A 61,209-nucleotide genomic window follows, 5' to 3' on the forward strand; every position below is an offset into this window, starting at 1 on the left:
TGACAGTGCAGCACGCCCTCAGTACTGATCCTCCGATAGTGCAGCTCTCTCTCAGCACTGATCCTCTGACAATACGGCACTCCCTCAGTACTGACCCTCTAACAGCGCAGCACTCCATAAGACCATAAGACATAGGAGTGGAAGTAAGGCCATTCGGCCCATCGAGCCCACTCCGCCATTCAATCATGGCTGATGGGCATTTCAACTCCACTTACCAGCATTCTCCCCGTAGCCCTTAATACCTCGAATACAAGAATCTATCAATCTCTGCCTTGAAGACATTTATCGTCCCAGCCTCCACTGCACTCTGCGGCAATGAATTCCACAGGCCCACCACTCTCTGGCTGAAGAAATGTCTCCGCATTTCTGTTCTGAATTGACCCCCTCTAATTTTAAGGCTGTGTCCACGGATCCTAGTCTCCTCGCCTAACAGAAACAATTTCTTAGCGTCCAACTTTTCCAAGCCATGTATTATCTTGTACGTCTCTATTAAGTCTCCCTTCAATCTTCTGAACTCCAATGAATACAATCCCAGGATCCTCAGCCGTTCCTCATATGTTAGACCAACCATTCCAAGGATCATCCGTGTGAATCTCTGCTGGACACGTTCCAGTTCCAGTATGTCCTTCCTGAGGTTTGGGGACCAAAACTGGACACAGTACTCCAAATGGGGCCTAACCAGAGCTTTATAAAGTCTCAGTAGCACATCTCTGCTTTTTTATTCCAACCCTCCGTATTGACCCTCTGACAGTGCAGCACTCCCTCAGTACTGACCCTCTGACAGTGCGGCACTCCCTCAGTACTGACCCTCTGACAGTGTGGCACTCCCTCAGCGCTGACCCTCTGACAGTGCAGCACTCCCTCAGCACTGACCCTCTGACAGTGTGGCACTCCCTAAGTACTGATCCTCTGACAGTGCGGCACTCCCTCAGTACTGACCCTCTGACAGTGTGGCACTCCCTAAGTACTGATCCTCTGACAGTGCGGCACTCCCTCAGTACTGACTCTCTGACAGTGCAGCACTCCCTCAGTACTAACTCTTCGACAGTGCTGCACTCCTTCAGCACTGACCCTCCAACACTGCGTCGCTCCCTCAGTACTGACCCTCCGACAATGCGTCCCCCCCTCAGTACTGACCCCCCCGTCAGTGCAGCACTCCCTCAGTATTGACCCTCCGACAGTGCAGCACTCCCTCAGCACTGACCCTGCAACACTGCTTCGCTCCCTCAGTACTGACCATCCGACAGTGCATCGCTCCCTCAGTACTGACCCCCCATCAGTGCAGCACGCCCTCAGTACTGACCCTGTTGTGGTTCTGTTCGCCGAGCTGGAAGTTTTTGTTGCAAACGTTTCGTCCCCTGGCTAGGCGACATCATCAGTGCTCTGGAGCCTCCTGCGAAGCGCTTCTTTGATGTTTCTTCCGGTATTTATAGTGGTCTGTCCTTGCCGCTTCCGGGTGTCAGTTTCAGCTGTCCGCTGTAGTGGTTGGTATATTGGGTTCAGGTCGATGTGTTTGTTGATGGAGTTTGTGTATGAATGCCATGCCTCTAGGAATTCCCTGACTGTTCTCTGTCTGGCTTGCCCTATGATAGTGGTGTTGTCCCAGTCGAATTCATGTTGCTTGTTGTCTGCATGTGAAGCCACTAGGGATAGCTGGTCGTGTCGTTTCGTGGCTAGTTGATGTTCATGTATGCGGATTGTTAGCTGTCTTCCTGTTTGTCCTATATAGTGTTTTGTGCAGTCCTTGCATGGTATTTTGTAAACTACATTAGTTTTGCTCATGTTGGGTATTGGGTCCTTTGCTCTAGTAAGTTGTTGTCTGAGCGTGGCTGTTGGTTTGTGTGCCGTTATGAGTCCTAAGGGACGCAGTAGTCTGGCTGTCAGTTCTGAAACACTCCTGATGTAGGGTAGTGTGGCTAGTCCTTTTGGTTGTGGCATGTCCTCGTTCCGTGGTCTTTCTCTTAGGCATCTGTTGATAAAGTTGCGCGGGTATCCGTTTTTGGCGAATACCTTGTATAGGTTCCTCTTCCTCTTTTTGCAGTTCTGGTATACTGCAGTGTGTTGTGGCCCTTTTGAATAGTGTCCTGATGCAGCTTCGTTTGCGTGTGTTGGGGTGGTTACTTTCATAGTTTAGGACTTGGTCTGTGTGTGTTGTTTTCCTGTGTACCCTTGTGGTGAATTCTCCGTTCGGTGTTCTCTGTACTATCACGTCTAGGAATGGGAGTTGGCTGTCCTTTTCTTCTTCTCTCGTGAATCGGATTCCTGTGAGTGTGGCGTTGATGATCCGGTGTGTTTTTGCTATTTCCGTGTTTTTGATGATTACAAACGTGTCATCGACATATCTGACCCAGAGTTTGGGTTGGATTTGTGGTAGGGCTGTTTGTTCTAACCTTTCCATAACTGCCTCTGCTATGAGTCCCGAGATTGGTGATCCCATGGGTGTTCCGTTGATTTGTTCGTATATCTGATTGTTGAATGTAAAGTGTGTAGTGAGGCACAAGTCCAGTAGTTTAAGTATGCAGTCTTTGTTGATAGGTTCCGCGTCCTGTGTTCTGTTATGTATGTCCAGTAGGTTGGCTATTGTTTCTCTGGCTAGGGTTTTGTCAATCGAAGTGAACAGTGCCGTCGCGTCGAATGAGATCATGGTTTCTTCTTTGTCTATGTGTGTATTCCTGATGACGTCCAAGAATTCCTGTGTTGATTGTATGGAGTGTTTGAATCCGCTGACTAGGTGTTTCAGTTTCTGTTGTAGTTCTTTGGCCAGTTTGTATGCTGGTGTCCCTGGTAGTGATACTATGGGTCTGAGTGGGATGTCTGGTTTGCGTACTTTGGGTAGTCCATAGAATCTGGGGGTGTTGTTGCTTTCCGGTTTCATTCTTTGTAGGTCAGCTTTGGTTATCTGTCCGTTTGTTTGTAGATTCCTTAGTGTGTTATTCATTCTCTTGGTGAGTTGTGGTGTGGGGTCAGAATCCTTCATTTGGTAGGTGTTGGTATCTGTGAGTAGTTGTGCTTTTTTGATGTAATCTGATTTATCTAGGATGACAGTCATTCTGCCTTTATCTGCTGGTAGTATGATTATGTTCTTATCGTTTCTTAGTGCTTTCAGTGCTTCCCTCTCCTTGGTGTTGAGGTTATGTGTTTGTCTTTTTCTTATCATCATAGGTATGACCGTTTGTCTCACTGTTTGTTGTGTCTCTTCTGTCAGTCCATTGTTCCCAGTCCATTCGACTGGGAAAACACTACTATCATAGGGCAAGCCAGACAGAGAACAGTCAGGGAATTCCTAGAGGCATGGCATTCATCCACAAATTCCATCAACAGACACATCGACCTGGACCCAATATACCAACCACTACAGCGGACAGCTGAAACTGACACCCGGAAGCGGCAAGGACAGACCACTATAAATACCGGAAGTAACATCAAAGAAGCGCTTCGCAGGAGGCTCCAAAGCACTGATGATGTCGCCTAGCCAGGGGACGAAACATTTGCAACAAGACTTCCAGCTCGGCGAACAGAACCACAACAACAAGCACCCGAGCTACAAATCTTCGCACAAACCTTGAACTCCAAAAGTGTGTCGCTCCCTCAATACTGAACCCCCGACAGTGTGGCACTGCCTCAGTACTGACCCTCTGACAGTGCAGCACTCCCTCAGTACTGACCCTCTGACAGTGCAGCACTCCCTCAGTACTGACCCTCTGACAGTGCAGCACTCCCTCAGAACTGACCCTCTGACAGTGTGTCACTCCCTCAGGACTGACTCTCTAACAATGCAGCACTCCCTCAGCACTGACCCTCTGACAATGCAGCACTCCCTAACTACTGACCTTCTGACAGTGCAGCACTCCCTCGGTACTGACCTCCAACAGTGCAGCACTCCCTCAGCACTGACCTTCTGACAGAGCAGCACTCCCTCAGCACTGATCCTCTGACAGTGCGGCACTCCCTCAGTACTGACCCTCCGACAGTGCGGCACTCCCTCAGTACTCACCCTCTGACAGTGCAGCACTCCCTCGGTACTGACCCTATGACAGTGCAGCACTCCCTCGGTACTGACCCTCTGACAGTGCGGCACTCCCTCAGTACTCACCCTCTGACAGTGCAGCACTCCCTCAGTACTCACCCTCTGACAGTGCAGCACTCCCTCAGTACTGACCCTCCAACAGTGCGGCACCCCCTCGGCACTGACCCTATGACAGTGCAGCACTCCCTAAGTACTGACCTTCTGACAGTGCAGCACTCCCTCGGTACTGACCTCCGACAGTGCAGCACTCCCTCGGTACTGACCCTCTGACAGTGCAGCACTCCCTCGGTACTGACCCTCTGACAGTGCGGCACACCCTCGGTACTGACCCTCTGACAGTGCGGCACTCCCTCCGTACTGACCCTCTGACAGAGCAGCACTCCCTCAGTACTGACCCTCCGACAATGCGGCACTCCCTCAGGACTGACTCTCGAACAGTGCAGCACTCACTCAGTACTGACCCTCTGACAGTACAGCACTCCCTCATACTGACGGTCCAACAGTGCATCACTCCCACAGCGCTGACACTCCGACAGTGCAGCACTCCCTCAGGACTGACTCTCGAACAGTGCAGCACTCCCTCAGGACTGACTCTCTAACAGTGCAGTACTCCCTCAGGACTGACTCTCTAACAGTGCAGCACTCCCTCAGCACTGACCCTCTAACAGTGCAGCACTCCCTCAGCACTGACCCTCTGACTGTGCAGCACTCCCTCAGTCCTGACCCTCCGACAGTGCGGCACTCCCTCAGGACTGACTCTCTAACAGTGCAGCACTCGCTCAGAACTGACCCTCTGACAGTACAGCACTCCCTCATACTGACGGTCCAACAGTGCATCACTCCCACAGCGCTGACACTCCGACAGTGCAGCACTCCCTCAGGACTGACTCTCGAACAGTGCAGTACTCCCTCAGCACTGACCCTCTAACAGTGCAGCACTCCCTCAGCACTGACCCTCTGACTGTGCAGCACTCCCTCAGTCCTGACCCTCCGACAGTGCGGCACTCCCTCAGGACTGACTCTCTAACAGTGCAGCACTCCCTCAGTACTGACCCTCTAATAGTGCAGCACTCCCTCAGAACTGACTCTCCGACAGTGCAGCACTCCCTCGGTACTGACCCTCTAACAGTGCAGCACTCCTTCAGCACTGACTCTCTGACAGTGCAGTACTCCCTCGGTACTGACCCTCTGACAGTGCGGCACTCCCTCAGTACTGACCTTCTGACAGTGCAGCACTCCCTCAGTACTGACTCTCTTACAGTGCCTCACTCCCTCAGTACTGACTCTCTTACAGTGCAGCACTCCCTCAGTACTGACCTTCTGACAGTGCAGCACTCCCTCAGTACAGACCCGCCGACAGTGTGGCACTCCCTCAGGACTGACTCTCTGATAGTGCAGCACTCCCTCAGCACTGACCCTCAACAGTGCAGCACTCCCTCAGCGCTGACCTTCCGACAGTGCAGCACTCCCTCAGCACTGACCCTCTAACAGTGCAGCACTCCCTCGGTAATGACCCTCTGACAGTGCAGCACTCCCTCAGTACTAATCCTCCGACAGTGTGGCACTCCCTCAGTGCTGACCCTCTGACAGTGCAGCACTCCCTCAGTGCTGACCCTCTGACAGTGCAGCACTCCCTCAGTACTGATCCTCTGACAGTGCAGCACTCCCTCAGTACTGACCGTCCAGCAGTGAAGCACTCCCTCAGTCCTGACCCTCCAACAGTGCAGCACTCCCTCAGTGTTGACCCTCTGACAGTGCAGCACTTCCTCAGTACTGATCCTCTGACAGTGCAGCACTCCCTCAGTACTGACCCTCTGACAGTGCGGCACTCCCTCGGTACTGACCTTCCGACAGTGCGGCACTCCCTCAGCACTGACCCTCTGACAGTGCGGCACTCCCTCAGCACTGACCCTCTGACAGGGCAGCACTTCCTCAGTACTGATCCTCTGACAGTGTGGCACTCCCTCAATACTGACCGTCCAACAGTGAAGCACTCCCTCAGTACTGACCCTCCAACAGTGCAGCACTTCCTCAGGGCTGACCCTCCGACGGTGCAGCACTCCCTCAGCACTGATCCTCTGACAGTGCAGCACTCTCTCAGCACTGACCCTCTGACATTGCAGCACTCCCTCGGTACTGACCCTCTGACAGTTCAGCAGTTCCTTAGTACTGACCCTCTGCCAGTGTGGCTCTCCCTCAGTACTAATCCTCCGACAGTGCGGCACTCCCTTGGTTCAGACGCTGTAACAGTGCAGCAGTCCCTTAGTACTGACCGTCCAACAGTGAAGCACTCCCTCAGTACTGACCCTCCGACAGTGCAGCACTCCCTCAGTACTGACCCTCCGACAGTGCGGCACTCCCTCAGTACTGACTCTCTAACAGTGCAGCACTCCATCAGTACTGAACCCTCCGACAGTGCAGCACTCACTTCCTACTGACCCTCTGACAGTGCAGCACTCCCTCACTACTGACCCTCCGATGGTGCAGCACCCGCTCAGTACTGACCCTCTGACAGTGCAGCACTCCCTCAGTACTGACCCTCCAACAATGCGGAACTCCCTCAGTACTGACCTTCTGACAGTGCAGCACTCCCTCGGCACTGACCCTCCGACAGTGCAGCACTCCCTCAGCACTGACCCTCTGACAGTGTGTCACTCCCTCAGGACTGACTCTCTAACAATGCAGCACTCCCTCAGCACTGACCCTCTGACAATGCAGCACTCCCTAACTACTGACCTTCTGACAGTGCAGCACTCCCTCGGTACTGACCTCCAACAGTGCAGCACTCCCTCAGCACTGACCTTCTGACAGAGCAGCACTCCCTCAGCACTGATCCTCTGACAGTGCGGCACTCCCTCAGTACTGACCCTCCGACAGTGCGGCACTCCCTCAGTACTCACCCTCTGACAGTGCAGCACTCCCTCGGTACTGACCCTATGACAGTGCAGCACTCCCTCGGTACTGACCCTCTGACAGTGCGGCACTCCCTCAGTACTCACCCTCTGACAGTGCAGCACTCCCTCAGTACTCACCCTCTGACAGTGCAGCACTCCCTCAGTACTGACCCTCCAACAGTGCGGCACCCCCTCGGCACTGACCCTATGACAGTGCAGCACTCCCTAAGTACTGACCTTCTGACAGTGCAGCACTCCCTCGGTACTGACCTCCGACAGTGCAGCACTCCCTCGGTACTGACCCTCTGACAGTGCAGCACTCCCTCGGTACTGACCCTCTGACAGTGCGGCACACCCTCGGTACTGACCCTCTGACAGTGCGGCACTCCCTCCGTACTGACCCTCTGACAGAGCAGCACTCCCTCAGTACTGACCCTCCGACAATGCGGCACTCCCTCAGGACTGACTCTCGAACAGTGCAGCACTCACTCAGTACTGACCCTCTGACAGTACAGCACTCCCTCATACTGACGGTCCAACAGTGCATCACTCCCACAGCGCTGACACTCCGACAGTGCAGCACTCCCTCAGGACTGACTCTCGAACAGTGCAGCACTCCCTCAGGACTGACTCTCTAACAGTGCAGTACTCCCTCAGGACTGACTCTCTAACAGTGCAGCACTCCCTCAGCACTGACCCTCTAACAGTGCAGCACTCCCTCAGCACTGACCCTCTGACTGTGCAGCACTCCCTCAGTCCTGACCCTCCGACAGTGCGGCACTCCCTCAGGACTGACTCTCTAACAGTGCAGCACTCGCTCAGAACTGACCCTCTGACAGTACAGCACTCCCTCATACTGACGGTCCAACAGTGCATCACTCCCACAGCGCTGACACTCCGACAGTGCAGCACTCCCTCAGGACTGACTCTCGAACAGTGCAGTACTCCCTCAGCACTGACCCTCTAACAGTGCAGCACTCCCTCAGCACTGACCCTCTGACTGTGCAGCACTCCCTCAGTCCTGACCCTCCGACAGTGCGGCACTCCCTCAGGACTGACTCTCTAACAGTGCAGCACTCCCTCAGTACTGACCCTCTAATAGTGCAGCACTCCCTCAGAACTGACTCTCCGACAGTGCAGCACTCCCTCGGTACTGACCCTCTAACAGTGCAGCACTCCTTCAGCACTGACTCTCTGACAGTGCAGTACTCCCTCGGTACTGACCCTCTGACAGTGCGGCACTCCCTCAGTACTGACCTTCTGACAGTGCAGCACTCCCTCAGTACTGACTCTCTTACAGTGCCTCACTCCCTCAGTACTGACTCTCTTACAGTGCAGCACTCCCTCAGTACTGACCTTCTGACAGTGCAGCACTCCCTCAGTACAGACCCGCCGACAGTGTGGCACTCCCTCAGGACTGACTCTCTGATAGTGCAGCACTCCCTCAGCACTGACCCTCAACAGTGCAGCACTCCCTCAGCGCTGACCTTCCGACAGTGCAGCACTCCCTCAGCACTGACCCTCTAACAGTGCAGCACTCCCTCGGTAATGACCCTCTGACAGTGCAGCACTCCCTCAGTACTAATCCTCCGACAGTGTGGCACTCCCTCAGTGCTGACCCTCTGACAGTGCAGCACTCCCTCAGTGCTGACCCTCTGACAGTGCAGCACTCCCTCAGTACTGATCCTCTGACAGTGCAGCACTCCCTCAGTACTGACCGTCCAGCAGTGAAGCACTCCCTCAGTCCTGACCCTCCAACAGTGCAGCACTCCCTCAGTGTTGACCCTCTGACAGTGCAGCACTTCCTCAGTACTGATCCTCTGACAGTGCAGCACTCCCTCAGTACTGACCCTCTGACAGTGCGGCACTCCCTCGGTACTGACCTTCCGACAGTGCGGCACTCCCTCAGCACTGACCCTCTGACAGTGCGGCACTCCCTCAGCACTGACCCTCTGACAGGGCAGCACTTCCTCAGTACTGATCCTCTGACAGTGTGGCACTCCCTCAATACTGACCGTCCAACAGTGAAGCACTCCCTCAGTACTGACCCTCCAACAGTGCAGCACTTCCTCAGGGCTGACCCTCCGACGGTGCAGCACTCCCTCAGCACTGATCCTCTGACAGTGCAGCACTCTCTCAGCACTGACCCTCTGACATTGCAGCACTCCCTCGGTACTGACCCTCTGACAGTTCAGCAGTTCCTTAGTACTGACCCTCTGCCAGTGTGGCTCTCCCTCAGTACTAATCCTCCGACAGTGCGGCACTCCCTTGGTTCAGACGCTGTAACAGTGCAGCAGTCCCTTAGTACTGACCGTCCAACAGTGAAGCACTCCCTCAGTACTGACCCTCCGACAGTGCAGCACTCCCTCAGTACTGACCCTCCGACAGTGCGGCACTCCCTCAGTACTGACTCTCTAACAGTGCAGCACTCCATCAGTACTGAACCCTCCGACAGTGCAGCACTCACTTCCTACTGACCCTCTGACAGTGCAGCACTCCCTCACTACTGACCCTCCGATGGTGCAGCACCCGCTCAGTACTGACCCTCTGACAGTGCAGCACTCCCTCAGTACTGACCCTCCAACAATGCGGAACTCCCTCAGTACTGACCTTCTGACAGTGCAGCACTCCCTCGGCACTGACCCTCCGACAGTGCAGCACTCCCTCAGCACTGACCCTCTGACAGTGCAGCACTCCCTCAGTCCTGACCCTCCGACAGTGCGGCACTCCCTCAGGACTGACCCTCTAATAGTGCAGCACTCCCTCAGAACTGACTCTCCGACAGTGCAGCACTCCCTCGGTACTGACCCTCTAACAGTGCAGCACTCCTTCAGCACTGACTCTCTGACAGTGCAGTACTCCCTCGGTACTGACCCTCTAACAGTGCAGCACTCCTTCAGCACTGACTCTCTGACAGTGCAGTACTCCCTCGGTACTGACCCTCTGACAGTGCGGCGCTCGCTCAGTACTGACCCTCTGACAGTGCGGCACTACCTCAGTACTGACCTTCTGACAGTGCAACACTCCCTCTGCACTGACCCCCTGACAGTGCAGCACTCCCTCAGTACTGACCCTCTGACTGTGCAGCACTCCCTCTGTACTGACCCCCTGACAGTGCAGCACTCCCTCATTACTGACCCACTGACAGTGCAGCACCCCCTCAGTAATGACTCTCCAACAGTGCAGCACTCCCTCGGTACTGACCCTATGACACTGCGGCACTCCCTCAGGACTGACTCTCTGACACTGCAGCACTCCCTCAGCATTGATCCTCTAACAGTGCAGCACTCCCTCAGCACTGACCCTCTCACAGTGCAGCACTCCCTCCGCACTGACCCCCTGACAGTGCAGCACTACCTCAGTACTGACCTTCTGACAGTGCAGCACTCCCTCAGTACAGCCCCTCTGACAGTGCGGCACTCCCTCCGGACTGACTCTCTTACAGTGCAGCACTCCCTCAGTACTGACCTTCTGACAGTGCAGCACTCCCTCAGTACAGACCCGCCGACAGTGCGGCACTCCCTCAGGACTGACTCTCTGATAGTGCAGCACACCCTCAGCACTGACCCTCAACAGTGCAGCACTCCCTCAGCGCTGACCTTCCGACAGTGCAGCACTCCCTCAGCACTGACCCTCTAACAGTGCAGCACTCCCTCGGTAATGACCCTCTGACAGTGTGGCACTCCCTCAGTACTAATCCTCCGACAGTGTGGCACTCCCTCAGTGCTGACCCTCTGACAGTGCAGCACTCCCTCAGTGCTGACCCTCTGACAGTGCAGCACTCCCTCAGTACTGATCCTCTGACAGTGCAGCACTCCCTCAGTACTGACCGTCCAGCAGTGAAGCACTCCCTCAGTACTGACCCTCCAACAGTGCAGCACTCCCTCAGTGTTGACCCTCTGACAGTGCAGCACTTCCTCAGTACTGATCCTCTGACAGTGCAGCACTCCCTCAGTACTGACCCTCTGACAGTGCGGCACTCCCTCGGTACTGACCTTCCGACAGTGCGGCACTCCCTCAGCACTGACCCTCTGACAGTGCGGCACTCCCTCAGCACTGACCCTCTGACAGTGCGGCACACCCTCAGTACTGACCCTCTGACAGTGCAGCACTTCCTCAGTACTGATCCTCTGACAGTGTGGCACTCCCTCAATACTGACCGTCCAACAGTGAAGCACTCCCTCAGTACTGACCCTCCAACAGTGCAGCACTCCCTCAGGGCTGACCCTCCGACGGTGCAGCACTCTCTCAGCACTGACCCTCTGACATTGCAGCACTCCCTCGGTACTGACCCTCTGACAGTTCAGCAGTTCCTTAGTACTGACCCTCTGCCAGTGTGGCTCTCCCTCAGTACTAATCCTCCGACAGTGCAGCACCCCCTTGGTTCAGACGCTCTAACAGTGCAGCACTCCCTCAGCACTGACCCTCTGGCAGTGCAGCACTCCCTCAGCACTGACCCTCTGACAGTGCAGCACTCTCTCAGTACTGACCCTCTGACAGTGTGGCACTCTCTCAGTACTGACCCTCCGACAGTGCAGCACTCCCTCAGCGCTGACGCTCCGACACTGCAGCACTCCCTCAGTACTGACCCTCCGACAGTGCGGCACTCCCTCAGTACTGATCCTCTGACAGTGCAGCACTCCCTCAGTACTGACCCTCTGACAGTGCGGCACTCCCTCGGTACTGACCTTCCGACAGTGCGGCACTCCCTCAGCACTGACCCTCTGACAGTGCGGCACTCCCTCAGCACTGACCCTCTGACAGTGCGGCACACCCTCAGTACTGACCCTCTGACAGTGCAGCACTTCCTCAGTACTGATCCTCTGACAGTGTGGCACTCCCTCAATACTGACCGTCCAACAGTGAAGCACTCCCTCAGTACTGACCCTCCAACAGTGCAGCACTCCCTCAGGGCTGACCCTCCGACGGTGCAGCACTCCCTCAGCACTGATCCTCTGACAGTGCGGCACTCCCTCAGTACTGACTCTCTAACAGTGCAGCACTCTCTCAGCACTGACCCTCTGACATTGCAGCACTCCCTCGGTACTGACCCTCTGACAGTTCAGCAGTTCCTTAGTACTGACCCTCTGCCAGTGTGGCTCTCCCTCAGTACTAATCCTCCGACAGTGCAGCACTCCCTTGGTTCAGACGCTCTAACAGTGCAGCACTCCCTCAGCACTGACCCTCTGGCAGTGCAGCACTCCCTCAGCACTGACCCTCTGACAGTGCAGCACTCTCTCAGTACTGACCCTCTGACAGTGTGGCACTCTCTCAGTACTGACCCTCCGACAGTGCAGCACTCCCTCAGCGCTGACGCTCCGACACTGCAGCACTCCCTCAGTACTGACCCTCCGACAGTGCGGCACTCCATCAGGACTGACTCTCTGACACTGCAGCACTCCCTCAGCATTGATCCTCTAACAGTGCAGCACTCCCTCAGCACTGACCCTCTCACAGTGCAGCACTCCCTCCGCACTGACCCCCTGACAGTGCAGCACTACCTCAGTGCTGACCTTCTGACAGTGCAGCACTCCCTCAGTACAGCCCCTCCGACAGTGCGGCACTCCCTCCAGACTGACTCTCTTACAGTGCAGCACTCCCTCAGTACTGACCTTCTGACAGTGCAGCACTCCCTCAGTACAGACCCGCCGACAGTGCGGCACTCCCTCAGGACTGACTCTCTGATAGTGCAGCACTCCCTCAGCACTGACCCTCAACAGTGCAGCACTCCCTCAGCGCTGACCTTCCGACAGTGCAGCACTCCCTCAGCACTGACCCTCTAACAGTGCAGCACTCCCTCGGTAATGACCCTCTGACAGTGTGGCACTCCCTCAGTACTAATCCTCCGACAGTGTGGCACTCCCTCAGTACTGATCCTCTGACAGTGCAGCACTCACTCAGTACTGAACCTCTGACAGTGCAACACTCCCTCAGTACTGACCCTCTGACAGTTCGGCACTCCCTCAGTACTGACCTTCTGACAGTGCAGCACTCCCTCAGCACTGACCCTCCAATAGTGTGGCCCTCCCTCAGTACTGACTCTAATACTGGAGCACACCGTCAGTATTTACCCTCCAACAGTGCAACACTCCCTCAGTACTGAACCTCTGACAGTGCAACACTCCCTCAGTACTGACCCTCTGACAGTGCGGCACTCCCTCAGTACTGACCTACTGACAGTGCAGCACTCCCTCAGTAAAGACCCTCCGACAGTGCAGCACTCCCTCAGCACTGACCCTCTAACAGTGCAGCACTCCCTCAGCACTGACCCTCTGACAGTGCAGCACTCCCTCGGTACTGACCCACTGACAGTGCGGCACTCCCTCGGTACTGACCCTCTGACAGTGCAGCACTCCCTCAGTACTAACCTTCTGACAGTTCAGCACTCCCTCAGTACTGACCCTCTGACAGTGCAGCACTCCGTCAGTACTGACCCTCTGACAGTGCAGCACTCACTCAGTACTGACCCGCTGACAGTGCAGCACTCCCTCAGTACTGACCCTCTGACAGTGCAGCACTCTGTCAGTACTGATCCTCTGACAGTGCAGCACTCACTCAGTACTGACCCTCCGACAGTGCATCACTCCTTCAGTACTGACTCTCTAACAGTGCGGCACTCCCTCAGCACTTAACCTCCGACAGTGCGGCTCTCCCTCAGCACTGACCCTCCAATAGTGTGGCCCTCCCTCAGTACTGACTCTCTAATACTGGAGCACACCGTCAGTACTGACCCTCCAACAGTGCAACACTTCCTCAGGACTGACCCTCTGACAGTGCAGCACTCCCTCGGTACTGACCCTCTGACAGTGTAGCACTCCCTCAGTACTGACCCTCTGACAGTGCAGCACTCCGTCAGTACTGACCCTCTGACAGTGCAGCACTCATTCAGTACTGAACCTCTGACAGTGCAGCACTCCCTCAGTACAGATCCTCCGACAGTGCGGCACTCCCCCAGGACTGACTCTCTGACAGTGCGGCACTCCCTCAGCACTGACCCTCTAACAGTGCAGCACTCCCTCAGTACTGTCCCTCTGACAGTGCAACACTTCCTCAGGACTGACCCTCTGACAGTGCAGCACTCCCTCGGTACTGACCCTCTGACAGTGTAGCACTCCCTCAGTACTGACCCTCTGACAGTGCAGCACTCCGTCAGTACTGACCCTCTGACAGTGCAGCACTCATTCAGTACTGAACCTCTGACAGTGCAGCACTCCCTCAGTACAGATCCTCCGACAGTGCGGCACTCCCCCAGGACTGACTCTCTGACAGTGCGGCACTCCCTCAGCACTGACCCTCTGACAGTGCAGCACTCCCTCGGTACTGACCCTCTGACAGTGCAGCACTCCCTCGGTACTGACCCTCTGACAGTGCGGCACTCCCTCGGTACTGACCTTCCGACAGTGCGGCACTCCCTCAGCACTGACCCTCTGACAGTGCGGCACTCCCTCAGCACTGACCCTCCGACAGTGCGGCACTCCCTCAGCACTGACCCTCTGACAGTGCGGCACTCCCTCAGCACTGTCCCTCTGACAGTGCGGCACTCCCTCAGCACTGACCCTCTGACAGTGCGGCACTCCCTCAGTACTGACCCTCTGACAGTGCGACACTCCCTCAGTACTGACCCTCTGACAGTGCGGCACTCCCTCGGTACTGACCCTCTGACAGTGCGGCACTCCCTCAGCACTGACCCTCCGACAGGTTAATCTGTTCAGTATTCTTGAACCAAGAATCTTCATTCAGAGATGTGAGTGTGACCCAGGTACAGGGTGACATTCCCAAACGGGGAGTGATTGGGTGAGTGATGGGAGGATGGGGATGCTAATGGGACAACGGTCAAACCAAGCGTGCTCATCTTTTCCCATCGAATTCTCAATAACTCTCCTGAACCTTTGAGCACTAGGACCCTGGGACAGTCTCTAGGTGGAGATCAGTATATATTGTATGACGTGACAGACTGTCAGCATTTAATCACAGTTCTTCGTAGGTTGAGAATGTTTCCCGCAATGAGGTCTCTGCTGCCCAGGCGACTCTCTGTGCGGCGGGATTGGATAGGTGTCCCATCCTGGCGTTTTACTCCCTTTGGACGCTCTGATGTCAAACACTCCTCAAACATACCTGCATCCACAGAGAGTGCTGCCCTTGGCTACAAACCTGTCCACGCTTTACCAGGGACCAGTGGATGGAGCATCCCCTACTGGATGTTCATCAAGGGTTACTTCCACAAGTTACATCAGCTCCAGGTAAACGAGGACAGGAAGGCGAGCTAGGGCCAGGGGGAGAGAAGGTGGGCACTTACCCGGGCCAGGGGGAGAGAAGGTGGGCACTTACACAGGGCAGGGGGAGAGAGGGACAGAGACACTGGGGAAGGGGGAGAGGGAGAGAGAGACACCTGGGGCGGGGGAGGGGAGAGAAAGAGAGAGAGAGAGAGAGAGAGAGAGAGAGGGACACCTGGGGCAGGGGGAAGAGAGAGAGAGAGACACCTGGGGTGGGGGGGAGAGAGAGAGAGAGAGAGAGAGAGAGAGAGACACCTGAGGCAGGGGAGGGGGGAGAGAGAGAGGGACACCTGGGGCAGGGGGGAGAGAGAGAGAGAGAGAGAGAGAGAGAGAGACACCTGGGGCAGGGGGGAGAGAGAGAGAGAGAGAGAGAGAGAGAGACACCTGAGGCAGGGGAGGGGGGAGAGAGAGAGGGACACCTGGGGCAGGGGGGAGAGAGAGAGAGAGAGAGAGAGAGAGAGACACCTGGGGCAGGGGGGAGAGAGAGAGAGAGAGAGACACCTGGGGTGGGGGGGAGAGAGAGAGGGACACCTGGGGCAGGGGGGAGAGAGAGAGAGAGAGAGACACTGCGCCGTGAAGGGGTGGGGGGGAGAGAGAGAGAGAGAGACACCTGAGGCAGGGGATGGGGGAGAGAGAGAGGGACACGTGGGGCAGGGGGGAGAGAGAGAGAGAGAGAGAGAGACACCTGGGGTGGGGGGGAGAGAGAGAGAGAGAGAGAGACACCTGAGGCAGGGGAGGGGGGAGAGAGAGAGGGACACGTGGGGCAGGGGGGAGAGAGAGAGAGAGAGAGAGAGACACCTGGGGTGGGGGAGGAGAGTCTTGGGACTGTCCTGGGGTAGGGAGAGACTCACCTGGAGAACAGAGAGTAAGACTGGGGACTGACGTGGGAGAGGTGAGGGGGGGGGTGGGGAGGGTTCCCTTCACTCCCTCACAGGCTGGCAGAATGTTGTCATGCAATGTCTATTTGTTGCAAGTCCCTATCTGTTTTACCAATGTCCTTGAGGGAAGGAAATCTGCCGACCTTACCTGGTCTGGAATCTATGTGACTCCACTCCGACCTGCTGTCCCTTCACTGCTGTGTGAAATGTCCTGAAAAACACCCTTTCAAAGGGGCGGTTGGGGCTGGCAGTGAGTGTCTGTGCCATTAGCAAGACTCATGTCCCCCAAAAAATGACAGAAACCATGTACAGGGTTACAGTTAAATGTCGGAGATTGGCATTAAGTGCAAATGCTCACAGAGCCAGCACAGGCTGTGGGCCAAATGGCCTCCTTCTTTATTGTAACGACCCTGTGATCCCGAATACTACCCCCTGAAAGAATATGAACCTGTGGGTTATTGTAGTTCACCTTTGTAACTAAATACGAAATGAAGTTAAAAGTAGGCGTGGAGCAAAAGTTGTGTTTGTAAAGCTAATCGCTAACATTTTATTCTGTTAGCTAATAGAACACAATAAGTTTGGGCCGATGTGGAGAACGGGGGCTTTCGTGAATGTGGCTGACAACAACCTGATCGAACAGGTTTTGCGTCAGGACGAGAAGTATCCTGAGAGGGTGGTGGGAAGCCTCTGGGCAGAACAACGAAAGGTGCAGGGGATGGCAAATGGCATCATTACTGCGTAAGTCATCCTGAACCTCACTACCATGAAATGTAAACAGAAAATGCTGGAAAAACTCAGAGGGTCTGACAGCAACCATAAGCGACGGCAGAATAAGCTCCGTTCCAGAACAGGGTGACCAGACTCGAAATTTATAGAGGTTTACAAAATCCTGAGGGGCATGGATAGGATAAATAGACAAAGTCTTTTCCCTCGGGTGGGGGAGTCCAGAACTAGAGGGCATAGGTTTAGGGGGAGAGGGGAAAGATATAAAAGAGACCTAAGGGGCAACTTTTTCACACAGAGGGTGGTACGTGTATGGGAATGAGCTGCCAGAGGAAGTGGTGGAGGCTGGTACAATTGCAACATTTAAGAGGCATTTGGATGGGTATATGATTAGGAAGGGTTTGGAGGGATATGGGCCGGGTGCTGGCAGGTGGGACTAGATTGGGTTGGGATATCTGGTTGGCATGGACGGGTTGGACCAAAGGCTCTGTTTCCATGCTGTACATCTCTATGACTCTATGACGTTGACTCTGCTTTCTCTCTGCAGCCAGACCTGCTGAGTTTCTCCAGAAATGTCTATGTTTTGCTTCTGTTCTACAGATTCAGCGGTTGTTTGTTTTCTGTCAGTGGGAATGAGCTACACAGAGCTGGTAAAGTAAATATTGCTGAGGAATTAAAGCTGTTGTTACCAGGAAGCACTTGGCAAGTGCAGAGTTGGATTTGTGTGAATATGTGAGCCATTGGGTGGGGCAACTTATTATAAAAGATTAAATTCATTATGTTAAGGTCGTGCCAAATTGATTCCACATATCTGGTTCCCTTATCTCTCATAAAGATCATATCTGGTTTCTCAAATGCACGCACACATACACACACATCTACACGCACACCTGGGGATTGAGGGGGTGGGGATTGTATGGGTGGGATCATAGGTGGGGGGGAGAGGGTAGAAGGACTTCCCATTGCTGCATCACCCCTCCTGCCATTCCCCAGTGGCTGAGACGAGTTAGCACCGGGTGGTGGGGGGTGGGGTTGGGGGAGGGCATGCAGCTCGTTCACCCTGAGGCTAATTGAAGGACTGTTTTGGCCGCCATTGGCAGTTTAGCAGTGACAGGTGGAGCCGTTTACTGCAAGGGTAAAACAGCCCGTCCCTCCCCCTGCACACCCTCCCTGTGAGCTCTGGCTGTGGAACTGGGGGAGTGCAGTCATTGGTAGTCACCTGACAGTGGCCCGCCTCACTGTCCCTGGCGCAGCGCCCCAGTAGACCTCCATGAAAACATACCTTGGGCCCTTCAGGTGGCTGAAGGGGGAGGGGGCTCTCCACTGAGATGAGGAGAAAAGTCTTCCCCCAGAGAGTGGGGAGAATGTGGTTGGAGCCAAAACATTGAATGTTTTGAAGAAGGAGTAAGATACAGTTCTTGGGCCTAAAGGATACAGGGAGAAAGTGGGAATATGGGACTGAGTTGGACGATCAATCAAGGTCATACTGAATGGCAGAGGGGCTGAATGGCCACTCCTATTTTCTATGTTTTTAATGCATGCTCCTTGCCTGCCTGCTATCTGTTATAAGATAACACACTCGGCAGAGTGTGGAGGGAGCTCTTTACTGGATCTATTCCCTTTTGAGAACAGGATAATTAGGGCACTGAGGACTGAGTGAAGAGAGGTTCGAGAAGTAGATTGTAATTCTCATGGACTCGGAGGAACAGGATTGCTTTGGTAGTAAAAACAACAAGGTTCCTTTAAGGCATGGAAAATGACAGATGCTGGCGATCACAGTGGGTCAGACAGCATCCATAGAGAGTTAAAAATCACACAACACCAGGTTATAGTCCAACAGGTTTCATTGGAAGGACTAGCTTTCGGAGCGCCGCTCCTTCGTCAGGTGGTTATGGGGTGTACCATCAAAAGCTAGTGCTTCCAGATAAACCAGTTGGACTATAACCTGGTGTGGTGTGATTTTTAACTTTATACACCCCAGTCAAACACCAGCTCCTCCACATCATGGCTTTTAACTCTCTATGGATGTTGTCTGACCTGTTGTGATCTCCAGGAGGTGTAGAAGTCGATGTTTCGGGTGTAACCCTTCTCCAGGACTGGTTTCTGCCTGGCTTGCTGTGTTCTTCCAGCCTCCTGCCCTGTCTACCTAGGATTCGAATATCTGCAGTTTTTTCTGTCTCTAACCAAGTTTGTGCCACTGTGTGACGCCTCCACTTTGAAGAAGCTCTCTCCCTCCCTCAGGCGCGCACTCAGTGAGTCCCTTTCTCACTGCCACAGCACTGTCACCTCCTCAGCCTTGCAGGACATTCTTAGGCCATGTTTGGAATATTGTGTGCAATTCTGGTCTCACTGCTATAGGAACGACGTTGTGTAACTTGAAAGGGTTCCGAAAAGATTTACAAGAATGTTGTCAGGGTTGGAGGGTTTGAGCTACAGGAAGAGGCTGAACAGGCTGGGGCTGTTTTCCCTGGAGTGTCGGAAGCTGAGGGCCACTTTATAGAGGTTTATAAAATTAGGAGGAGCATGGACAGGGTAAATAGACAAGGTCTTTTCCCTGGGAGTCCGAAACTAGAGGGCGCAGGTTTAGGGTGAGAGGGGAAAGATATAAAAGAGAACTATGGGGCAACATTTTCACACAGAGGGTGGTACGTGTATGGAATGAGCTGTCAGGGGATGTGGTGGAGGCTGATACAACTGCAACATTTAAAAGGCATTTGGATGGGAATATAAATAGGAAGTGTTTAGAAAGATATGGGTCAAGTGCTGGCAGCTGGGACTAGATTGGGTTGGGATATCTGGTCAGCATGGATAGGTTGGACTGGAGGGTCAGTTCCTGTGCTGTGCCTCTCTGTGGCTCTATGTTATGATCAGAAAAACAAAATACTGCAGATTGTTGGAATCAGAAACAAAATTAGAAGTTGCTGGAAAACCTCAGCAGGTCTGGCAGCATCTGTGAGCAGAAAGCGGAGTTAATGTTTCAGGGGCAATGACCCTTCTTCAGTTCTGAACCGTCACTCTTGATAAACCAGGGCAAAAATTATATTCTTCAAATACCGTGACATTTACTGTATTCTTCTGTCCAATTATTACACCTTTGTAAGAATTCATTTACCTCAGTGTAAATAAACCCGTTCAGTCGAATGGCTACACAAAATATCGACAGTTAATTTAATTTCGAGTCAATTTCTCCTCAAATACCATGACCCACTGTCATGTCCTGGTAATTCCAATGGGGGTGTGAGTGAGAAAGCTCTCTTCTGCTAAATTCTATTTAAGACAAAGTTGCAATGTTGTGTAAGTGATTGATAAACTATAACAGTGATATGTATACCCCCTAGTGTTGTGTTTCCATAACGTAGTGTGTGTTTTTACATTAATTGTATGGGAGCCACTTGATTATTCAGAATATTTGATCAATTAGCACACGCCTGGTCATTTAGATGCTGGATAATGAAAGGTTTACCGTATTGTGAAGGAGAGTGATGAGAGAGAGGACAGAGGCTGCTGGAATGGGCAAAGACTTTGCAGATGAGATTTAATGTTGAGGATTACAAAGTGATTCATTTTGGTAGGCAGGGCGATACCAGCTGGCAGAGACAGTTGTAAAGTGGGTGGAGGAGCAGAAATCCCCTGGGAATGTTTATTCAGACAAACAAATGTGGCCAACAGGGTGAAAGGTGGGCACGTAGGAGGCTGGAGAAACACAGCAAGCCAGGCAGCATCAGGAGGTGGGGACGATGACGTTTTTCATGATGCTGCCTGCCTTGAAGTGTTCCTCCAGCCTTCTGCCGGTCTACTTTGGATTCTAGAATCTGCAGGTTTATTTTGTCTCTAACTAAATCAGGGCGAAAAGGAAGTTAAAAAGGCACATGGGATTCTGGACATTATAAACAGGACTACAGTGTTACAGAAGCAAGAGACCTTTATAAAACATTGATTCAGCCTCAACTAGAGAATCAAGCCCAATATCTCTGGCAAGATGTGAATTCCTGAGAGGACGTGATGATCATTTATGAGATTATTACCAGGGAAGAAGGATTTGCCTTCATTAGGAAAAGCCATTAAGCTCTCTTCCAGGGTGAGCAGAGTTAGTGGAGGTGTTGGGGAGTGATGAGGGGCCGAGACAGAATAGCCAGGGGAGTATGTTCCTATGAGCAGAAGAATTGACAATCACTTGACACTGACTTAAGGTGATTGGCAAAACAAGCATTGGGAACACTTTCAAAGTGAAAGATTAGTGTCTGAGAGTGTGGGGGGAGGGAGGTTGACTGGAAGGGTTAGGGTCTGGAGTGTACTGTCTGAGAGTGTGGGGGAGGGGGAGGTTCACTCGAGGGGTTAGGGTCTGGGGTGTACTGTCTGAGAGTGTGGGTGAGGGGGAGGTTCACTCGAGGGGTTAGGGTCTGGAGTGTACTGTCTGAGAGTGTGGGGGAGGGGGAGGTTCACTCGAGGGGTTAGGGTCTGGGGTGTACTGTCTGAGAGTGTGGGGGAGGGGGAGGTTCACTCGAGGGGTTAGGGTCTGGAGTGTACTGTCTGAGAGTGTGGGGGGAGGGGGAGGTTCACTCGAGGGGTCAGGGGCTACAGTGTACTGTCTGAGAGTGGGGGGAGGGGGAGGTTCACTCGAGGGGTTAGGGTCTGGAGTGTACTGTCTGAGAGTGTGAGGGGAGGGCGAGGTTCACTCGAGGGGTTAGGGTCTGGAGTGTACTGTCTGAGAGTGTGGGGGAGGGAGGTTCGATGACAGATTTCAGAAGGGAATTGTAATAACCACCGCAATGGAAAGGTGACGTTTTTCAAGGCCGTGGCTGGGGAGAGGGAACTACATTTGTTCTGTTGCACAGAGCGTGCACAGAGACGGCAGGCGTACCAATCTGTCTCTGGGCCGGAACTATTTTCTGATTCTGGAATAATGGGTTTAAGAATAATCAAACCTCCAAGTGAGCACGGTATAAATAAATGATGGTTATAATGAAATTCTTACTCCAAAATACAATACTTATATTTTACATCTTTTTTAGCTCTAAATACACCTTTTAAAATACATCTTTTTTAGCTCTAACTCCATCTAAATACATCTGTGCTATTTCATGTGATCATTTTGTAGTCATGAATTTTCTTTACTTTCTGACTAAATGTGTGGCTCTTGACTTTCACACTGGATTTTATTTGTGACTAACTTACATTTACTGCTGTCTGTTTCAGGGCTCTCCCTCAAATGGAAACATTCTCCCCGCTTTCACTCAGTTAAACACCTTGAGAAGTTTAAAGACCTCGATCAGATCAGAGTTCCAACCTCTTCAGTCTTTCTAAGAGTTCATACCTTTTAAAAACATTTCCAGTGCCTTCATGATCCTTTTTATTCTATGGAATCCAGAGCTGTGTAGGATAACTCCTCATTTCCCCTCCCCCCACCTTGTCTCAGTCGGTTCCCTCAACTCAGCACCGCCCCCCTAACCTGCAATCCTCTTCCTGACCTCTCCGCCCCCACCCCACTCCGGCCTATCACCCTCACCTTGACCTCCTTCCACCTATCCCACCTCCATCGCCCCTCCCCCAAGTCCCTCCTCCCTACCTTTTATCTTAGCCTGCTTGGCTACTCTCTCTCATTCCTGATGAAGGGCTTATGCTCGAAACGTCGAATTCTCTATTCCTGAGATGCTGCCTGACCTGCTGCGCTTTAAGCAGCAACACATTTTCAGCTCTGATCTCCAGCATCTGCAGACCTCACTTTTTCCCCTAAATAAGACCATAAGGGATAGAAGCAGAGCAAGGCCATTCAGCCCATTGACTCTGCTCTGCCATTCAATGAGATCATAGAATCCCTACAGTGTGGAAGCAGGCCATTTGGACCATCAAGTCCATACTGACCCTCTGAAGAGCATCCCACCCACCCTCTACCCTATCTCTGCATTTCCCATGGTTAATCCACCAAGCCTGCACATCATGGACAATTTACCTAACATGTGCATCTTTGGACTGGGGGAGGAAACCAGAGCGCCCAGAGGAAACCCACGAAGAGAATGTGCAAACTCTCCACAGACAGTTGCCTGAGGCTGGAATCGAACCCAAGTCCCTGATGCTGTGAGGCAGCAATGCTAACCACTGAGCTACCAGCTCAGGTCATGGTACACCTGATAATCCTCAACTCCCCTTTCTTGCCTTTTCCCCCCTAACCCTTTGATTCCCCTTCCTGATTAAACATCTGGCTGTCACAGCCTTGAATATACTTCATGACCATAATGTGTTGTAATGCTTTGTTGATTCCATCGTGTTAAGAAGCAGCTGTGAACCAATCAATGATCTCCTTAAGTCTCCCTGGTCTTTTGCCCCCTCAGGGAGGGTGAGGAATGGTACAGACTGCGGACCTTGCTTAATGAGAGGATGTTGAAGCCACAGGGTGCTCTGCTATATCAGGGCGTTATCAATGAGGTGTTAACTGATTTCATTGACCGTATCCAGCGACTGCGCTTGGCGAGTGAATCTGGGGTCACGGTGCGCAACATTACAACGGAACTGCAGAAGTACACTTTTGAAGGTGAGGCCACTGCCGGGCTATCAGACCGTGATGTTGTTAGGGGCAGGTTGGGGGAGGGTGGAATGGGGCTCGGGGCTGTTTTCCCACGAGTTATTTTCATGGCGGGGAGAAACTATCTTGTTGATACTGCTTTCATTTCATTCCACTCTTGCAGTTTACATCCTGAGCGACTGTGATGATAGTGGATGTAGGTTTCCTCGCTGAGCTGGAAGGTTCATTTCCAGACGTTTCGTCACCCTACTAGGTAACATCTTCAGTGGGCCTCAGGCGAAGCAATGCTGAAAATTCCTGCTTTCTATTTATGTGTTTGGGTTTCTTTGGGTTGGTGATGTCATTTCCTGTGGTGATGTTATTGCCTGTGGAGAAGTCACTTCCTTTTCCTTTTCTCAGGGGGTGGTAGATGGGGTCTAACCCGATGTGTTTGTTGGTAGAGTTCCGGTTGGAATGCCGTGATTCTAGGAATTCTCGTGCGTGTCTTTGTTTAGCCTGTCCTAGGATGGATGTGTTGTCCCAGTCGAAGTGGTGTTCTTCCTCACCCATATGTGAGGATACTAGTGAGAGAGGGTCATGTTGTTTTGTGGCTAGTTGGTGTTCATGTATTCTGGTGGCTAGTTTTCTGCATATTTTTTGTCCAATGAAGTGTTTATTACATTGTGAGAAAAGGAACAGGAAGTGACTTCACCACAGGAAATGACATCACCAACCCAAAGAAATCCAAACACATAAATAGAAAGCAGGAATTTTCAGCATTGCTTCGCCTGAGGCCCACTGAAGATGTTACCGAGTAAGGTAACGAAACGTCTGGAAATGAACCTTCCAGCTCAGCGAACAAACCTACATCCAAAACCTCAACCTGAGCTACAAGTCTTCTCAAAACTGGCTGTGATGATAGTGGCATATGGGTAATGGACACAAAGGTCCCAAGCTAATATACTGAGTTCGAAGGGAATCAAGAGATCTGGGGAACGGCAGGAAAATGGAGTTGAGGATTATCAGATCAGACATCAAAGCGCTGAATGAAGGAGCAGACTAAATGGGCTGAATGGCCTACTTCTGCTCCTATGTCTTAATGGGTTGTTGGTTGGGTGTTCCCCCTCTCTTTAATGTCAGGTAATGTGTCAATTTAATCATCTATCTAGTGGGGCAGTGGCTGGTTCTTGGTGAGAGCTAATAGTGATGCTTCTCTTGTTGAACAGCGATTGCTGCCATCCTGCTTGAGATCCGCATGGGCTGTCTGCAGGAGAAGATTCCAGAAGAAACGCAGAAATTCATCACTGCTGTCGCAACAATGTTGCGTTCGCTGGTCTACTGCGAATATTTACCAAAGTGGACAAGGAACTGGCTGCCATTTTGGAAGCAGTACCTTCAGGCCTGGGATGACATGTTCGCCTTTGGTACGAGGAATCTCTTTGCATCTCAGAATCCATTGTTGGTGACATCAGAATTCCCCAGACGCAGAAATACCTCGTTTTAAAACTCACACCCTCATTTTCCAAACCCTCATGGTCTAGTCATAGAATTCTAAAGGGCCAAAGGAGGCCGTTCAAACCATCGAGTCTGTACCAGCGCCTGACAGAGCTAACCTCCCAGCTAGTCCCATTCTCTGTAACCCCCCTCAAAAGCTTTCTCTATTGAAGCCTCCCCCACTCTCCCAGGCAGCGCATTCCAAATCCTAGTAACCCTCTCCGAGGAAAGGAGTTTCTCCCCAGAGGGTGGTGCGTGTATGGAATGAGCTGCCAGAGGAAGTGGTGGAGGCTGGTACAAGTACAGCATTTACAGGGCATTTGGATGGGTAGATGAATAGGAAGGGTTTGGAGGGATATGGCCCGGGTGCTGGCAGGTGGGACTAGATTGGGTTGGGATATCTGGTCGGCATGGATGGGTTGGACTGAAGGGTCTGTTTCTATGGTGTACATCTCTATGACTCTATCTCACTCTGAGTTCTTGCTGACCATCTTGAAAGTGTGACCCCCTAGTTACTGACATACCAACCTAGTGGAAATAGAATACCCTTCTTTACTCTGTCAAAACTGTTCATCATTTTGAACACCTTTCTAAGGTCACCATGATCTTCTCTGCTCCGAGGAGATTAAGCCCAATCTCTCTGGTCTTTCCCTGTATCTCAAGTCCTTCTTTCCTGGGATCATTCCAGGAAATCCCCTTTGAACTCTCTCCAGGGCTTTAGCATCCTTCCTTGAATAAAGTGCCCAGATCTGAACACGATGCTCCAAACGTGGCCTGACCAAAAATGTGGCATCACTTCCTTGCTTTTACATCTATTTATAAACACAAGCCATTTCCTATTGCCTCAGGCTCAGTTAACACTCCCTGTGTTCCTCTCCTCTTCCCTCTAGACTGTTAAAAATCACACAACACCAGGTTATAGTCCAACAGGTTTAATTGGAAGCACACTAGCTTTCAGAGCGACGCTCCTTCATCAGGTGGTGGTGGAAGGCTCAATCCTAACTGAATTTATAGCGTGATGTAACTGAAATTAGATTAGATTAGATTACTTACAGTGTGTAAACAGGCCCTTCGGCCCAACAAGTCCACACCGACCCGCCGAAGCGCAACCCACCCAGACCCCTACATTTACCCCTTACCTAATACTGCGGGCAATTTAGCTGTCAATAAATGTGGTGCTGGAAAAGCACAGCAGGTCAGGCAGCATCCGAGGAGCAGGAAAATCAACGTTTCAGATCGACACCTTATCACTTATATTGATCTGTCCACTCACACAAACATGAACACAGCTAGTGGTTGAAGTGAATCCAAATATTCTGGGGGGAATGTTTGCGAATGCTCTTCGGGAGGGTTTAAACTAATTCAGCAGGGGAATGGGTGCCTAAATTGTATTTCCAGTGTCCAGGAGGTTGAGAGTAGTGAGGTCAGAAATAAGGTTTCAAGGTGGCAAGATGGCACCCGTAAGCAGTAAGTTGGTTTGAAGTGTGTCTACTTCAACGCCAGGCGCATCCAAAATAAGGTGGGGGAACTGGCAGCATGGGTTGGTACCTGGGACTTCGATGTTGTGGCCATTTTGGAGACATGGTTAGAGCAGGGACAGGAATGGTTGTTGCAGGTTCCAGGATTTAGATGTTTCAGTCAGAACAGAAAAGATGGTAAAAGAGGGGGAGGTGTGGCATTGTTCGTCAAGGGCAGTATTATTGATGCAGAAAGGACGTTTGAGGACTTGTCTACTGGGGTAGTGTGGACTGAGTTTAGAAACAGGAAAGGAGAGGTTATCCTGTTGGGAGTTTTCTATAGGCCTCCAAATTGTTCCAGGGATGTAGAGGAAAGGATAGCAAAGATGATTCTCGACAGGAGCGAGAGTAAAAGGGCAAATGTTATGGGAGACTTTAACTTTTCAAATATTGACTGGAAATACTATACTTCAAGTACTTTAGATGGGTCAGTTTTTGTCCAGTGTGTGCAGGAGGGTTTCCTGACACAGTATGTAGACAGGCCAACAAGGGGCGAGGCTACATTAGATTTAGTATTGGGTAATGAACCCAGCCAGGTGTTAGATTTGAAGGTAGGTGAGCACTTTGGTAATAGTGACCACAATTCAGTTATGTCTACTTTAGCGATGCAAAGGGATAGGTATATACAGTAGAGGGCAAGAGCTGCAGATGGGGGAAAGGTAATTATGATGTGATTAGGCAAGATTTAGGATGCATAGGATGAGGAAGGAAACTGCAGGGAGGGGCGCCATTGAAATGTGGAGCTTATTCAAGGAACAGCTACTGCATGTCCTTGATAAGTATGTACCTGTCAGGCTGGGAGGAAGTGGTCAAGCGAGAGAAGTTGAACCTCTTGTCATGGGGAAGAAGATGGCTTATGTTAGGTTGAGACGTAAAGGCTCAGTTAGGGCGCTTGAGAGTTACAAGTTAGCCAGGAAAGACCTAAAGAAAGAGCTAAGAAGAGCCAGGAGGGGACATGAGAAGTCATTGGCGGATAGGATCAGGGTAAACCCTAATGCTTTCTATGGGTATATTAGGAATAAAAGCATGATTATAGTAAGATTGGGGCCAGTCAAGGACAGTATGGAAAGTTGTGCATGGAGTCCAAGGAGATAAGAGAAGCGCTAAATGAATATTTTTTGTCTGTATTCACATTGGAAAAAGATAATGTTGTCGAGGAGAATACTGAGGTACAGGTGACTAAATTAGACAGGATTGAGGTTCACAAGGGGGAGGTGTTAGCAAGTCTGAAAAGTGTGAAAGTAGATAAGTCCCCTGGGCCGGATGGGATTTATCCTAGGATTCTCTGGGAAGCCAGGGAGGAGATTGCAGAGCCTTTGCCTTTGATCTTCATGTCATCATTGTCAACAGGCATAGTACTAGAACACTGGAGGATAGCAAACGTTGCCCCTTGATCAAAGAGAGTAGAGACAACCCTGGTAATTGTAGACCAGTGAGCCTTACTTCAGTTGTGGGTAAAGTGTTGGAGAAGTTTACAAGAGATAGGATTTATAATCATCTAGAAAGGAATAAGTTGATTAGAGATAGTCAGCATGGTTTTGTAAAGGGGATGCCTCACAAATCTTATTGAGTTCTTTAAGAAAGTGACCAAACAGGTAGATGAGAGTAAGGTGGTTGATGTGGTGTATATGGATTTCAGTAAGGGGTTTGATAATGTTAGGTTATTGCATAAAATACGAAGGCATGGGATTGAGTGGTTTGGATCAGAAATTGGGTGGCTGAAAGATGACATAAGGTGGTGGTTAATGGGAAGTGTTCATTCTGGAGTCAGTTACTAGTGTGGTACCGCAAGGATCTGTTTTGGGTCCAAGGCTGTTTATCATTTTTATAAATGACCTGGATGAGGGCGCAGAGGGGTGAATTAGTAAATTTGCAGATGATACTAAGGTCGGTGGAGTTGTGGATAGTGCTGAAGGATGTTGTAGGTTACAGAGGGACATAGATAAGCTGCAGAGCTGGGATGAGGGGTGGCAAATGGAGTTTAATGCAGAAAAGTGTGAGGTGATTCACTTTGGAAGGAGCAACAGGAATGCAGAGTACTGGGCTAATGGTAAGATTCTTGGTAGTGTAGATGAGCAGAGAGATCTCGGTGTCCATGTACATAGATCCCTGAAAGTTGCCACCCAGGATGATAGGATTGTTAAGAAAGCATACAGTGTGTTAGCTTTTATTGGTAGAGGGATTGAGTTTGGAGCCATGAGGTCATGCTGCAGCTGTACAAAACTCTGGTGCAGCCGCACTTGGAGTATTGTGTACAGTTCTGGTCACCGCATTATATGAAGGATGTGGAAGCTTTGGAAAGGGTTCAGAGGAGATTTACTGGGATGTTGCTGGTATGGAGGGAAGGTCTTATGAGGAAAGGCTGAGGGACCTGAGGCTGTTTTTGTTAGAGAGAAGGAGGTTGAGAGGTGATTTGGTTGAGCTATATAAAATAATCAGAGGGCCCAAGATAATCATATGGTGGACAGTGAGAACCACGTTTCCTCTGATAGTGATGGCTAGCACGAGGGGATGTGGGTTTAAATTAAGGGGTGATAGATATAGGGCAGATGTCAGAGGTAGGTTCTGTACTCAGAGAGTAGTAGAGGAATGGAATACCCTGTCAGCAACTTCAGTAAACTTGCCAACTTCCAGGGCATTTCAATGGTTATTGGATAAACATATGGGTGAGAATGGAATAGTGTAGGTTAGATGGGCTTCAGATTGGTTTCACAGGTCGGCACAACATCGAGGGCCGAAGGGCCGGTACTGTGCTGCACTGTAATGTTCTATATTCTATGAACTGAGGAGTGTGTGCTAGCTATTGGAGATGGTTCGAGACATAAAAAATCTCCAGATGCTGGAATCCAAAGTAGTGGGTACGGAACTGGTCTGGCTTAGTCTAATATTGTACAGGAAATGGTCTGGCTTAGTCTAATATTGTACAGGAACTGGATTCAATTCCTGCCATAACAACGGTTGGAATTTCAATTCCCCTAATATGTCTTGAGAGCTAATGATGATGACTGTATCAGCTATTATTGATTCATGTTTAAAAAGATATAGAAAAGTGTAATTTCAGAGATTTAACACAGAACATTTCCTGCACTTATGAACTGTGCCTTTATATCCTGCATTGTGTATAAATCGACTTGTGAACAGAACTTCTTCACAACGTGGGGACTGCCAATGTAATTTACTAATGTCCTTCAGTAACAGCAATCTGCCATCTCTTCCCTGGCCTGGCCTATAGGTGACTCCAGACTGCAACAATGTGCTTGAATCCTGCCACAGTTAGTGCTTCCAATTAAACCTGCTGGACTATAACTTGGTGCTGTGTGATTTTTAACTGAATCCGACTGGATAAACCGAAAACAAAGAATTGTGGATGCTGGAAATCTGATACAAAAACAGATCTGTAACAACTGGTAGTGGGAGAGGCTGTGGCCTAGTGGTATTATTGTGAGGCCGTTAATCCAGAGACCCCCAGGTAACGTTCTGGGGCCCCAGGTCCTGCTATGGCAGATGGTGTAATCTGAACTCAGTAAAATCTGGAAACAAGAGCCTAATGATGACTGTGATTCCATTGTCGATTGTGAGAAAAACCTATCTGGGTCACTAGTGTCCTTTAGGGAAGGGAATCTGCCATCCTTACCCAGTCTGGTCTACATGTGACTCCAGACACACAGCGATGTGTGGTTGACTCTTAACTGCCCCCTGGGCAATTAGGAATGGCTTAGCTAGTTACACCCTCATCCTGTGAGTGAATTAACAAAAAACATCTGTGCAGAGAAACGTTCTGTTCTGAAGCAGGGATCACTGGGCCCGAACTTGAACTCTGCCTCTCTCTCTCTCTCTCTCTCTCCACAGATGCTTCCAGAGTTTTTCCAGCAATTTCTGTTTCTGTTGTGGTTGATGCTTAACATCCCCTGTCGAGTAAAAAATGAGGTCTGCAGATGCTGGAGATCACAGCTGCAAATGTGTTGCTGGTCAAAGCACAGCAGGCCAGGCAGCATCTCAGGAGTAGAGAATTCGACGTTTCGAGCATAAGCCCTTCATCAGGAAATGGTGATGAAGGGCTTATGCTCGAAACGTCGAATTCTCTATTCCTGAGATGCTGCCTGGCCTGCTGTGCTTTGACCAGCAACACATTTGCAGCTAACATCCCCTGTCGACTAGTCATGAGGAAACTCAGCTCAAGGGCAATTAGGGACGGGCAATAAATACTGGCCTTGCCCAGTGATGCCCACGTTTCATGAAAGCAGAAGGAATATTTCTGATTGTGTCTCCTGCCTTTTTTTTTCTCGCCAGCTAGAAAAGCTGTGGACAAGAAGATGGTGCAGATTCGAGAACTGATGGACGCTGGGCATTCGGTGGAAGGGCACTATCTGACCCACCTGCTGACCAGTGAGATGAACCAGTCTGAGATATACAGCAGCATCACTGAACTCCTTTTGGGTGGAGTGGACACGGTCAGTGACCATCAGAATATTTCAGTTGTTCTCTGGGAGTGGGCTGTGATGTGGAATCTCAGTGAATGGTTGGAAACAGGATAGCTTACGGAGTTAGTGAATGGACCCCTGTACTCTCCACCACTGGTCTCTTACTCATCAATCCACCCTGGTTACTGTGCATTCACCTGCTTCAGAATTGAGATTGGAATCTGCTCCCTAAATCTCTCGTTCCTCTCCTCCTTCCGCATGGGGCACTAAGGGCCGAATGAAATTATCGCGAAACCGGTAAACTGGAAATCCAGGTAATGTTCAGGGGATCCGGGTTCAACTTCCACAATGGCAGATGGTGGATCTAGAATCAAATAAAAAGTCTAATGATGGCCATGAATCCATTGTCAATTGTAAACACCGATCGGGGTCACTAATGTCCCTTCAGGAAGGAAACTGCCATCCTTGCCTGGTCTGGCCTCCATGTGACTCCAGACCCAGCAATGGGGTTGATTCCAAACTGCTCTCTGGGCAATGAATACTGACCTACTCAGTGATGCCCATGTCCTGTGAACACATTTTTTTAAAAAGTACGACTGTTGCTTATCTCAGATGGGCTGGACAGAGGTATAGAGGCATAGAGTCCTAGAGATGTACAGCATGGAAACAGTCCAACCTATTTATGCCGACCAGATATCCCAACCCAATCTAGTCCCACCTGCCAGCACACGGTCCATATCCCTCCAAACCCTTCCTATTCATATACCTATCCAGATGCCTCTTAAATCCTGTGATTGTACCAGCCTCCACCACTTCCTCTGGCAGCTGATTCCATACACGTACCACCCCCTGCTTGAAAAAGTTGCCCCTTAGGTCTCTTTTATATCTTTCCCCTCTCACCCTAAACCTATGCCCTCTAGTTCTGGACTCCCCGACTCCAGGGAAAAGGCTTTGTCTATTTATCCTATCCATGCCCCTCATAATTTTGTAAACCTCTATAAGGTCACTCCTCAGCCTCCGACGCTTCAGGGAAAACAGCCCCAGCCTGTTCAGCCTCTCCCTGTAGCTCAAATTCTCGAACCCTGGCAACATCCTTATAAATCTTTTCTGAACCTTTTCAAGTTTCACAGCATCTTTCCCATAGGAAGGAGACCAGAATTGCACCCAATATTCCAACAGTGGTCTAACCAATGTCCTGTACAGCCGCAACATGACCTCCCAACTCCTGTACTAAATACTCTGACCAATAAAGGAAAGCATACCAAACACCTTCTTCACTATCCTATCTACCTGTGACTCCACTTTCAAGGAGCTATGAACCTGCACTCCGAGGTCTCTTTGTTCAGCAACACTCCCTCGGACCTTACCATTAAATGTATAAGTCCCGCTAAGATTTGCTTTCCCATAATGAAGCACCTCGCATTTATCTGAATTAAACTCCATCTGCCTCTTCTCAGCCCATTGGCCCATCTGGTCAAGATCCTGTTTTAATCTGAGGTAACCCTCTTCGCTGTCCACTACACCTCCAATTTTGGCATCTTTTGCAAACTTACTAACTATATCTCTTATGCTCGCATCCAAATCATTTATGTAAATGACAATAAGTAGAGGGCCCAGCACCAATCCTTGTGGCACTCCACTGGTCACAGGCCTCCAGTCTGAAAAACAACCCTCCACCACCACCCTCTGTCTTCTACCTTTGAGCCAGTTCTGTATCCAAATGGCTAGTTCTCCCTGTATTCCACGAGATCTAACTTTGTTAATCAGTCTCCCATGGGGAACCTTATCTAACGCCTTACTGAAGTCCATATAGATCACATCTACCACTCTGCCCTCATCAATCTTCTTTGTTACTTCTTCAAAAAACTCAATCGAGTTTGTGAGGCATGATTTCCCACGCACAAAGCCATGTTGACTATCCCAAATCAATCCTTGCCTTTCCAAATACATGTACATCCTGTCCCTCAGGATTCCCTCCAACAACTTACCCACCACCGAGGTCAGGTTCCCTGGCTTGTCTTTACCGCCCTTCTTAAACAGTGGCACTACGTTAGCCAACCTCCAGTCTTCCAGCACCTCACCTGTGACTATCGATGATACAAATATCTCAGCAAGAGGCCCAGCAATCACTTGTCTAGCTTCCCACAGAGTTCTCGGGTACACCTGATCAGGTCCTGGGGATATATTCACCTTTACCCATTTCAAGACATCCAACACTTCCTCCTCTGTAATCTGGACATTTTGCAAGATGTCACCATCTATTTCCCTACAGTCTGTATCTTCCATATCCTTTTCCACAGTAAATACTGATGCAAAATATTCATTTATTATCTCCCCCATTTTCTGTGGCTCCACACAAAGGCCGCCTTGCTGATCTTTGAGGGGTAAAAATGTGTTGCTGGAAAGCGCAGCAGGTCAGGCAGCATCCAAGGAGCAGGAGAATCGACGTTTCGGGCATAAGCCCTTCTTCAGGAATGAGGAGGGTGTGCCAAGCAGGCTAAGATAAAAGGTAGGGAGGAGGGACTTGGGGGAGGGGCGTTGGAAATGCGATAGGTGGAAGGAGGTCAAGGTGAGGGTGATAGGCCGGAGTGGGGTGGGGGCGGAGAGGTCAGGAAGAAGATTGCAGGTTAGGAAGGTGGTGTTGAGTTCGAGGGTTGGGACTGAGACAAGGTGGGGGGAGGGGAAATGAGGAAACTGGAGAAATCTGCATTCATTCCTTGTGGTTGCAGGGTTCCCAGGCGGAAGATGAGGTGCTCTTCCTCCAGCCGTCGTGTTGTTGTGTTCTGCCGGTGGAGGAGTCCAAGGACCTGCATGTCCTTGGTGGAGTGCGAGGGAGAGTTAAAGTGTTGAGCCACAGGGTGGTTGGGTTGGTTGGTCCGGGCGTCCCAGAGGTGTTCTCTGAAATGTTCCGCAAGTAGGCGGCCTGTCTCCCCAATATAGAGGGGGCCTCATCGGGTGCAGTGGATGCAGTAAATGATGTGTGTAGAGGTGCAGGTGAATTTGTGGCGGATATGGAAGGATCCCTTGGGGCCTTGGAGATAAGTAAGGGAGGAGGTGTGGGCGCAAGTTTTGCATTTCTTACAGTTGCAGGGGAAGGTGCCGGGAGTGGAGGTTGGGTTGGTGGAGGGTGTGGACTTGACGAGGGAGTCACGGAGGGAGTGGTCTTTTCGGAACACTGATAGGGGAGGGGAGGGAACTATATCCCTGGTGGTGGGGTCCATTTGGAGGTGGCGGAAATGAAGACGGATGATGTGATGTATCTGGAGGTTGGTGGGCTAGTAGGTGAGGACCAATGAGGTCTGTCCTGGGGGCGATTGGAGGGGCGGGGCTCAAGGGCGGAGGAGCGGGAAGTGGAGGAGATGCGGTGGAGGGCATCGTCGACCACGTCTGGGGGAAATTGCGGTCTTTGAAGAACGAGGCCAACTGGGTTGTACGGTATTGGAACTGATCCTCCTGGGAGCAGATGCGGCTGAGACGAAGGAATTGGGAATATAGGATGGCGTTTTTACAGGGGGCAGGGTGGGAGGAGGTGTAGTCTAGGTAGCTGTGGGAGTCAGTCAGTTTATAGTAAATGTCCGTGTTGATTCGGTCGCCCGAGATTCGGTCCCACCACTAGGGATATATTTCCATGCCCTCCCCTATCAGCGCTCTGAAAAGACCACTCCCTCTGTGACTCCCTCGTCAGGTCCACACCCCCCACCAACCCAACCTCCACTCCCGGCACCTTCCCCTGCAACCGCAAGAAATGTAAAACTTGCGCCCACACCTCCTCCCTTACTTCCCTCCAAGGCCCCAAGGGATCCTTCCATATCCGGCACAAATTCACCTGCACCTCCACACACATCATCTATTGCATCCGCTGCACCCGATGAGGCCTTCTCTATATTGGGGAGACAGGCCGCCTACTTGTGGAACGTTTCAGAGAACACCTCTGGGACACCTGGATGAACCAACCCAACCACCCCGTGGCTCAACACTTTAACTCCCCCTCCCACTCCACCAAGGACATGCAGATCCTTGGACTCCTCCATCGCCAGACCATAGCAACACGACGGTTGGAGGAAGAGCGCCTCATCTTCCGCCTGGGAACCCTGCAACCACAAGGGATGAACTCAGATTTCTCCAGCTTCCTCATTTCCCCTCCCCCCACCTTGACTCAGTCCCAACCCTCGAACTCAGCACCACCTTCCTAACCTGCAATCTTCTTCCTGACCTCTCCACCCCTACCCCCTCTCTGGCCTATTACCCTCACCTTAACCTCCTTCCACCTATCGCATTTCCAACACCCCTCCCCCAAGTTCCTCCTCCCTACCTTTTATCTTAGCCTGCTGGACACACTTTCCTCATTCCTGAAGAAGGGCTTATGCCCGAAACGGCGATTCTCCTGTTCCTTGGATGCTGCCTGACCTGCTGCGCTTTTCCAGCAACACATTTTCGGCTCTGATCTCCAGCATCTGCAGACCTCACTTTCTCCTGATCTTTGAGGGGCCCTATTCTCTCCCTAGTTACCTTTTTGTCCTTAATGTGTTTGTAAAAACCCTTTGGATTCTCCTTAGTTCTATTTGCCAAAGCTATCTCATGTCCCCTTTTTGCCCTCCTGATTTCCCTCTCAAGTATACTCCTAATTCCTTTATACTCTTCTGATTTGGTTAGAATCATATCGAATCCCTACAGTGTGGAAACAGCCACACAGACACAGATGCAAACTCTACACAAGTTACCCAACGAATTGAACCCAGGTCCCTGGTGCTGTGAGGCAGCTCTGCTAACCACTGAGCCACTGTTCTGAGGGGTCAGGTAACTTTGTTTTCGTCAAAAAAGGTGAGATGCAGGGACTTGCTAAGAGAATAAAGCCATGAGGTTCCATTGATTTGAACAAACAGCAATAAACGTTTTGTTGGAACAGGAATGCAGTGGTAGTGTCCCTAACTCTTGAACTGAGGATACACTGAATGTTACATTCAGATTGGAAACTTCCCTTCTACACCTGGATGTGGAGGAAGTGGTTTTTGTCAGGCCGGTGAATAAAGGGTTACAGGAAGGTGGACATGAGGAATGTACAAAGTTAAACATCACACAACACCAGGTTATAGTCCAATAGGTATAAACCTGTTGGACTATAACCTGATGTGGTGTGATTTTTAACTTTGTACACCTCAGTCCAACACCGGCATCTCCACATCATGGCATGAGGAATGTCAGGTCAGCCATGATCCTACTGAAAGGTGGGGCAGGGTCAAGGGGCTGAATGGCCTACTCCTGCTCTTTTATCTGACGATCTTATAAAATCTACCTCCTCATCATCTGCTCCAATCTCTCCTTATTTGGTTCATTGTGAAATTCTGGCTTTGGAACTTTATAGAGTAAGGTCAATGTAACCCCAGCAGTTTAGGAGCTTCTAGAACTAATAACTTGGGTCAACTTTAACAGCTGCCTGACCAAAAATTGCTTAATTAAGTATTGAATCAACCTCCACCCTCAGACCCCACCCCTCTAACCGTAACAAGGACAGAACCCCCCTGGTGCTCACCTTCCAACCGACCCAACTTCTGCACAAACTGCACCATCCGCCGACATTTCCGCCACCTCCAAAAAGACCCCACCACCAGGGATATATTTCCCTCCCCACCCCTTTCCGCCTTCCGCAAAGACCGTTCCCTCTGTGACTACCTGGTCAGGTCCACGCCTCCCTACGACCCACCCTCCCATCCTGGCACCTTCCCCTGCCACTGCAGGAACTGTAAAACCTGTGCCCACACCTCCTCCCTCACCTCTATCCAAGGCCCTAAAGGAGTCTTCCACATCCATCAAAGTTTTACCTGCACATCCACCAATATCATTTATTGTATCTGTTGCTCCCGATGTGGTCTCCTCTACATTGGGGAGACTGGACGCCTCCTAGCAGAGCGCTTTAGGGAACATCTCCGGGACACCCACACCAATCAACCACACCGCCCTGTGGCCCAACATTTCAACTCCCCCTCCCACTCTGCCGAGGACATGGAGGTCCTGGGCCTCCTTCACCGCCACTCCCTCACCACCAGACGCCTGGAGGTAGGGCGTCCCCAGGGCATCAATGTGGATTTCAACGGTTTCCTCATTTCCCCTCCCCCCACCTCACCCCAGTTCCAACCTTTCAGCTCAGCACTGCCCTCATCACCGGCCGTACCTGTCAATCTTCCTTCCCACCCTCCTCTCCGACCTATCACCTTCACCCCGTTCTGCATCCACCTATTGCGCTCTCAGCTGCCTTCTCCCCAGCCCCACCCCCCTCCCATTTATCTCTCCACCCTCGAGGCTCCCAGCCTCATTCCTGATGAAGAGCTCCTGCCCAAAACGTCGATTTTCCTGCTCCTCGGATGCTGCCTGACCTGCTGCGCTTTTCCAGCACCACTCTGATCTTGACTCTAATCTCCAGTATCTGCAGTCCTCACTTTCACCTAGAGGGTTATGAACACCAGGTAGGATGTGAAGGTATGAGACAGTGTCCAGAAAGGATTCATGGGAATGTTTCCAGGGATGAGGAGTTTGCGTCTTGGATTGATTGGAGAGGAGGGGCATGTTCTGCTTGGGCGAAGAGTAAAATGAGAGATTTGATTTGAGGTTTTCAAAACCTTGAGCGATCTGGTCAGAATAACTCTGGGAAAACGTATGGTGGCACGGTGGCACAGTGGTTAGCACTGCTGCCTCACAGCACCAGAGACCCGGGTTCAATTCCCGACTCAGGCGACTGACTGTGTGGAGTTTGCACATTCTCCCCGTGTCTGCGTGGGTTTCCTCCGGGTGCTCCGGTTTCCTCCCACAGTCCAAAGATGTGCAGGTCAGGTGAATTGGCCATGCTAAATTGCCCGTAGTGTTAGGTAAGGGGTAAATGTAGGGGAATGGGTGGGTTGCGCTTCGGCGGGTCGGTGTGGACTGGTTGGGCCGAAGGGCCTGTTTCCACACTGTAAGTAATCTAATCTAAAAAACAGGTGGAAGCACTGATAGCCAGAAGATTGATTTTAAGATAACTGGAGGAAGAAGCAATGGTGAACACGAGGAGAAACTATACCAGGCAGAGAGTTTTCAGGATCTGGAATGTGTTGCTTATGAGCTGGAGGCAGATTCAATTCTGGCTTTCAGAACAGAATTGGATTGCTGTCTGAAGAAGAAAAATTGCAGGACTACAATGAAAAAGCAGCTGAGTGGGACTGTTTTGCAGAGAGCTAGCACTGTCATGATGGGTGAAACGGCCGTATCCAAATGCTCATTCCTGATGAAGGGCTAATGCCTGGAACGTCAATTCTTTTGCTCCTTGGATGTTGCCTGACTGGCTGTGCTTTTCCAGCCCCACACTCTCGACAAATGGTCTTCTCTGTCTAGTGTAACCATTCAACGATTTCATAAAGGTTTTTTTAAATTCATTCACAGGATGAAGGTGTCACTGGCTGGGCCAGCACTTATTGCTCATCCCTAAATTGAGAGTCAGCCATGTTGCTGTGGGTCTGGAGTCACATGTAGGCCAGGCCAGATAAGGATGGCAGATTTCCTTCCCTGAAGGGCATTAGGGAGCCAGATGGGTTTTCCCAACAATTCATAATTGAATTTATGGTCATCATTAGATTCTTTATCCCAGATATTTATTGAATTCAAATTCCACCATCTGCTGTTGCAGGATTTGAACCTACATTCCCAGAACCTGAGCTGGGGCTCTGGATTAACAATCCAGCAATGATACCACTAGGCCATTGCTTCCCCTCCCTGTGTGAGTAAAGGTTGTTGGAATGCCAATCAGTTGCTCCTTGGTTCCCAACCTCTTCCAGGATCCCTGCAAATGAGGAAGCGATGGCCGAGTCCGTATTATTGCTATACAATGAATCCAGAGATCCAGGTGGTGTACTGGGGGACCAGGGCTCGAATCCTGCCACAGCAGACAGTGGAGTTCGAATTCAATGAAAACTTGGAATTAAGAATCTAATGACAAGCAAGAAACTGTTGTTGATGTTTAGTGGGCAGGGTGAGCCCGTCTGGTTCATCAATGCTCTTGAGGGAAGGAACTGCCATCCTTACCTGGTCTGGCCTACATGTGACTCCAGACCCACAGCAACGTGAGTGACTCTTAACCGCCCTCCGGGCAATTAGAGATGGGCAATAAATCCTGGTTCCACCCAGTCATTCCCAGATCCTATGAATGAATGATTAAAAATGTACCCGACCTGGAATTGACTGAATGAAAGCCTTTTTCATTGCAGACAGCAAACACACTGACCTGGGCCCTGTATTGCCTTGCCAAAAATCCAGAAGTTCAAGAGCGTGTCTTCAGGGAAATATGGAGCGGCTGTCCGGGAGAGCAGGTTCCAACAGCTCAGGACTTCAGCAAAATGCCCCTGCTGAGAGCTGTCATCAAAGAGACATTGAGGTACTGGAACTGGTGCAGAGGAGCTTTACCAGGATGTTGCCTGGCATGGTAGGAAGATCGTATGAGGAAAGGCTGAGGCACTTGGGGCTGTTCTCATTGGAGAAAAGAAGGTTTAGGGATGATTTGATAGAGGTGTACAAGATAATTAGGGGTTAGATAGGGTTGACCATGAGAACCTTTTTCCACATATGGAGTCAGATGTTACGAGGGGGCATAGCTTTAAATTAAGGGGTGGTAGGTATAGGACAGATGTTAGGGGTAGATTCTTTAGTCAGCGAGTCGTGAGTTCATGGAATGCCCTGCCAGTAGCAGTGGTGGACTGTCCCTCTTTATGGGCATTTAAACGGGCATTGGATAGGCATATGGAGGATAGTGGGCTAGTGTAGGTTAGGTGGGCTTGGATCAGCGCAACATCAAGGGCCAAAGGGCCTGTACTGCGCTGTATTTTTCTATGTTTCTATGTGGTGAAAGAGGAATTTCTGAAGGTGTCATAATACAGGGAGGGTCTGTATATCAGAGTTAACACAGAAGATAAGAGCAGGCTTGCACATAATCTTAAAGGAGGAAGATGAAGAGGTGTAAAGGATTTGGGAGGAAATTTCAGAATGCACTGGGTGGAGCTAGCTCAGTTGGGAGAGTGTTAGACTGAAAATGTGAGGGTCCCTGGTTCAAAATCAGGTTCAGAGGTGCATTCCCAACAATTGTGCTAGCCAGGGTAAATTGTGCTAGCCAGGGTAAATGCAGAGCTATGGGGTTAGGGTCGAGGCCAAGTCTGGGTGTGATGCTCTTTGACAGGTCAGTGTGTACTCAATGGGCTGAATGGCCTCTTTCTGCACTCTGGAGATTCTATGAGCGTAGAAACTATCCAGCTGAAAGGTCATCTGCTAATGAGGGATTGGGAGATTCTCAAGAGGCCAGAAATGAAATGGTTTGAGATAGAGAAACACAAAATCACAAGAGGATGTAAAACCAAGGCATGAACCTTAATATCACAGCAGTACTGGCTGAGGTACTAACGTAGGTCAGTGGGAAGGGGAGGATGGTGCTGAGGTTCAAGGTAGGCTATGGACAGCAATGCACTGATTGAACTTAAGTTTCCAGGAGGCGGCAGGGTGACTAAATGGCCTACTTCCACACTGTAGGGATTTTCGGGTCTTGCAGAGGATTGATGGCCTGGAAACAGTGAATTCTGGAGCTAACAATCCAGATGAGGGCTTCAGCAGCATATGTAAGCAAGCCAATGGCCGAGTGGTGTTATTGCTGTTAATCTAGAGACAAGGAAATGTTCTGGGGGACCAGGGTTCAAATCCTACCACAGCTGATGGGGGAATTTGCATTTAATAAAAATCTGGAATTAAGAGTCTAATGATGAATCCAATCCATCTGGTTAGTGAAGTAAACTGTTGTCCTTACCTGCTCTAGGCCCACATGTGAGCTCAGACCCATAGCAATGCGGTTGACACTTAACTAGGGATGGTCAATAAATACTGGCCTAGCCCACATCCAATGAACAAAACAAAATGAAATCGAGAAGGGCAACGCAAGGATGATATAGTTATAGAGCTGTCCAGCACAGAAACAGACCCTGCAGTCCAACTCATCCATGCTGACCAGTTATCCTAAATTAATCATTGCCCATTCGCCAGCACTTGGCCCCTATTCCTCCAAACCCTTCCTATTCATATACCCATCCAGATGCCTTTTAAATGCTGTAATTGTACCAGCCTCCACCACTTCCTCTGGCAGCTCATTCCATACACGTACCACCCTCTGTGTGAAAAAGTTGGCCCTATGGACTTCAGTCAGGTGTTTGACAAGGTTCCCCACGGGAGACTGATTAGCAAGATTAGATCTCATGGAATACAGGGAGAACTAGCCATTTGGATACAGAACTGGCTCAAAGGTAGAAGACAGAGGGTGGTGGTGGAGGGTTGTTTTTCAGACTGGAGGCCTGTGACCAGTGGAGTGCCACAAGGATCGGTGCTGGGTCCACTGCTTTTTGTCATTAATCTAAATTATTTGGATGTGAACATAGGAGTTAGTAAGTTTGCAGATGATGCCAAAATTGGAGATGTAGTGGACAGTGGACATCAGATTACAAGAGGATCTTGATCAGATGGGCCAATGGGCTGAGAAGTGGCAGATGGAGTTTAATTCAGATAAATGCGAGGTGCTGCATTTTGGGAAAGCAAATCTTAGCAGGACTTATACACTTAATGGTAAGGTCCTAGGGAGGGTTGCTGAACAAAGAGACCTCGGAGTGCAGGTTCATAGCTCCTTGAAAGTGGAGTCACAGGTAGATAGGATAGTGAAGAAGGTGTTTGGTATGCTTTCCTTTATTGGTCAGAGTATTGAGTACAGGAGTTGGGAGGTCATGTTGTGGCTGTACAGGACATTGGTTAGGCCACTGTTGGAATATTGCGTGCAATTCTGGTCTCATTCCTTTTGGAAAGATGTTGTGAAACTTGAAAAGGTTCAGAAAAGATTTACAAGGATGTTGCCAGGGTTGGAGGATTTGAGCTACAGGGAGAGGCTGAACAGGCTGGGGCTGTTTTCCCTGGAGCGTCGGAGGCTGAGGGGTGACCTTATCGAGGTTTATAAAATCATGAGGGGCTTGGATAGGATAAATAGACAAAGTCTTTTCCCTGGGGTCAGGGAGTCCAAAACTAGAGGGCATAGGTTTAGGGTGAGAGGGGAAAGATATAAAAGAGATCTAAGGGGCAACTTTTTCTCACAGAGGGTGGTACGTGTATGGAATGAGCTGCCAGAGGAAGTGGTGGAGGTTGGTACAATTGCAACATTTAAAAGGCATCTGGATGGGTATATGAATAGGAAGGGTTTGGAGGGATATGAGCCAAATGCTGGCAAATGGGACTTGATTAATTTAAGATATCTGGAAGAGTTGGACTGAAGGGTCTGTTTCCATGCTGTATGTCTCTATGACTCTTCAGTCCCTTTTAAACCTTTTCCCTCTCACCTGAAACACTACCCACTGCACCACATGTCTGTCTCATTCAGCACGCTTAAAACAAAATAGATAAGAACTTTTTTTACAACGACAGATATGGGACGAGGTAGGAAAGTGGGGGTCAATCAGTCATGAAGTCACTGAATGGCAGATCAGAAACCTGTGCTGTCCTGTTCCTGATGTGGGACTGGGGTGGACAAGGTTAAAAATCACACAACACCAGGTTATAGTCCAACAGGTTTATTTGGAAGCAGATGACCAGTGTTGGGGCCATTGTTGTTTGTAATATACAGAAATGATCTGGAAGAGGGCACTGTTGGTGAGATCAGCAAGTTTGCAGATGACATGAAGATTGGTGGAGTGGCAGAAAGCATAAGGGACTGTCAGAGAATACAGGAGAATATAGATAGACTGGAGAGGTGGGTGGAAAAGTGGCAGATGGAGTTCAATCCAAAATTGATGAGCAGAGAGATCTGAGAGTGCGGGTCCATTGTACCCTGAAGGTCGCTGTACAAGTGGGTAGAGTGGTCAAGAAGGCATGTCGGATGGGGTATTGAATATAAGAGCTGGCAGGTCATGTTAAAATTGTACAAAACATTGGTTCGGCCGCATTTAGAATACTGTGTACAGTTCTGGTCGCCACATTACCAAAAGGATGTGGACGCTTTGGAGAGGGTGCAGAGAAGGTTTACGAGGATGTTGCCTGGTATGGAAGGTGCTAGATATGAAGAGAGGTTGAGTAGGTTAGGTTTATTTTCATTAGAAAAATGGAGATTGAGGGGGGACCTGATTGAGGTTAATAAAATCATGAAGGGTATAGACAGGGTAGGCAGAGACAAGCTTTTTCCCAGGGTGAAGGATTCAATAACCAGAGGTCACGCTTTCAAGGTGAGAGGTGGGAAGTTTAAGGGGGATACATGCAGCAAGTACTTCACACAGAGGGGGGTGGGTGTCTGGAACGCGATGCCAGCAGAGGTGGTAGAGGCAGGCACGGTAGATTCATTTAAGATGTGTCTGGACAGATGCATGAGTAGGTGGGGAGCAGAGGGAAACAGATGCTTAGGAATTGACCGACAGGTTTAGACAGTACATTTGGATCAGCTCAGGGTTGGAGGGCCGAAGGGCCTGGTCCTTGGCTGTAAAGTTTCTTTGTTCTTTGTTCTAAGCACTAGCTTTCAGAGTGCCACTCCTTCATCAGGTGGTTGTGGAGTATAACTTCATACGACACATAATTTATAGCAAAAAGATTCCAGTGTGAGGCCACTGAAATGATAAATTGATTGTTGAATCTTTCATCTTTGAGAATGACCATGTTGGTTTCTGTTCTTTCATATGTAAATCCCAGAACTTTTTAAAGTTACATTCTCAAGATGCTTTTAGCATGAGATGCCATCTCAGCTCAGATACTGCACTGAAGGTGGGAAGTTAGTCTGTTTGTGTCCCAATGGTCAGACTGATTCTATTTCTAAAGAGGGAATTACAGAATCTTACATGGATTTATGCCGTTTTTGAGCAAAAGAAAATGTAATTCCGCAAAACAAATTCACTCCACAAACTACATGCGTGTACATGCACAGGAGACAGAGCGTGTGTGTGTGTGTGAGTGTCATGGGTATAGTTCTGTGAGAGGATGCATGTGTGGGTTTGAGTGTGGGAATGTATGTGTGAGCATATGAGAACTTGTGTATGGGAGAAGGTCTGTCTGTGTGTGAGTGAGTATCTGTGCATCTGTGTGTCTCACTCTGTCTGTGAGTGTCTGTGAGTCTGTCTGTGTGAGTGAGTGTCTGTCGCTGTGTGTGTGTCGCTGTGTGTCGGACACCTCCCACAAAGAATTGTAGTAATTTCTAAAAACTAAAATCATAGAGATTTACAGCACAACAAGGGGAGGCAATGGCCCCATGGTATTCTCACTGGATTGTTAATCCAGAGACCCAGATCATGTTCTGGGGACCTGGGTACAAATCCTACCACGGCAGATGATGGAATATGAATTCAATTAAAAGGAAATCTGGAATTAAGAGTCTAATCATGACCATGAATCCATGGTTAATTGTCGGAAAAACCCATCTGGGTCACTAATGTCCTTCAGGGAAGGAGACGAACACTCTTACCTGGTCTGGCCTCCATGTGACTCCAGACCCACTGCAATGTGGTTGACTCTTAACTACCCCCTGGGTAATTAGGGATGGACAATAAATACTGCCTAGCTAGTGATGCCCTCATCCCGTGAATGAATTTAAAAAAGGCCTTTCAGCCCATTGTGACTGTACTGAGCATCAAACATCCATCTCATCCCATTTGTCAGCAATCGCTCTGTAGTTGTGTTCATTTAAATAGTTCTGAAATATTTTGAGAGGTTCCTGCCTCTATCATCCTTTTAGACAATGAATTCCTGACACTTTTAACTCTCTGAATGAAAAAGATTTTCCTTAAATCCCTTCTAAACCTCCTGCTCCTCACTGTAAAACTGTCCCCGGGTTAGTGATGACTCCAAGTTTTAACTGCCCCTGTGGTCTGACTCCATTCCCCTTTCTTGACCGTTCTTGCGTCCTTTTCTAACAACACCACGTTTTTCTAACGTTGGAGCTTGAGAAATTGCGTAAGGCTCTGGAATCTGCTCATCAGGAAGCAGCTAACAAGTGTGGTTTCAGCCTGAGAAATTTACAAGGGCTCTGGAGATTGTGTTTCACTCAAATACCCAACAACACAGCTGGCTGGGGGTGGGGGCGGTCTTGGTCCTGCAGAGATTTCATTGATTTAGAAACAAAATCGCCACCTGAAACTATCGAAGATGATGACCCTTGATTTTTGAACCTAATCAGCTGCGTGTTTGAGTGTTAAGATGCAATGAACTTCGAAACCTTAATCTATCTTTTATTTTTGTTAATCTTTAATAGTGAGGTGAGGTTTTATTTCTATGTATGTACTTTGATCTGTCTCTTGATTGCCTTTTAATATTAAGGTTTGGGATTACGGTATCCCAGAGCAATGTTTTTGAACAGTAAGATACTTTTTCAGCAAAGTGTGTTGTTTCTTTTTAGGTAATTTCTGGATCTGTAGATTGTTAAAAGGGTAGAAGGGGCTTTTAGTAGGGTGATGTGCTCTTCCCGTCTAATGTGGGAGATTGGGAGAATTTGAAGGTTCCTGGAGAGCGAGTTTTGAGAAGATTTGTAGCTCAGGTTGAGGTTCTGGATGTAGATTTGCTCACTGAGCTGGAAGGTTCATTCTCAGACGTTTCGTCACCATATTAGAAAGAGAAAATGCTGAGGGTGCGACAGTAGTAATGGGGAATAGCCAGGGCAGACAAGAGTTCAGCACAGAACTAGGTCGGACTGATAAATTCAACGGCATTTATTTCAAAATGAGAGGCCTAACAGGAAAGGCAGATAAACTCAGGGCATGGTTCGGAACATGGGACTGGAATATTATAGCAATTACAGAAACATGGCTCAGGGATGGGCAGGACTGGCAGATTAATGGTCCAGGGTATAGATGCTACAGGAAGATTAGAAAGGGGGAGCAGCATTTTTGTCTGGGATAACATAACAGCTGTACTTAAGGAGGATATTCCTGGGAACACATCCAAAGAAATTATTTGCGTGGAACTTAAAAATAAGAAAGGGATGATCACTTTGTTGGGATTGTATTATAGACCCCCAAAAGTCAGCAGGAAATTGAGAAGCAGATTTGGAAGGAGATCTCAGTTATCTGTAAGAATAGTAGGATGGTAATGGTAGGGGATTTTAACTTTGCAAGCATTGACTGGGACTGTCATTGTGTTAAGGGCTTGGATGGAAAGGAATTTGATAAGTCTGTACAAAAACATTTTCTGGTACAGTATGCGGATGTAATACTGGAGAAAGTGCAAAACTTGACCTTCCGTTGGGAAGGAAGGCAGGACAAGTGACTGAGGTGTCATAGAACATAGAACATTCCAGCGCAGTACAGGCCCTTCGGCCCTCGATGTTACACCGACCTGTGGAACCAATCTGAAGCCCATCTATCCTACACTATTCCATTCTCACCCATATGTTTATGCAATGACCATTTAAATCTCCTTAAAGTTGGCCAGTCTACCACTGTTGCAGGTAGTACGTTCCACGCCCCTACTACTCTCTGAGTAAAGAAACTACCCCTGACATCTGTCCTATATCTATCACCCCTCAATTTAAAGCTAGGTCCCCTCGTGCTCGCTGTCACCATCCAATGAAAAAGGCTCTCCCTCTCCACACTATCTAACCCTCTGATTATCTTTATATGTCTCTATTAAATCACCTCTCAACCTTCTTCTCTCTAATGAAAACAGCCTCGGTTCCCTCAGCCTTTCCTCATAAGACCTTCCCTCCATACCAGGTAACATCCTAGTAAATCCCCTCTGAACCCTTTCCAAAGCTTCCACATGTGGTTTAGATAGTAGATTTAGATTGGATAGGGTAAAAAATGAGGTCTGCAGATGCTGGAGATCACAGTTGAAAATGTGTTGCTGGTTAAAGCACAGCAGGTTAGGCAGCATCCAAGGAATAGGAAATTCGACGTTTCGGGCATAAGCCCATGAAGGGCTTATGCCCGAAACGTCGAATTTCCTATTCCTTGGATGTTGCCTAACCTGCTGTGCTTTAACCAGCAACACATTTTCAACTTAGATTGGATAGGGTCAGGCGTGGAGGGCTGTTCCTGGGTTGTCAATTTTCTTTGTTGTTTTTATCCTTCCTATAACAGTGACCAGAATTGTACGCAATGCTCCAAGTTCGGCCACACCAGAGTTTTGTACAGCTGCAACATGACCTTGTGGCTTCGAAACTCAATCCCTCTTCCGATAAAAAATAACACACTGTACGCCTTCTTAACAAATCTATCAACTTGGGTGGCAACTTTCAGGGACCTATGTACCTGGACACTGAGATCTCTCTGCTCATCTGCACTACCAAGAATCTTACCATTAGCCCAGTACTCTGTATTCCTGTAGCTCCTTCCAAAGTGAATCACCTCACACTTTTCCACATTAAACTCCATTTGCCACCTCTCAGCCCAGCTCTGCAGCTTATCTATGTCCCTCTGTAACCCACAACATCCTTCAGCATCATCCACAACTCCACCGACCTTAGTGTCATCCACAAATTTACTAACCCATCCTTCTATGTCCTCATCTAGGTCGTTTATAAAAATGGCAAACAGCAGTGGCCCCAAAACAGATCCTTGCGGTACACCACTAGTAACTGAACTCCAGGATGAACATTTCCCATCAACCACCACCCTCTGTCTTCTTTCAGCTAGTCAATTTCTGATCCAAACTGCCCCATCACCCTCAATCCCATGTCTCCGTATTTTGTACAATAGCCTACCATGGGGAACCTTCTCAAACACCTTACTGAGATCCATATACACCACACCAACCGCTTGACTCTCTTCTACCTGTTTGGTCACTTTCTCAAAGAACTCAATAAGGTTTGTGAGGCACGACCTACCCTTCACAAAACCTGTGCTGACTATCCCAAATCAAATTATTCCTTTCTAGATGATTATAAATCCTATCTCTTATAACCCTTTCCAACACTTTACCCACAACCGAAGTAAGCTCACTGGTCTGTAATTACCAGGGTTGTCTCTACTTGAATAAGAAAACAACATTTGCTATCCTCCAGTTTTCTGGCCCTATTCCTGTAGTCAATGACGACATAAAGATTAAAGCCAAAGGCTCTGCACTCTCCTCCCTAGCTTCCCAGTGAATCCAAGGTTAAATCCCATCCGGCCCAGGGGACTTATCTATTTTCACATTTTCCAGAATTGTTACCACCTCCTCCTTGTGAACCTCGATCCCGTCCAGTCTAGTTGCCTGTATCTCAGTATCTCCTTGACCACATTGTCGCTTTCTAGTGTGAATACTGATGAAAAGTTTACTGTATTTTTATCAAGGGGCAGCACGGTGGCTCAGTGGTTAGCACTGCTGCCTCACAGCACCAGGGTCCCAGGTTCGATCCCATCCTCGGGTCACTGTCTGTGTGGTGTTTGCACATTCTCCCCATGTCTGCGTGGGTTTCCTCCCACTGTCCAAAGATGTGCAGGTCAGGTGAATTGGCCATGCTAAATTGCCCGTAGCGTTAGGTGTATTAATCAGAGGAAATGGGTTTGGATGGGTTACTCTTTGGAGGGTCAGTGGGGACTGGTTGGGCCGAAGGGCTGTTTCCACACTGTAGGAAATCTAATCATTTCGCACTTCCCCATCTCCTTGAACTCAACACACAACTTCCCACTACTACTGAATCTTACTCTAGTCATTCTTTTATTCCTGATATTGCTAGAGAAAGCCTTAGGGTTTTCCTTGATCCTATCCACCAAAGACTTCTCATGTCCCCTCCTGGCTCTTCTTAGCTCTCTCTTTAGATCTTTTCTGGCCAACGTGTAACGCTAAAGTGTCCTAACTGAGCCTTCGCATCTGATCCTAACATAAGCCATCTTCTTCCTCTTGACAAGAGATTCAACTTCTTTAGTAAATCACAGCTCTCTCGCTCGACAACGCCCTCCATTCCTGACAGGTACTTACTTATCAAGGACACGCATTTGGATGGGTATATGAATAGGAAGGGTTTGGAGGGATATGGGCCGGATGTTGGCAGGTGGGACTAGATTGGGTTGGGATACCTGGTCAGCATGGATGGGTTGGACTGAAGGGTCTGTTTCCGTGCTGTACATCTCTATGACTATGACACGCAGTAACTGTTCCTTGAGTAAGCTCCACATTTCAATTGTGTCCATCCCCTGCAGTTTCCTTCCATTGTCAACGTAACGGAATTGTGGTCACTATCCGTCTGTCGTCTGCAAGGTGTTAGAAAGGATTCTGAGGGTTAGGATTTATGACCATCTGGAAGGGCATGGCTTGATTAAATGCAGTCAGCACGGCTTTGTGAGGGGCAGGTCATGCCTCACAAACCTTATCGCGTTCTTTGAGGATGTGACCAGAAAAGTTGATGAGGGTCGAGCAGTGGATGTGATGTATATGGACTTCTGCAAAGCATTTTATAAGGTTCCCCATGGTAGGCTCGTTCAGAAGGTCAGGAGGAATGGGATACAGGGGAACATAGCTGTCTGGATACAGAATTGGCTGGTCAACAGAAGACAGCGAGTGGTAGTGGAAGGAAAGTATTCTGCCTGGAAGTCTGTGGTGAGTGATGTTCCACAAGGCTCTGTCCTAGGGCCTCTACTCTTTGTAATTTTTATTAATTACTTGGATGAGGAGATTGAAGGATGGGTCAGCAAGTTTGCAGATGACACAAAGATTGGAGGTGTCGTTGACAGTGTAGAGGGCTGTTGTAGGCTGCAGCGGGACATTGACAGGATGCAGAGATGGGCTGAGAGGTGGCAGATGGAGTTCAACCTGGATAAATGCGAGGTGATGCATTTTGGAAGGTCAAATTTGAAAGCTGAGTACAGGATTAAGGATAGGATTCTTAGCAGTGTAGAGGAACAGAGGGATCTTGGGGTGCAGGTACATAGATCCCTTAAAATGGCCACCCAAGTGGACAGGGTTGTTAAGAAAGCATATGGTGTTTTGGCTTTCATTAACAGAGGAATTGAGTTTAAAAGTCGTGAGATCTTGTTGCAGCTCTATAAAACTTTGGTTAGACCGCACTTGGAATACTGCGTCCAGTTCTGGTCGCCCTATTATAGGAAAGATGTGGATGCTTTGGAGAGGGTTCAGAGGAGGTTTACCAGGATGCTGCCTGGACTGGAGGGCTTATCCTATGAAGAGAGGTTGACTGAACTTGGACTTTTTTCATTGGAGAAAAGGAGGAGAAGAGGGGACCTAATTGAGGTATACAAGATAATGAGAGGCATAGATAGAGTCGATAGCCAGAGACTATTTCCCAGGGCAGAAATGACTAACACAAGGGGTCATAGTTTTAAGTTGGTTGGAGGAAAGTATAGAGGGGATGTCAGAGGCAGGTTCTTTACACAGAGTTGTGAGAGCATGGAATGCGTTGCCAGCAGCAGTTGTGGAGGCAGGGTCATTGGGGATATTTAAGAGACTCCTGGACATGCATATGGTCACAGACATTTGAGGGTGCATACATGAGGATCAGTGGTCAGCACAACATCGTGGGCTGAAGGGCCTGTTCTGTGCTGTACTATTCTATGTTCTATCACCAAAGTGCTCACCTAACTGCAAATCTAACACCTGGCCGGGCTCATTACCCAGTACCAAATCTAATGTGCTTGCTGGCCTGTCTACATACTGTGTCAGGAGACCCTCCTGCACACATTGGACAAAAACTGATCCATCTAAAGTACTCAAATAATAGTATTTCCAGTCAATATTTGGAAAGTTAAAGTCTCCTATAACAACTACCCTGTCACTCGCACTCCTATCGAGAATCATCTTTGCTATCCTTTCCTCTTCATCTCTGGAAATATTCGGAGGCTTATAGAAAACTCCCAACCTAATTCCAGATGCTCCTGGCGTTGAAGTAGACACACTTCAAACCACCTGGCCAGTGAACTCTTGCGACCTTGAAACCTCATTTCTGACCTCAGTGCTCTCAACCTCCTGTACATTGGAACGACAATTTCAGTTCCCATCTCCCTGCTGAATTAGTTTAAACCCACCCAAAGAGCATTATCAAAATTTCCCCCCTGGATATTGGTACACCTCTGGTTCAGGTGAAGACCATCCTGTTTTTAGATGTCCCACCTACCCCAGAAAGGGCCTCAATTATCCAGGTATCTGAAACCCTCCCTCCTGCACCATCCCTATAGCCATGTGTTCAACTCCTCTCTCTCTCTCTCGCTAGCACGTGGCACGGGTAACAAATCAGACAACAACTCTGTTTGTTCTAGCTCTAAGCTTCCACCCTAGCTCCCTGAATTTCTGCTTTAAATCCCCATCTCTCTTCCTTTCTGCCTTAAATCCCCAGAACAATTACAACATTCAAAAGGCATCTGGATGGGTATATGAATAGGAAGGGTTTGGAGGGATATGGGCCGGGTGCTGGTAGATGGGACTAGATTGGGTTGGGATATCTGGTCAGCATGGACTAGTTGGACCGAAGGGTCTGTTTCTGTGTTATATGACTCGATGACTCTATGACCTTATGACCTGACCAGGTGTACCCGAGAACTCTGTGGGAAGCGAGAGAAGTGATTGCTGGGCCTCTTGCTGAGATATTTGTATCATCAATAGTCACAGGTGAGGTGCCGGAGGACTGGAGGTTGGCTAACGTGGTGCCACTGTTTAAGAAGGGTGGTAAGGCAAAGCCATGGAACTTTGGATCGGTGAGCCTAACATCGGTGGTGGGCAAGTTGTTGGAGGGAATCCTGAGGGACAGGGTGTACATGTATTTGGAAAGGCAAGGACTGATTCAAAATAGTCAACATGGCTTTGTGTGGGAAATCATGTCTCTCAAACTTGATTGAGTTTTTTGAAGAGGTAATAAAGACTAAGGAAGGCAGAGGAATTTACGTTGTCTACATGGACTTCAGTAAGACGTCAATAAGGTTCCCACGGGAGACTGATTAGCAAGGTTAGATCTCATGGAATACAGGGAGAACTAGCCATTTGGATACAGAACTGGCTCAAAGGTAGAAGACAGAGGGTGGTGGTGGAGGGTTGTTTTTCAGACTGGAGACCTGTGACCAGTGGAGTGCCACAAGGATCGGTGCTGGGTCCACTGCTTTTCGTCATTTATATCAAGGATTTTAGGAGGTATGGTTGGTAAGTTTGCAGATGACACCAAAATTGGAGGTGGAATGGACAGAGAAGATTATCTCAGAGTACAGCAAGATCTTGATTAGATGGGCCGAGAAGTGGCAGATGGAGTTTAGTTTAGATAAATGCGAGGTGCTACATTTTGGAAAGCAAACCAGACTGGACATCTAGTTAATGGTAGGGTCCTGCAGAACAGAGAGACCTTGGAGTGCAGGTTCATAGCTCCTTGAAAGTGGAGTCGCAGGTAGGTAGGATAGTGAAGAAGGCGTTTGGTATGCTTTCCTTTATTGGTCAGAGTATTGAGTACAGGAGTTGGGAGGTCATGTTGTGGCTGTACAGGACATTGGTTAGGCCACTGTTGGAATATTGCGTGCGATTCTGGTCTCCTTCCTATCGGAAAGATGTTGTGAAACTTGAAAGGGTTCAGAAAAGATTTATAAGGATATTGCCAGGGTTGGAGGATTTGAGCCACAGGGAGAGGCTGAACAGGCTGGGGCTGTTTTCCCTGGAGCGTCAGAGGCTGAGGGGTAACCTTATAGAGGTTTATAAAATTATGCGGGGCATGGATAGGATAAATAGACAAAGTCTTTTCCCTGGGGTCGGGGAGTCCAGAAGTTGAGGGCATAGGTTTAGGGTGAGAGGGGAAAGATATAAAAGAGACCTAAGGGGCAACATTTTCTCAGAGGGTGGTATGGGTATGGAATGAGCTGCCAGAGGAAGTGGTGTAGGCTGGTACAATTGCAATATTTAAGAGGCATTTGGATGGGTATATGAATAGGAAGGGTTTGGAGGGATATGGGCCGGGTGCTGGCAGGTGGGACTAGATTGGGTTGGGATATCTGGTCGGCATGGACGGGTTGGACCGAAGGGTCTGTTTCCGTGCTGTACATCTCTATGACTCTATGAAGTGTCTGTTTCTATGCTGTATAACTCTAAAATAACTTTATCAAATAGCAAATAACCATCAGTAATGTGTAGGCAGGCCTCAGCGATAACTGTGGTACCATTAAATTGTATATCAAATTCTCATGTTCACACACCATGATACAGACATCACTGAGTGGAATTTATTATACCCCTGACCCTGATATAGCTTTCTCACCAATTTTAACTTATTGCACTCAATCCTCTATTCTACTGTTGACATGGCCATCACTGCCTGGGCCCAGCATTTATTATCCATCCCTAGTTGCCCCTTGAGAAGGTGGGGGGTGAGCTACCTTCTTGAACCGCTGTAGTCCATGTGACACTGAAGGAGTGGCAATATATTTCCAAGTCAGGATGGTGAGGGGCTTGGAGGGGAACTTGCAGGGGGTGGGGTTCCCATGTATCTGCTGCCCTTGTCCTTCTCGGTTGAAGTGGGCGTGGGTTTGAGTGGATTAAGGTGCTATAAAAATGCAACTAATAGTCATTAAGTGTACAACCTAATTCAGGATGACTCCCTCAGTAAGACCACATTCATGTTCTTTCCAATATCAGACCACATCTTGATGCTGATATGGACTATGACAAGATGGATCGATCTCCTCCCTGTCAGCTCTCGTTCTAACGGCTCAATGTTACCCATGTCACCCTGCACTCTCTCGCTGGGGACTGGAGAGGACACACTTTACCCCACCCTGGTTCATGAAGCCCCTTAACCCAAAATCCAGTTAGGGCACTGGGCAGGGTGGGAGAGGGCAAGATGAGGAAGGGAGAAGGGTGAGACTGAGACTGAGAGTGTGAGAATGTGACAGGGAGAGAGTGTGAGACAGTGAAAGAGAATGAGAGAGTGAGCCAGTTTGAGTGAGAGTGAGTGTGAGTGAGTGTGAGACAGTGACTGAGTAAGAATGAGTGTGTGAAAGTGAATGAGAGAGTGTGAGTGAGAGAGGAAGACAGAGTGAGACTGAGTGTGAGAGTGAGTGAGGATGAGAGAATGAGAGTGAAAGAGTGTGTGAGAGTGAAAGAGTGTGTGAAAGTGGAGAGAATGGGAGAGAGTAAGCGAGTGAGAGTATGAGAGAGTGGGTGACAGAGAAAGTGAGATTGGCCTTTTTGCAGATCCTCAAGTGCAGTACAGACGTCCCTGAAATGGGCCGGTCCCCTCTCAAACATCCACCTCCCGTGATAACCAACATTCTCACCTCCATCTGCCAGCCCCTCAGGATTCTTCTCAGCTGAGACTACTGTGGAGAAAAGATGCAGAGATGTACCCTCCCTAGGGTATGATACAGTATTTAACGAGTGTCTCAGACTAGGGGAGAGTGACATTGTGTAACATCGCTGAACTGTAAACTTCAGGCCAAAGCTCGAGGGACCAGGGTTCAAAACTCACCACAGGAGCCAGTAGAATTAAAACTTGGTGAATTAAATCTTCGATCGATAACTACTCTCAGTGAGAGCAATCATGAAATATATCACAGATTGCTGTCAACCTCCCAGCACATTCACTGTTACCCTCGAGTGAAGGAAATCTACCACCCTTCCATGGTCTGGCCTACAAGAGCCCAGAGGCAGCAACACACGACACCCTGATCCTGCCTCGGAAATAGTCAAGCAAGTCACCGGTTCAAGGGGCAGTTAGAGGTGGCAATAAATGCTGGTCATGGGGAGTGTGCTCAGGGCTCACGAGAGTACAATAAGTATGGAGTTCATTACCACAGGTGGCTGTGGAGGCCAGGTCATTTTCAATACAGAGTCTATTTAAGACTGAGATAGGTTCTGGAGGGATTGAGGGTTACGGGGAGGAAGCAGGAGAATGGAGTTGAGCCATTATTGAGTGGCAGGGTAGATGCAAAGGGCTGAATGGCCTAATTTCTGCTCCTACGTCTTACAGGGGACACGGAGGGGGGATAAGCAGGGGAGAGGGGGAGCATGTGTAGAGGGGACACAGGGGAATTTGGCAGAGGGTGGATGGCACACAACAAGCAGTTGAAATGCAAGAACAAAATGGTCACTTTTCCTTCTGTTTTCACCCCCAGGTTGTACCCAGTTGTTCCAAACATGGTTCGCACACTGCACAGGGACATCGTGTTGGGTGGTTACCATATTCCACAGAAAGTAAGCACATTTGTCAATAAGCAACTGAGGTAAAAACAGTTACCACTAAATATCTTCATAAACTGGGAGAAGTGGGGTGCACACCCACACCCAGAGACAGAGACACTCTCACACTGAGAGAGACAGAGACAGACCCACGCCGAGAGAGACAGAGACAGACCCACGCCGAGAGAGACAGAGACAGACCCACGCCGAGAGAGACAGAGACACACCCACGCCGAGAGACAGAGACAGACCCACGCCGAGAGACAGAGACACACCCACGCCGAGAGACAGAGACAGACCCACACCGAGAGAGACAGATACACCCACACTGAGAGACAGACCAACACTCAAACCGAGAGAGACAGAGACACCCGCACCGAGAGACAGAAACAGACCCACACTGAGAGACAAACACTCAAACTGAGAGAGACAGAGACACTCTCACACTGAGAGAGACAGAGACACACCCACGCCGAGAGAGACAGAGACAGACCCACGCCGAGAGAGACAGAGACACTCTCACAGAGAGAGACAGAGACAGACCCACACCGAGAGACAAACACTCAAACTGAGAGAGACAGAGACACACTCACACCGAGAGACAGAGACACACTCACACCGAGAGACAGAGACAGACCCACACCGAGAGACAAACACTCAAACTGAGAGAGACAGAGACACACTCACACAGAGAGAGACAGATACACCCACACTGAGAGACAGACCAACACTCAAACCGAGAGAGACAGAGACACCCGCACCGAGAGACAGAAACAGACCCACACTGAGAGACAAACACTCAAACTGAGAGAGACAGAGACACTCTCACACTGAGAGAGACAGAGACACACCCACGCCGAGAGAGACAGAGACAGACCCACACCGAGAGAGACAGAGACACTCTCACAGAGAGAGACAGAGACAGACCCACACCGAGAGACAAACACTCAAACTGAGAGAGACAGAGACACACTCACTGAGAGACAAAGACAGACCCACACTCTCTCCGAGAGAGACAGACCCACACTCCATACCAACAGAGAGAGAGACAGACCTACACTCTCTCCGAGAGAGACAGAGACACACACACCGAGAGACGGAGACAGACCCACATTCTCACAGAGAGCGACAGAGACATACACACACCGAGAGACAGAGACAGACTCACACTCACACCGAGAGACAGACTCGCACTCACACCCAGAGACAGACCCACAATCACACCGAGAGAGACACAGACACACTCACACTAAGAGACAGCGACAGACCCACAGTCACACCATACAGAGCCAGACACCAGAGAGAGGTGGGGATCACTCTCACTGAGTGAGAGAAAGAGACAGATGTGGCCCCCCGCTCACCCCATTGTTATCTGGTGTTTCCCTCAATCGTTCAGGCAGTGGCAGGGACTGGCCTGCAGGTTTATGGAAGTCTGCTGGGCCGGCCTTGCGAATATTCTCCGATTAAAACAAAACCGAGAGCTGTAAATGCTGGAGATCTGAAACAAACAAAACCAAACAATACTGGTGAAACTCAGCAGGTCTGCCAGTATCAGTGCAGAGTGAAACATATTGAACGTTTCGAGTCCAGATACTGGGAAGTAGTTCTGTAGAGGGGTTACCAGATTGAAAATCTCTCGTAAGGAGTGTTATTGTTTCTGTCATTGTACCATTCCTTACTTCCTTACAGACAACATTTATCCTATGTCACTACGCAATGTCCTACAGTGAACAGAACTTTCCGGACCCTCACCACTTCAAACCAGAACGCTGGCTCCGGGGAGCAGATAGCCACAAGCACCACCCATTCAGCTCGCTGCCGTTTGGATTTGGTGTCCGAGGCTGCATAGGGCGAAGGGTCGCTGAGTTGGAGATGCAATTGACACTGGCCAGGGTAAGGACTGGTGGCAGCTCGACTCTGACAACCGGAGCTGGTACAGTGTGGCTCCGAATCCATAGATCCCGGAAGGGAACAGGTTAGGGAAAAGGGAGGCAGAGCTAAAACTACTCCGACCACAGCTGGCCCCCTAGTGCTGTGCACAGAAGGTTCATTAGGTCAATGTCAGCTATGAGTGTTCTGTCTTATAAGGAAATATTGAATAGATTAGACTCACTGGAATACAGAAGAACGAGAGGTGACCTTATTGAAGATTCTTAGGGGATTTGACAGGGTAGGTGTGGAGAAACGGTTTCCCCTTGTAGGACCAGAGGGGCATCATCTCAGAATAAGGGGTCCATCATTGAAGGCAGAGATGAGGAGGAATCGCCTCACTCCGAGGGGAGTGAATCTGTGGAATTTATTCCCACAGAGGGCTGTTGACGCTGGGTCACGGAGTATGGTCAGGGTTGAGATCGAAAGATTTTGAATCAGGAAGGGAACCAAGGGTCTGGCAGGAAAGTGGAGTCGAGGATTACCAGATCAGCCATGATCTCGTTGAATGGCACAGCAGAGTTGATGGGCTGAATGGCCTACTTCTGCTGCTGTGTTTTCACAGTCTTATAAAGGGGCGGTTCTGAGCGCATATGAGATCCTTAGCACGGAGCTTCATGCTGGGAACTGGACAAAACCAGTTTGGGCCCACATTGTGTAGAGTTCAGGCCACAGGAAGGATGGGTCTGCAGGGGAGAAGGTGCAGAGATTTCCCTGGGGCTGGAGAGGCTGAGCTCTGAGGAAAGACTGGGTTGGCTGGAGTTGGTATTGGTTGGAGTAACGAAGATCAAGGGGAGATCTGATCGAGGTCTATATGATTGAGGGATATAGTTGGAAAAGGCACTTTATTCCATCAGTAGTGGGGTTAATGACCAGTGGGGCATAGATTCATGCTAAAAGGTTGAAGGCAAAGAAGAGAATTGAGAATTTGTTTCACCCAGAGGGTGGTGGAGGCCCAGTCTCTGGATTCATTTAAGAAAGAGTTGGATAGAGCTCTCAAGGATAGTGGAACCAAGGGTTATGGAGATAAAGCAGGAACAGGATACTGATTAAGGATGATCAGCCATGATCATATTGAATGGTGGTGCAGGCTCGAAGGGCAGAATGGCCTACTCCTGCACCTAATGTCTATTGTCTATTGTGGTGGGAGTCTGGAATTAACTGCCTGAAAGGGTGCAGAACCAGACATTGCTGGAAAAGCTCAGCAGGTCTGGCAGCATTTGTGGAAAGAAATCAGAGTTAACGTTTCAGGTCGAGTGACCCTTCCTGAAAGGGGGGGTTGAGTCACACACTGTTGTAACTTGTGAGCAGGATATTTAGGAAAACTTCCAGGGCTACGGACCAAAAGCTAGAAAGTGGGATTAATGTTGTCAGCTCTTTGTGGATTGGTACAGACACGACGGGCAGAATGGCCACTTTCTGTGGCTGTGAATGGCTAAGAATGTAAATGACTCTTTCTGATTTCCAGCTGCTGAAACGGTTCCAGCTAAAACTGGAGCCTGGGACAAAGGAAATTCCTGCAAAGTCCAGAATTGTTCTTGTTCCTGAGAATCCCATCAACCTGCAGTTACTGGACCGGCTCTGAAGAACCAGAAACAGGAAGAATTGATCAGGCTTAAGTTCATCGATCACAATCTCTCAGGTCATGTCAAATGTGCTGACCTTTTCACTGTATACTCTGTTCCATTTCACACAGTAATTCCTCTCCCTGACCGTTTAATTCAGTTCCATCCTTTTAACAGCGTTCCAGCAGTAACACATCACAACTAGACTTCACACTTCCTTCCCGGCTCATCAACTTCCAATCTCTTCCTGTGGCTTGTGCCCCGCAGTTGGGATAATTTTCCAGCATGGGCCTGACGGGCAGAATGGCCTGTTCTCGGGCTGACTGGCCATTAGACCTGGCCCAAACTGCACAGAGCCTGCAGCGTGAGCAGGAAGCAAGGAGCTGCTGACTGAGCAGAGGGATTGTCATCTCTCGTTGTCCTTGCAGGACCCAGACAATCAGTAAGGAAATATACTTTTTCATAACCAAACTGGGTCATACATAGCTCAAACACCCACGCACCCCAGCCTCCAATAATCAGGTAAATGAAGTTCAAAAAAACACTTGTTTTTTGCAATGGCCCCAATATTTTCTCCCAAGATTTTCTTAACTTTTAGATTCTGTAGACTCAGAAATCCTACTGCACCCCTCTCAGGAGAGAGACAGGGGGAAGATCACAGCAGAATCTCATAGCCACGACATCACATGGAATTGTGACAAGGATGGTTACCTTATACACGATGGGATCTGCACGGGAGATAAGAACTTAAGAACCAGGTGCAGGAGTAAGCCGCCTGGGCCCATCGAACCTACTCCCCAGTCCAACAGGATCATGGCTGATGTTTCCACGTACTCAGCTCCACTTACCCGCCCTCTCACTGTGTTCCTTAATTCCTTTACTGTTCAAAAATCGAACTTTGCTTTTCAAATATTCAGCAAGGAAGCCTCAACTGCTTCACGCGGCAGGGAATTCCACTGGTTCACAACTAGCGTGGCTCCCTTTCAGAAGGAGAGGTTCAGCAGCCACTGCACGAGGACGCAGCACATTCCCGAAGCTCAGTGCTCCCCGGAGGGGGGGGGGTGGAGTCCCTCCCAACACAGCCTATTCCAACTCTCCCCGAGTTTATGCTCAAATCTCCTGGTCTGTTTTAATTTACAAACTGGGAGTGGAGATCAGTATGTTAACTACTCTCCTTATTCTTTCATGGGATGTGGCTGTTCCAGACAAGGCTAGTATCTGCTGTTCACTCCAAATACCGAATGAACACAGTGGCCACTTCAGAGGGTAGTTAGGAGTCACCCACATTGCTGTTGCTTAGAAATCACTTGTAGGCCAGGTCAGGTCAGGACGGCAGATCTCCTTCCCAGAAGGACATTCTTGAACCAGATGGGTTTTTAACAACAATTGCTGGTTGTCACCATCACTGAGACTAGCGTCGTATTTCAGATTTTTAAATTGAATTTAAATTCAGCACGAGTTCCCCATGAGATCAGCCTGGGCCCCTGGGTCCCCTGTTCATTATCTCCATCAGGTTGCCCTCAACCTAACTATGCATGGATAGGGGTCAATGCGAGAAGTGAGGTTCTTTAACTGCTCGCTCATTGTGACCCCCCTGGTACAGCCCAGTAAGGAATTCCAAGGATGAACTACAGTGATTACAAATCTAAATCCGGGAGAGTACGTCATCCGGGGAAAACACTTGCAGATTGACAGTTCCAACATCATCTGGTTAGCCTTCTAACTTACAGCCTGTGTAAACCTGAACTCATAAAACAGTTCTGTCCGAGTCACATTGAATCTCATTTCCCCATCCCCCGTGTGCTCGCTGACCTGCGATGACAATGAACTTTGACAAGGCTCCAAGATCCCTGCAGCCCTCCTGCTGTAGGCTCTTGTGAATCACACATTCCCTTCACTTCACTGTCAGAGGCTGTGCCTTCAGTTACCTGGAACTTGCGAATTCCTTCCTGAAACTTTTGTACAGCTTCATCTTATCCAAAGGAATAAACGTTGAACGCATAAAACTTTGTTTGTGAGCTTATTGCCTAACTACTGATTGACCTCACATTAACGTAGCCAGTTAGCATCATCTCTCAAGGGTATACCTCAGGCCAGGCAGTGATGGGTTGGCTCAGGATTTGTTGTAGGCGAAAGTGAGGACTGCAGATGCTGGAGATCAGAGTCAAGATTAGAGTGGTGCTGGAAAAACACAGCAGGTCAGGCAGCATCTGCGGAGCAGGGAAATCGACACTTTGGGCAAAAGCCCTTCAGCCCTTCCTGATGAAGGGCTTTTGCCCGAAACGTCAAATCTCCTGCTCCTTGGATGCTGCCTGACCTGCTGCGCTTTTCCAGCAACACATTTTCAGTTCTGATCTCCAGCACCTGCAGACCTCACTTTCTCCATTGTAGTGTTATCACAAACTACTATTTTCCTATTCCTAGTCTCACTGACACATGCCACAGGACGTAATTTTGTGATTATAATCCTAGACGTCAAGCTTTTCAACTTCCTGCCTAACTCCCTGTGCTCCCTTTGCAGGAGTCTCTGCAAATATTGTTGGTACCAATAGGGACCACAACCTCCGATTGCTCACCCTCCACCCTTCAGAATATCGTGTGCCCTCTCAGAGACATCCTTGATCCTGACACCAAGGAGGCAACACACCATCCTGAAGTCTCACATGCAGCCACAGAATTTCTGAACTGTGCCCTGACTATACAGTCCCCTGCCACTACTGCTCATCTCCACTCTGACCCTCCCTGCTGTAAGACAGAGCTAATCGTGGTGTCATTGACCCTGCCACCACTGCTGCTCTCCCTATCGGAAAGATCTTGTGAAACTTGAAAGGATTCAGAATAGAGTCACAAGGATGTTATGTTTGAGCTCTAGGGAGAGGCCGACATTTCCACCACCTCCAAA

General features: G+C 49.4%; 1 protein-coding gene across 1 annotated transcript; it reads left to right on the forward strand.

Annotated features, from left to right (window-relative positions):
- Positions 1-14,882: 14,882 nt before the first annotated feature.
- Positions 14,883-60,313, forward strand: LOC132817700 (sterol 26-hydroxylase, mitochondrial-like). The gene is made up of 9 exons (XM_060828219.1): positions 14,883-15,161; positions 16,632-16,810; positions 23,125-23,324; positions 24,521-24,718; positions 30,596-30,756; positions 38,958-39,124; positions 54,750-54,828; positions 56,503-56,706; positions 58,211-60,313. Exons 1-9 carry the CDS (start codon positions 14,913-14,915, stop codon positions 58,325-58,327), a joined length of 1,554 nt encoding a protein of 517 aa, XP_060684202.1. The 5' UTR covers positions 14,883-14,912; the 3' UTR covers positions 58,328-60,313.
- Positions 60,314-61,209: the final 896 nt, after the last annotated feature.

The sequence above is a fragment of the Hemiscyllium ocellatum genome, chromosome 7, assembly GCF_020745735.1.
Source record: "Hemiscyllium ocellatum isolate sHemOce1 chromosome 7, sHemOce1.pat.X.cur, whole genome shotgun sequence".
NCBI lineage: Eukaryota > Metazoa > Chordata > Chondrichthyes > Orectolobiformes > Hemiscylliidae > Hemiscyllium > Hemiscyllium ocellatum.

Bases quoted from the DNA above. Each gene is read 5' to 3' on its own strand.
- LOC132817700 (XM_060828219.1), top strand. From the start codon at position 14,913: ATGTTTCCCGCAATGAGGTCTCTGCTGCCCAGGCGACTCTCTGTGCGG. The intron at 23,325-24,520 runs GTGAGGCCACTG...CTTGTTGAACAG, and splicing joins GCAGAAGTACACTTTTGAAG to CGATTGCTGCCATCCTGCTT. The intron at 24,719-30,595 runs GTACGAGGAATC...TTTTCTCGCCAG, and splicing joins GGATGACATGTTCGCCTTTG to CTAGAAAAGCTGTGGACAAG.